The sequence below is a fragment of the Amblyomma americanum genome, chromosome 1, assembly GCF_052857255.1.
Source record: "Amblyomma americanum isolate KBUSLIRL-KWMA chromosome 1, ASM5285725v1, whole genome shotgun sequence".
NCBI classification, from domain to species: domain Eukaryota; kingdom Metazoa; phylum Arthropoda; class Arachnida; order Ixodida; family Ixodidae; genus Amblyomma; species Amblyomma americanum.
Window position 1 is genome coordinate 103,023,450 of NC_135497.1, and position 69,425 is coordinate 103,092,874.

Here is a 69,425-nt window from a genome sequence, read left to right on the forward strand (position 1 = left end):
CTTAGCGCTTTTCCTCCATAAAAACGCAGCTGCCGCGGTCGGGGTCGAACGCGGGAACTCCAGATCAGTAGCCGAGCGCCCTAACCACTGAGCCACCACGGCAGGTCCACCGCCGGTGGTAGAAATAAGTTTTGAGCTCTCTACTTGGCGTCCCACGTAACTCCCGCGGTGGTGGTGGTAGTGGTTTTATTAAAAATAATAGTAAAAAGGAAGGAAAAGATTTTTGCTAGCCCCGGCATCTGCCATCGATACTGAAGCACCTGAGCTGGGGCAGCGGAAATAAAGGACAGCAGGCAGAATGGAGAAATGAAATGAAAGAGGTGAGGGGACAGGAATAGAGGACAGGGGGAGAAGTAATATGTACAAACTATTTACACAATAAGTAATGTGTCCAGGTTGTGCGCGTGATTAGTTCAGTTTAGAGGAATTAAATCACACACGCGCACAGCCCTGTGTAGGTTACAACTGGAGTGGGGCGTCCAGTTATTAATCGTTCAAGGTAGAACTCGCGGAGCGTTCGGTCACTGCGTGTAACTACCTGACGGAGAACAGACGGGACGTCAAGCCCGTGTGTTCGAGGAATGCACAGAGGCTCACCAAAGTTCGCTCACGAGTGCGCGCACTGCCCTGCGGCCACAATAGCGTCTTGATGGAGTCTGGTAGTATGCCCTGCGCCCTATAGGCCGCGAGCATATCGCGACGAGCATCGGCGAACGCGGAGCAGCGAAGGAGCAGATGTTCTAGTGTTTCCACTGCACCGCATCCGTCACACACATCACTCATCGCGATTCCGTGCCGCACCCGTCGTTCCCCGGGCCACACGCAGCCAATGCGCGCGCGGAGGATCATTGCACGTTGCGACCGTGTAAGTGCGCGACAGCCGGTGACACTGTCGATGCGCTCACCTCCCGCGATGCGTGGGTCGGGGTGCTGCTTTCGGAGATGGTCGTGAATGGCCGCACGCACGTCCTCCAGCGCAAGGGGCAGATCGCTGGCAGGTAGTTGGCGTGCAGCGGTCGCGAGGTCGTCAGCTTCTTCGTTGCGGAAAAATGAGTTTGAGACAAATGGGCACACACTCTCAACAGTGTGTCCTCCGAGGTTATGCTCATCAGCTGTCTTCCTGGGCGGTCTTTATGCGCCGTGGTGGCTCAGTGCTTAGTGTGAACGGATACTGAGCCGGAAGAACTGGTTTTTCCCTGCCATGGTGGCCGCGTTCGATGTAGGCTGAATGTAAAATCAAAAACAAAGCACTGCGATGTGCAATGCGATATTACGCAGCGGAATGTGTTCCCACGCGTTTTTCGGCTTGAGCGTTCTTAATTTCGCCATGCGTGTAGACGCAGCTTGCATGCGAGTAGAGCCTTCTTGTGTGTCCGTATGCAGCATCACATACGCTGACATATGCTTTTGTTTCTTGACGGTTCTACTCCCGATGGATGGTTGGCGCAGTTTGCTACTGCAATTTTGGGCTACTTCTCGCGCATATTCGAACGCACCTGGTCACGCATATCTACTGCATTTTGGATTTCGTGCGGCGGAATGAGTTCGCATGCATTTTGTGCCTTGAGCATTCCTTGTTGGTTGATGCGATTGGACGCAGCTTCCGCAAGGCTGCGTCCAAGTGTCCATGGTCGCTGCGTCTCTCTCGAAACGCCTCTTTCTGCGCTCTTCTGTTCTTTGACTTGCGCCCTCTCATTAGCCGATGAAGCAAGGCGTCTCTTGGGCTTGGCGACAATTTCAAAGCACATTAAGATGGTGTTTGTATTGTCACTAAAAGATTGGTGCATTCTTTAACGGCAGTGCGCATTTCTGCTTGGCAGCTTATACCTCACGGGATAGCCGGGGCAAAGATCGGAGGACGCTTTTAGCCTCGTCTTCAAGGGTGCGAGGCGACAGTGTGTTACAGCTTTGCCAAGGGGTCAACGGAACGCCATCACCCGTTCGGTGCGACGCCTTGCTCGTTGGACAGTTTAACGAAAGGATATGACGCCTGTTTCACACATCTCGGTGCACTCCCGAACCGCGCTGTAAGGGTAGGAATATTTCCGACGCGCGGTGCGGACATACTGCTACTACTACGACGACTAGACCGAACGAGCAGTATGTGCTGTCGCGTAGTATATTGACATAAAAATGCAAGACGATTGTTTGCCGTGAGGTTGCAAGGCATGTTAGTGACCCAGCTGATCGGCGAAATTCATCTACCGGCCTCCAAATATGGCGTCTTTTTTCTCTTCCTTCTCTCTCGCCCTCTCCATCTCTTTCCTTATGTTGCGGTTAAAATGCTTAGCGAGAGTGACAACCAGTAAATCATCTGCCGTACCTAGTCTGCTTAGGCACGTCGCCGACGCTTTACCGTTGAGGTCCCCAGGTTTTCGAAATAATTCCGGAGCCCTCCACTACGGCACCTCTTTCTTCGTTTGTACTTTAACTCACTCCTTTGTCCCTTCCCTTACAGCACGGTTCGTGTCTCTGCTGAGATATGAGAGTTGCTGCGCTATTTCCGTTCCCAAAAAAACAATTTTCACTTTTGACTGGGAGCCGACCGACGATTCCCACAGAGGGCACGTGCTGGCTTGTAAGGCACGCGCTCTTGCCGCTCGAGCTATGACGTCAGCAGCATCGGAACGACTCCGCCAATGAAAGGGCGGCTTGTGCCTTGCAGTCGTGAGTGTAGCTTCCGGTGACTACGTGAGTAGCCTCAGACGTGTCGCTGAGCGCCGTGGGAACAGGCGGTTTACGAACGCCCGCTGTGGCTTCGGTGGAACGCTGGCCGCGCTGCATTATCTTTCGGGCACGGATTCGCCTGCATTCACTATCAGTGATGAAGCATTCTTCGGCGTAGACGGGAGTGTGCGTCGTGTGTCAAGGAAAGAATTCAAGGATAACCGGCTGCCCGAGGTGAGTCTACCCGCCACGGTGGTTTTAGTTGATATGGCGTTTGACTTTTGAGCCCACGATCGCGGAAACGAGGCCCAGCTCTGGCGGCTTCATTTCGATGGAGGAAACGAAGTTCCCTTCTCCGGCGCCATGTTACCGAACTTGTGCGAAGAACCGTCGGTGGTAGAAAAAAGTCTGCAGCCCTCTACTTGGTCTCCCTCGTAACCCACGTAACTCCCGCAGAAAAATATGTTGAGGCCAAATGTGCACACGCTCTCAGCAGTGTGTCCTCCGAGGTTATGCACACCTGCTGGTCTTCTTGGGGAGTCTTTATCCACCGTGGTGGCTCAGTGGTTGGAGTGAACAGATTCTGAGCCGGAGGGTCAGGTTTGTCCTTGCCGTGGTGGCCGCGTTTTATAGAGGCCAATTGTCAACAGAAATGTGCTATGCGATGTCCGTGCACGTCAAAATAATACGCGCGCGTAATGCGTTCGCATGCGCTTTTGTGCTTGAGCGTTGCTATAGCTGGTGCGATCAGACGCAGCTTGCGTCCAAGCAGAGCTTTCATGCGCGTCTGTATGCAGCATCACATACGCTTACCTATCTATGTGTTCATTGACGGTTCTACTAACGACGGATGGTTGGCGCAGGTTGCTACTACGTTTTGTGAGTTTTGTGCTACGTTCTCACGCGTATTCGAACACAACTGATCGCGCACTTTGACGGCATTTTGGATTTTTTTTTGTGGCGGAATGCGTTCACATGTATTTTGTGGCTTGAGCGTTCCTTGTTGGCCGACGCGTTCGGAACCACCTTTGGCAGAGCTGTGTCCAAGGTCGCTGCGTCTCTCTCGAATCAGCTCAATTTTTTGCTTTGAAAGGAGCCGTGCAGGCGCAAAAACGCTGGTGTGCGCGACGTTGTGCTGACTCGTCCATGGAACGCACTGCACCACGCCCAAGGTGCAGGCTTGGGTGACAGCAGACGTGCATTTGCCAAGGAGGGCGCGACGCAAACGCACAAATTGATAAATTAGCTGCTGTTTGCTGCTGAACCTGTTTAGAGAGTGAAAGCTGGGGAGTATCGTGGAAATATACGCGGCTTTTCGTCTGTAACATTGAGAGCGTGCAGCACACTGGATAGTCAACGCGCCCACCCTACCACCTTGGCTGGTGGCGGTTAATGGTGGCAGCCTAATGCTGTACTGTCGCCTGTCTGCCGCAACGTTTTCAGCGCTCATGTATGCAGCCCACATCCCTCTCTCTCTCATGACTCCCACGTACCTCAAAGCGTGATTGAGCCATCCACTGACCCAGGCAGCAAGTTATGCGCACTTTCCTCAAAATCATCGGAGCCTATAACGTTGTGAACGTCAATGAACACAACGAACGCCGGCGGCCTACAGAAGCAGGGGAGCGCTGTTTCGGCGCCGTCTGAGTGAGTTCATAGCTGTCACATGGTTTCTCCTCGGTTCAAGGCCAAATGAGATCAAATTTAGTGCCACGCGAAGAGCGGCTTTACCAAGCGTAGTAAAACTTTCGCTTTATCCTCCCCTTTGGGTTGATGTAAAGCGAAACCTTGATTTTTTGCTAGGCCTTGATATAAAAGTCTGCTCCGTCACGAGCCAGGTCTGTATTGTTGGCATAGTCGAGGCATAGCCAGGACGTTGTAAAACTCGCTGTAAAACGGCGTTCATTCAAGCAACTCAACAGAGCGAACAATGTGCAGCCGACGACGCGGGATGGCTATATGAGGATTCTGACGTCGTCGTTCGAAGGCTGCCAGGCCAGCATGCTGGTCGCGCGGTAAACTGTTTGTTTTAAAGATGTCTACCGCAACTATGAACACACATTCTCGAGGACTATATTTTGATGTATGAAGAAATGTAATAGCTTTAGGTCAAAAATTGGGTTCCGTGGCCCCCCTTGAAGAATCATATTGGCTTTCCCTATACTTCGTTTCACACACCCGGTGCAAGGCTGCGAAAGGTACGGAAGTAGTGCGCAAAGGAAACTAAAGGGAAGAATTTTATTCCGCACTTGTTCTGTGGTCGAGTGGTCTAAGGCACGAGAATGTGACAGCGTGTCGCCAGCAATATGAATGCATTTAATAAAGGTCTGGTGAAGACACATTGTCGCTTCACGGCCTCAGCCACCAGGCGGATGGCTTGTCGCTGCTTAGCGGGGTCCTCGCTCCGCAGCAAGGTCTCCCAGGCTTCTCTATCTTCTATCTTTTGCTCGGCGCCCGGGCTTCCAGCACATTCCCATATGACATGGTCGAGAGTGCCCCTCTCCCCGCACTTTATACAATATTGGTCTTTCTCCTCTTTGGAGATTGTGATGTATACCCAGAAGGGGCTTATATGGTTCCCCCCTTGCAATCTTCTTCACGCAATTGCCTCCTCTGTTGCGAGGGAACGGTCGGGCGGCGGATAGACCCTCCTGCTCAGCTTATAATGTTCCGTGATCTCGTGGTATGAAATTAGGCCATCTTTCATGTTTATGCGAGAGCGCTGCTCTGCGGCCGCCCGGTGATAGAGAGCTCGGGCAAGCTCGTGTGCAGCCTCATTTCCTGCAATAGACTCATGCGCTGGGATCCATATTATCTCTATGTTACGTTCTATCGGCCTCGCCTCGAGGACGTGTTTGGCCTCTTCCGAGATTCTTCCTTTCGCGCAGTTTCTTACTGCAGTTTTGCTGTCACTTAAAATCGTCGTGGCCTTGGTACCGACGCAAGCGAGCGCTATCGCCAACTCTTCCGCCGCATTGGCATCTCTTGTGCGGCTCGAAGCCGCTACCGTTGGTACTCCTGCCCCGTCGACCACAGCGGATACAGCCGCCCCGTGCTGTCCGCACGCCGCGTCTACGTACGCCACCTGGTCTGCCGGTCGCTCCTTCAGCTTCCTCTCGTAGGCCTTAGCCCTATGTTCTCGCCTTTCCTTGTTATACACGGGGCGCATGTTCCGCGGCATAGGTGGGACGCATATCTTGGCCCTGATTCCTGCCGGGATGTTTACCATCTTGTGCGTGCTACTTTCTGGCCGGATTCCTACCCATTCGAGTATTATCCTGCCCGTTTCAGACTGGCCGAGCCGTTCTAATTGGGATATTCTCACCCCCTCTGCCAGCTCAACCCAGCTGTTGTGTACCCCCATTTTTTCAAGCCGCTCCGTCGACGTAGATGTCGGGAGTCCCAGAGCTCGCTTGGCGCATTTCCTCAATATTCTGTCTACCTTCTCTATTTCTGCCTTGTTCATGTTTAGGTACGGGCGTCGCGTAGCAGATCCGACTTATTACGTACGCCTGCGACATTCTCAGGAGATTCCTTTTAGTCCTCGCCCTTTTGCCGCTACCCTCCTGAATATGCCTACCACTTGGTCTGCATATGTGGCTAATTTCTTTATGGTATTGGTGTTGTTGCCTTTCTTGTTGATAAACATGCCTAGGATCCTCATTTCCGCGACCCTGGGCACCTCCAGGCCTCCCACCATCACTTTAATTTCTGCGTCTCTCTTGTTCCTGCTGTCGCTATTGTACACGAAGAGCTCCAACTTCTGCGGTGAGCACGCCAGGCCTCTTTCGGCCGCGTACTTCACCACTACGTCTGCTGCCATTTGCAGACTCCACTCAATTTCCGCGTCGCTTCCGTTATTCATCCACATGTTTATGTCGTCCGCGTACATGTTGAATTTTAGATCAGGATCTTGTTCAGCATGGCCGGGAGACCTCTCATCGCTATGTTGAATAAGAGGGGGACAGTACGGCGCCTTGCGGGGTACCTTTGCTGCCCAGCCTTATGCTGGGGGACTCTGCGTCGTGGAATTTAATCACCGCCTTCTCCCTTGGAGAAAGTCCTTGATGTACTCGTATGTTCTCTTGCCCACGTTTACCTCCTCCAGACCTCTGAGCACCGCCTCGTGTCGGACGTTGTCGAAGGCCTTCGTGAGGTCAAGACCTAGGATCACCTTGGCATCTAATCCTTTCTTGTCTACAATGTCATGTTTGAGTCTGAGCATTACATCCTGCGTGCTGAGCTTAGGTCTAAAGCCCACCATCTCGTGCGGCCATAGGTTTCCATCTTCCATGTATCTCGTTAACCTCGTTTGCACTACGTGCTCCATGAGTTTCCCCACGCACGACGTTAACGAGATCGGTCTTAGGGTTTCCAATTTTGGTTCTTTTCCGGGCTTGTGGATGAGAACAACCTCTGCCTGCTTCCATTCCTCTGGCAATTTACTTCCGTCCATACTTTGTTCATGTACCGCGCAATTGCATCTATCGAGTCGCCGTCTAGATTCCTGAGCATGACATTGGATATTTTATCCGGGCCAGGGGCCGAGCGAGTTTTTAGCTCAGCGATAGCTGCTCTGATCTCCGCTACCGCAATGTCCGCGTCTAGATCTTCATTTTCCGCTCCTCCAAATTCTGCCTGTCGTACTTCTGTCGCGTCCCCTATGTAAATGTCCCTGAGCTTGTCCATCAGCTGTTTTGTCCGTCCCCTGGAAAGCGTGTCTCGCTTTCACTCGGTTAGCGCTCGCTGCCTGTTTAGATTTTCCCGGGTCGAGGAGATGTCTCAATATATTCCACGTCTTTGCTAGGCTCATGCCCCTTTCCATTTCGTCCCCCGTTTTTACACAGCTGGTGTGACGTCACTCTAGGTCACGTGGTGTGACGTCACGCAGCGAGGTTACGCTAAAGGTCAATGGTGCCTACCCGAGGGGGTGCACACAGAACGCCGACCCGCCACCAGTCAGGGGAAATCTTCAAGCACCGGAGGTGAGCTTAAGCGTGCCAGCTATCAACGAATTACGTAAATGTGCGATGGATAGAATAACAGCATTTGCTGACCACAGCGCAGTTTAGTGCCGCTTCATATCTGACCCGGAACACCAACTGTAACACTCTAAGGCGATACAACGGCACGGTGCTCTGTTGTTAGGTATTTCTAAAACCAAGTTCACGCATTACGCCGACAGAGTTTGAATTTCGGCGTGACTAAATAACCATAGTGTAGAACTTCAGCAGCAACCTACCAATACCTTGTAATTACTGTTCAGTCACATTAACATTGGAATCGTCGTCTTGTTCTTATTTTAGCGGCTGATACTAGCACCCTCCCGTTTCTGAAGCATATCCTTAAAGAGTCTTGAATGCATGTAAAGAAACTGGCGTAGACTGGATTACTTGTCTGCGAAAGTTTCATAGGGGCAAACGCTGATGTTGTACGGCGCGTTGACTGTCCAGAATGCGTCCATAATGGGACGATCCGGTTGAAGTAATCTTGGGAGAGAAGAACTGTAAGGGCCGAAGAGTGGGCGCTGTCGTGAAGTTGGCGTTGTGTGAATATGGTCACGTGGTGCAAAGAAAGGGGTGAGGGTTACTATTAGTGTCACATCCCACTTTATCCAGGGAGAATGATAAATGTCACAGTGATGGTGACAGTGCAATGGGGAGAGTGCGATTGGGCTTCAGCCTTTTGTCTTCTTTCTTGAAGCCCACAGACATTTCCATGTTAATCTTTGCTCCTCTTGTCCTCGATGGCGCTCTTGATAATGCACGCAGAATATTTTCCCTCGCGTTCACAACCCTTTACGTTAAAGCACGGTGGCCTCAAGGCACGAGGGTAAAATATGCAGGTGATCAACTGCGGTGGGACCAGGGTACCAGCAATAATAACAGCGCTATTAGACGATCTGTAGCAGACCTTGCGAATAACATTGGCGGCGCATTAAATGCAGCCTGATTCCAAATTCCGCCGTTGTGACCTCCGCAAAAAGGGAAGATGATCAGCGAGGTACCTTAGGGAGCTTGGAAAAAGGCTGACCTTTCATGGTAGTCTTCTCATTGCAGGTGGTGGTAGTGAAAACATTTATTAACCATAGAAAGAAGTGTTGGGGTCGTTACCCGAAGGCTTACGCCCTTACAACCGCTATATGGGGTGCCTAGTCAGACACCCTATTGGCGGATGCCGCTGCCCAGGCGCGCTGCGTTAAGGCCCTTTGGGCCTCGAGGGTACAGCAGCCGAACAGGGTTGCCTCCCAGTCCCAGGCCTCTCGGGTGGTGTTTAGGCTAAAGAGTGGGGATAGGTTTTGCTGGCAGGCACACACCATGTGGTAGGTGTCAGACACCTCCCCACAGTGTGAGCACCGCCCGTCGAATTGAGGATCGAAATGCTTTAGAGTTGCCGGGCACCGCATCGTGTTTGTGAGCAGGCGCAGGAGTACCTGCTCGTTGGCCTTCCCCAGCGCTTTGCACGGGGTGGGAAGAGTTTGGTGCATGGGTTTGTAATAATCGCATATTTCCTTAAAAGTGTAAACCGGATTGAAATGAAGAGTCCTTGTCAGCGTCGGGTTCCGTGGGAAATGCCCGGAGAGAGAGAGCGCGCGGGCAGCGGCGTCGGCTGCTTCGTTTCCGCGGAGGCCTTGGTGACCTGGAGCCCAAACGAGAGATCGGCTACAATTTTGGTAGATGCGATAAGATAAGCTCACCCTTGCTCGACGTTTCTACAAACCTCTCGCGAGTCGGTGATTATGTATTTGGAGGAGTCGGAGGCTGCCAGGGCGATGGCAACCTCTTCTGCGTGAATTGCTGACTGGGCCTTGAAAGTAAGGCCGTCTACTGTTTTACCCTCGTGGACGACCGCGGCCGTGTACCATCCCCTGGGGTGCGGGCCGGAGGCGTCCACGTAGGCGGCATCTCTCGTCTGTGAACTGGGTGTGCTGGATGTGAAGACGGGATTGAAGACGGCGAGTCAACCCTCTCTTTGTGAGACGAGTATACTGGTTCTTGAGGTGGGCCTCCCAAAGCTCCCTGAAAGTGTTCATCCCCAGTGCCATGAGGTGGGTGGTAGAGGTAGAGACCGAGAGGTACAGCGCTTGTTTCACGATTTTGCGGAGGATGACCTCAAGGGAATCCTCTTCCTGTTTCCACAGGTGGAGGTTGGAAGTCGAATAGAATATTTAACTGGACACGAATGCGTTCGCCAGCCGCAAGGCGTCTTTGCATCGTAACCCACAGCGTTTATTGGAAACCCGACGGACCATGCGGCCCACCTGGTCCCCCACCTGCCGGAGCTTGGCGAGTGTTGTGTCGCAACGTCGCTGGTTGTGTATGAAAAGTCCGAGGACTCAGATTTCCTTAGATTCGTGAATGGGACCGCTTTGCAAGGAGAGATGGTGGCCTCCAGGGCAAACTTGCATTTCCCCTTGAGCACTAACTACATAGGAACAGCCGGCGCCGTCGTGAAGCCCGAGCATGAAAGCGGGTGGTGGTAGCCACACCATCCCTCCTGAAGCTTCCGCTGCGGCGCCAAGAAGCTCCATCACACAGCTCTTCAAGTACTGGATGCCCCGAGGATTCCTGGTAGCTCTGGGTGTTCTTTGAGGGCGGGTACTGGCTGATTTTTCATAGCCATACTATAAGCCGAAGCTTTGGTGAATCGCACGTTAGGTGTGGGCAATCTTCGATGAATTCAAACGGCCACGAATTCGTTATTTTTCGTCGACATCATTATTGATGTGCTAGCCCGCAAGAATGGTGTTGAACGCGCCCCTCAGCCATCAGGGTCGCATTAGTGGAGAAAAGTGCGTGCAATCTATGGTGATATGATACTAGTGGGGCACTTATAGGGGAACGAAGGGCCGTATAGGTGCATCTACTGTTGTTCCTGCGAAAGACGGTGAAAACATACGCGCATAAGATAGCTCGTTATTCACAGGGCGCGGCTCGGCTGTCGCTTTGCTAGAACGCCTAGAAATTCGGAGTCGCGCCTCTCTTGTCGGTGCGTGTTGCGAGGCCTTTAGGCCGAGACCCTACTTCAATTGAAAGCAGGTAACCCCAGAGGCGCTGGCCGCTGGAGCTCTCGGGTGATGTACACCAAAGTGGCGCTCGGTCAGGTAGGCCAGATCTTCCGGTTCAGGGAACAAACTAGCCAATGACTACGTTTCGTGATACGTTAGTGGTGCAAACTGCGCAGTGCAGGTTTGTCCCCTGGCCTCACCGTACTATATCTTTTCCAAGGCACACACGGGATGGTTCTGCGATAGACCATACGCACTCTCTGGCCCATTGTTCTTAGCGCGTCGTCTGCAGTCCGCCGCGTACATCCGCTATACCGGTAAATAGTTCGCTGCTGCACTGGTGAGCGCGCAAAGCGCAGTGCGGGTTTATGGCGCGCCCGAGGGAATGCGGTGGTGACGCTTTTTGCGGAGTCTGCGCATGGGTTACTAATCGAGCTCCCCGGTGGTTTCCTTACACACAGCCTAGCACGGGTGAGGTGTCGTTCGTGGCTTCTGCGTGAGAAAGGGCACGCATTCTTGAAGCTTATTCGGGCGGAGGATGGTTGTCACGATCAGTTCGCCTCCCTGTGAATGGACAGCCTGCTCTCCCTAAAAGAAACCCGACTAGTTTGAAGCATATGTGGTCAGAACATCGCGGCAACCTCTGCATATTTTAGGGCTGGTCCGAACAAAGTCCACGTTGGGACGAATATGCGTCGAATTCAGAAACTTGTGGTGTCGGTCACGTAATGTCGCAATTGCTTCAGCGCAGTCTCTTCAAGAGTGGTAATGTTGTGCGTGGATCTCGTGGCCATGTGTACAGATATTTAATGGGTTAGTGAGACCCACTTACAAAATTGCGAAGTCGTGCGAGTCATTCAAGTACACTACCAGGCAGTCAGTGACTTGTGTACGTATTAATTCAGGTAGTTTCGTCATGTGCGCTGGTCCCGTGGTCACGTTTCTTTTCGTGCTGAAGACATATCCTCGCAGCACGCATTTAACATTTGACACTTTAAAACTGGTTGGTTGCTAGCACTGCCACGATTATAAATCGTCCTCCCCCCCTCGCCGAAATCTCAAGCGCGGGGAATAAATTATAAAAAAAACAAATTCGCCAAGTAAGAGCCTGAAGCCCTCTCTACTCTTCAGCTTTGACGCACCTGCACCTTGTTACCGGACTGTTGTTACCTGTGGCTTAGTAGCTCTGGCGTTCGGCAGCTTATCCTGAGGTTAGGTTGCCGGTTCAATGCCGCCTGTGGCGGCCGCATTTCTATAGAAGGAAAATTCAAGTGGTCTTTATTAATCCGGCGCCCTGTATTACGTTATTCCAGGTAGCCTATATGGCTACGAGGAATGACAATTGAATATTCATTCAGCTTTATAGCACCAGATACACCTCCTGTAGTCCTTCAGCTTCATCTGTCGCAGCCAGGTCTCGAACATATGGCCATTGTCGGGAGGTTTTTACGTCATCACATAGCAAGGCCACATCATTACAGTCATAAATATTATACCCGTAGATGCCCTGGGCGGAGGCTTTCCTAACCGGACGAGAGATTTACCACAAAAATAACCAATACTTACGACCAATACAGAATCAATAACATGAAACATTTGTCACATTAACTGTCACGGAAAGACTGTGTTGCTTGAACTCCCCTCACCTTTCCCAGTGACAGCTGTTAAAGGCATGCTTTCCGGTTCTGCGGCCCTGACGTAGCAACGTTCCGTGAAGATTTACGTCGTCATGTAGTGACCTTACGCATGACGTCATAGCAACACGCAATGCCAGTGTGCACGCTGAGTTGTCCGGAAACTGTACCGAGTGACAGCGTAGTTACTTTACGCCATAGAAAGACAAATAATAATATACAGGTAGAAGCAATATGAGAGGGAACAAGAAAGCGCGTTGCCCCCGCGCTTCATGAAGCTCTTGCGCCGACAGGCGGTAGCAATTTTGCTGAAGCCGCATGCCACGTACGCATGGTCGGCTGCTTTTCCCCGTATGCACTTGCTGCCGTCCATACTCTTCGGCTCTCGGCGGCAGTGCTTTACGAAGAGCGGAGGCCACGCCCTCCAGCTTTCTAAGATTGGTTCTACCTGCAAAGCGCTAGCTCTTAGGACGAACGCGCCAAGCAAAGATGCAGTTTTTGTCGTCAGGAATTGTGTTTTAAAGGAGACCGAAATAAAATAACGGGACTCCAACGCCGCAGCTAGGGCTGGAAGGGAAATGCATAGCGCGAGAAACAGCGAAGAAGTGGGAAGCCAAAGTCATAAAAAATCCCGGCACTTCTGGTGAACGAACGCTGCGCCGAATGCCACGGCCATCTCAGTGACAAGCGACTCAGCAGGCTGCAACGGGGCGCGATATCATGCATGTAAGCTGTTGAAAGCGGCCGCTGTCAAGATGATGCAAGTGTGAGCTCTGCCGACCACATTCCATCGTCTGAAGGTGTAACAGCACCCGCTGCCAAGCGCCAATACAGGTGCTTCAGGTGAGGGTAGTCTGAAGACGTTTATAACCGCCGCTCTAATATATAGCTCGGGTGCAGTAAAATCAAAAAGCTCGGAGGGACGGCTTCCAGACTAGTGCACGTCGTCGCCTTCTTTACGCAGTCGCAGGAAATTATCTTGGTGCAATAATTTGCCTGTGTGGTCGCATAACTCTCTCTGGCAGTCGTGCTGCTTTCAGTCTTGTGCGCCGTCTTTGTACAGGAATCTGCACCCGTGTTTGAGCGCCTCTTTCGTGCGCGCTGCAGCACTAGCAGAGTAAGCATTGCGTTCATCTACATCTGCGTCATAAATTTTGTCGCTCGGAATGAAATGAAAATCAAAAATGGTTTTTGGGGAAAGGAAATGGCGCAGTATCTGTCTCACATCCTGGCGGACACCTGAACCGCGCCGTATGGGAAGGGATAAAGGAGGTAGCGAAAAAAGGAACAAATAAGTGCAGTAGTGCAGGTCTCTGGAGTAATTTAGACCATCTGGGGATCTTTAACATGCACTGACATCGCACAGAACACGGGCGCCTTTGCGTTTCGCCTCCATTGAAGCACTGCCGCCGCGATCGCGTTCAAACCGGGGTACTCCGGATCAGTAGACGAGCGCCTTAAGCACTGAGCCACCGCGGCGGGTTAGGAGCCAGGTAAACCTGCTGACTTCGGCAGTGGTAGGGATCGTGCTTCGATGTCGCCGTCTCCGACGCCGCCATCGAAGTGCCTCAAGCTGGGGCGTTTACCGGCGCTATCTACGAATTGCGCGTGCTGGCTCGGTCGTCACGTGCTGTCCCAGCACATCGGAAGATCTCGGCCAATGAGAGGCTGTCGCGTGGCATCTGGTCACGACTGCCGAGATACGCGCAGTGAGACATTCGGGCCAATGAGAGATTCACATTGCCTGCGGTCACGTTGGCGCTAGAGGCGCCGTGCGACATCTCGGCCAGTGAGAGACTGTCGCGTGGCATCTGGTCACGACTGCCGAAATACGCGCAGTGAGACATCCGGGCCAATGAGAGACTCACATTGCCTGCGGTCACGCTGGCGCTAGAGGCGCCGTGCGACATCTCGGCCAATGAGAGACTGTTGCGTGGCACCTGGTCACGACTGCCGAGATACGCGCAGTGAGACATCCGGGCCAATGAGAGACTCACATTGCCTGCGGTCACGTTGGCGCTAGAGGCGCCGTGCGACATCTCGGCCAATGAGACTGTCGCGTGGTCTGTGGTGATGACTGGCGAGAGACACCCCGTGCTGTGAACCGGCGGTTCAGTATTCGCTGTGACATCCGATCACTGGCAACGCACACTTAGCTTTAGTGCACAAGTTCGCGCTCAGTGATAGCAATGTAGGAAAGTTTCTGCTGGGTAAACTATGTCAGTGTCGATGTTTCAACAGTAGAAATACGTGCTCATCGGCTGCCTTCGATGAGAATGCTGCCCAGTTGAGTCCGCCTTCGGCGAGGACTTAATGGCTTTGGCGTTCGAATTCTGCGTTCAAGATTGCGGTAGTAGTTCTTCGGTGTGCCCATTCACTGCTATTAACAATATTATGAGCAGTCCTATTCATTTTAGATCACCTTTGTGGAGGTATTCTTCAGGACACCGAAACGACCGACACCACGACGCCTTGGTACAAAACGCAAGTTCCTAACAACCGTCGGTTTCTGCGCTGCACAACTACAGAGCACAGCTGTTCAGAATTAGGCATGCCTCGGCACACACCAAGGCTGTGAGCTGCTTTCGTGTGAGCGCTTTTTCCTCGCTCTGCACTCCAACTGAGGACCCTTGGCTCTGTGCTGCCAAGTGCCTTGTGTAGCGGGCATCACCTATAGGGTTATGACTTCCGAGGTGAGTGGATGGCGTAGAGCTGGTAGTCTTGAGGGCACGTTTCAACTTGTACCGTGTCTTTTTTGTTAGCTTATAAACAAGCTCTGCTGGAGATGCGCACTGCGATCTGAGCGCCGCAGCACGTTGCTTTCTTAGCACGGAATTTTTGACAACGCATAGCTTTCATCAAGTCTCACACCGATGCTTAGAGAAGTGCGTAGGGCAAAATACTTTCCTAACACGCCTAGGCTACGTGCTCTGGACGCGTTCACGGCTGCACACCGGATGTGTAGCCGTAACACCTGCTTCAAAAGGGGCTGGCATTATGCCACTTGCAGTTATGGCACTGCAGCGTCTTTTCGAATTTTAAGTCGAATGCTTTTAATGGCTCATCGTTGGCCTTCCGTCCGTTCGCGAAATCTGTCACACTTGTTCGGGTGTCCATCGAGATATGTCTACCGAGGTTCGGGCCCCACTGAGACAGGCGTCTTTTCCATTGCTTATATTGTCGAACCGGCAAGGCGTCGCGCCGAACTGGTATTGGCATTGCGCAAGACTCCTCCTGAACGCCGATCAGGAAGGATGCCACCTAAACGCTCTTTGTAGTTTTTAAATCATCTTCACCGCACGTCAGGAACGTAAGCAGCAGACCGCGCTAAAGGCTTTCGCCTCACCGCACTTTAGGTCAACAAAGTTCTTCCCTGAATTTTCCTGCTTCCCTCGGCTTTTGCAGCCACTTTGCAGCCCGGCGTAGCTGAGCTGTTCAGGAGACGCATTTTGTCTTCTGTGCAGTGAAACGCTGCGGCGTGATATGCCTTTGGGGACGCAGTGCTTGCGTCGCTTCTATCACATTGCACACATAGTGGGAAGCGGAGTATTATATACCGCTCGGCAGCGTGGCAGCCCTGAGAGGAGTTGGCTTCCTGGCCCTACGAGGCTTAGTACGAGGGGTTTTTACCAACGGGGGTACCTCTTGGTAAGACCATCGTCGTCGGTTCGACGGACGCGGTTTTTTTGCGACGCGCGCCTCTCAGTCTTCCTCTTCAAATCTCTCTCTCCTGTCTGCACGTGGCAGCGATTGTGTGTGGCTCAGCTTGAGCCGGTAGACAGGGCCGTGCGCTCGCTTTTCATGTCTCCTTCAGACGCAACAAGGACTGCCATGTGGGAGAACTCAAACGAACGCTTTGTATCGGGCCTCCGCCACTCACGAGTTTGGAATGGGGTGCCGATTTTAACGCGACAGCATTGAAGAGCGCGTGTCGTAGGAAAGCCAGTGTCGTTGGTGTCGGCGTCTTTGACAGGGGGCGAAAAATGGCGAATCTCTGTGGACACCTGAACCGCGCAGTAAGGGAAGAGATTTTAACGCGAAAACGTTAAAATTGATGGATTGATTAATCGATTGATCGATTGATTGATTGATGTATTGATCGACCGATCAATTTTTCCTTCCCTTACGGCGCTATCTGGGTGTCCAGCGATAAATGTGAGACAGGCGTCATTTCCTTTGCTTAAAAGCAATTGTTCATTACATTTTCCTTCCCTTACGGCCCGGTTCGGGTGTCCGCGGAGATATGTGAAACATGCGCCCTAAATTGCCCGACGGGCCAGGCGTCGCGCCGAACGGGCGATGCCGTTCCATGTACTCCTCAGCAACGCTGCAACACGCTGCCGCTTCTTACTCTTAAAGACGAAGCTTAAGCGTCCTCCAACTTTTTGTTGCGACCAGTGTGGCTGTTAACGGTGTGTTCGTTGTTGAACATGATGGTGATGGATCGCAAGAATCGCAGCACCACTTGAGTGGCGAAGGCCCTGGCATGATTTGGGCGACGCGTTTTAGTGTTGCAGGTCGCTGCCTTGAGAAGAGACGCGTTTCTTCCTGTGCAGCTTGGAATGGCACAAAGCTGTCAAGGACAACCACACTGCATCAAAGACGGCGCCGTCGCCAAGCTGTGGCGTGAAAGCAGGTCCTGCACTCCATCCATATATAGCGACGGAGCATAACTCAGTAAGTGTGGCTGTCGGTAATTAGGTGCACCTTTCGGCAGCTTGTGTAATCATATCTACTGCTTTTAGAGCATCTAAGAACTGCCTCTCCTGCCGGATTGAGTACTTACTCTAGCGGCTACAAAATGTCTATGGACTGCTTCAAGAGCATGGAAAAGAAACAAGAACGAGAGAATCTTTCTCTTCGGCGAGAGTAAATGTATATATTTAATACACTCTAGTTTGATAAACTTGACTGCAGTTAAGCTCCGCCCACATTCAGGACCGGCGCACAGGATTCCTCCACGACAAAAAAGTAGTCTGTTAAAACTTCTCGTCACCTAAACAATAAGCTATTCACAAGAAAAACTGGCTCCCCGGGTCAGTGGACGCCTCAATCGCGCTTTGAGGTACGTGGCGGTGGTGAGAGAGAGAGAGTACTTAACCAACACCTTCGAAAGCAAAGCATAGGATAGGATAGGGTACACTTTATTGCTCTAAAGAAGGTCTTTCGGTCAGACAGAGGTCTTCATCTTCAAGCATATGTCTTCCTGTGTCTTGCAGACGTCAGCGCCCCTATTCCAAGCCACCGCTGAGTTTGGCCGCTCGCTGGGCATGGATGACCAAACTTTTTTAGAGGATTGGGTTACCACTGGAAAGCACACTCTCCCACTGCTCCGTACTCGGATTTTATGAGCCATAGAATGCTTATTTCTGTCACATTCCCAAGTAATATCGTATAGGGGGCGTGTTGCACCGCACCATGGCCAGATGCCCCTATATTGGTTGGAGAACATTTTGCTAAGGATGTGTAAATTGGGGAAGGTTCCGGTTTGCAGCTTTGTCCAGTAAACTGCTTCTTGTTGATTTAATTTGTTGTGGTTAGGATGATGCTTTAGCCTCGTCCGTCTGTAATAATTTAGAATGTCGGAGTACTTCAGGATTACCCTCAAGAAGTCCTCCGGGTCTTCGTTCAAGAGTGCTTGGTTAGTGTACTCGCGAGCGACTCTATCGACCCCTTGGTTGCCTGCTATCTCGGCGTGTCCCGGTATCCAGAAAATGGTGTCTAATGTGATCTTTGGGTAGGCCTGCGCAGAGGAGTATTTGGACTGCTTTATGACCTATGCTACCGTTAATGTATATACGGCATGCCTCTTTCGAATCTTTTAGGATTGTTAAGGACTTATTCACGCGATAACCCTCCGCGGCCGCTAGAGCAATAGCCATTTCCTCTCCCTCGGTTACCGTGCAGTCCCGTGCCGACGCGCAAGTGATCTCCTTATTGTGTGAGCCTATTGCAGTCGCGACGACTTTTTGCTCCGTGGTTTCCCGTCTATGGGGATATTTCATTTCATTTCATTTATTGGTTTTGTTTGGCCAGTACAGAGACTGCAAACAAGGGAGAGTAAGCTAAAGGCGCCTAGTAGCGCCTGACAGAGGCCTGCCCTCCCCATGTAAAAAAACAAAAAAAAAACAAAGTGGCACTTGGCAATGGTACAAAATTTCCATAAGTAACAGAAACTAGAAAAGCAGCGGATATATTGACAACGAAACAGAAATCAGTCATGCATAGAGCTAAGCACAACAAAACTAAGAGCAAAACATAACAAAGACAAAAACTGATTAGGTAAAAACACACCACAACTAGCTATAACAAAAATATTCATGAACAGATTTCCTAAATCTGACCTCGGACATATTTTGTACTGACAATTCTGTTAAGTATGGATAGGTGTTTAATGTATGAGGAATTATGTGAGTTAGTTTTTGGAACCCATAGTTTGTACGGGATTTTGATGCATGGTATTGAGGGCGCCTTAGACTGTAAGCTGTTTGGGCAATTAAATATGTGCTCTCGAAAGTCTGCCAGTTTCCTTTCATAAGGTTTCTGATATAAACAGCAAGCTTCTTGAGGTAAGCGGCCGTGATGGTTAGCAGTCTATGGTTGAGGAAGGAAGGACCCGTGCTCTCACTGTAATGTAAATTATCAATCGCTCGTACAGCTCTTTTTTGTAAAGTAAGTACTTTCACAAGATTGGTTGAGGTAGTCGTTCCCCAGATCAAGAAACAATATTGTACATGCGAAAAGACTAGAGAGAAATAAATTTGTAGTTTGAATTTTCGAGGCAGTATTGTGCGAAATTTATTTAGGATACCAACAGAGCGAGCCATTTTAGTGCAAACGTAGTTTACATGATCTGTACAGAGTAAGTGTTGTTCAAAAATGACTCCAAGGAACATTGTAGAGCTGACACGAGTTATAGGAGCTTGTTCGAAGTGAATTTGGAAGTTGTTCGGAACTTCCTTATTTTTGGCTCTAAACAGTATGTACTTTGTTTTCCTGACATTAAGTTCTAACCTATTTGATTTTAACCAAACAGACAATTGGGATAACCAACTATTGGAGGCTGCTTGCAAAATATTACTATCTTGCCCTGAAAAAAATACGTTAGTATCGTCTGCATAGATCGCGGCGTCCGTGTAGACCGTATTCGCCTTGACTGACAAGTATTTTTCTATATATTTCGCTCGGGCGTTTCGCCTAGCTGCGTGTAAATTTGAATCCATATTTTTGCGGAGCGAGCCTATTTTGATGGTGCTGCGGAAATTATCAGGCAGACTCCCTGTTCTCTGCTTTGCTCTTAGCGTTGCTTGATGTCCCAGTCTTATGAGGAGCGTTCTGCCAGTGCTCGTCTCCTGGAGCCTGTCGCGTTGTGACTCTAGTTGCGCTTCTTTGCGTTCCACGAACGAGTTGTGAAATCCGAGGGCCAGCAGCTTCTCCGAAAGCAACGGAAAGCTTCACCCACCATTCGAAAACCAAAGAAAAGGCGCATAACTGTCCCCCTGGGACGAAAGTTCTTTTTTAGGGAAAGGAAATGGCGCAGTACTTCTCTATAGGCGGGCACCTGAGCCGTGCCATAAGGGAAGGGATAAAGGGGTTGTGAAAGAAAAAAAGGAAAAAGAGGTGCCGTAGTAGACGGCTCGGGAATAATTTCGGCCACCTATGGTCCTTTAACGTGCACTGACATCGCACAGCACATCGGCGACTTAGCGTTTTGCCCTCCCCCCCCCCCCCCCCCCCTAAAAACGCAGCCGCCGCGGTTGGGTTCGAACCCGGGAACTCCGGATCTCCGGGTGCTCTAACCACTGAGCCCTTTAAGCTAAGTGGCGGTAGTGACACATGTGCGCTGCATGCGTTGGCTTAACGTTTAGGCAGAAACGCGGTGCTGAAAAAAAAAGGCTGTCGGCGTTCATTGTGTTCAAAGGCGTTGGCATTCACAACGTTCTAGACAGAAGATCTTGAGGAAAAGAAGGGCGCATAACTGGCTCCCTGCGTCAGTGGACGCCTCCATCGCGCTTTGGGCTACGTGGGGGTGGTGAGAGAGAGAGATGTGGGAATGGAGAGAGAGAGAGATGTCTATTAGCGCTGACAAAAAATTTGGGGGACGCTTAAGCTTCGTCTAATGGCGCGTTCACACTTGGACTTTCGGCGGCGAGAGCGAGCGGAATTCGCTGCCGCGGCGAAGATTCCACAGAAATACCCAGCGGAAAGGCCGATCGGTCCAGGACCAAATTCTGCCGCCGGAAAGAAATCCGCCGAATCTCATCAGCCAATAGGAAGGCGAGTACCCGCGGCGACAAACATGGCGGCGCCCTTCGATGCAGGACGCCTCTCTTCGGACTGAATGCGTCGCTGTTACTGCCTTTTTCAGCGCATTCACTGGCCATAAAAGAGCCAGCGGTCTTTCGCTTTGTCTTATCTCGCCCATAAGAAAACGTTTGAGCGATAAATTTGCTTGAATTTTTATTCGGGTGACGATTCTTCCCCTTTTAGGCTAAAGAGGGGCGTCGGTTTGTTGAAAACAATGATTCCTCTCCTAACCACAAGATGGCGCCACAAGGCGTTTAAAAAGTGAGAATGTTAGAAATGGCGTAACGTCCGACAAAATAGCTGCATTTAGCGTACGCAAGCGTGCATACGGTTTTGGTATGTAGACAGCATCGATTAACCTCTTGCCACATCTGTGTACGCCGTGAGCAGACGACACACAGACAATGAGCGACGACGTGGTGGCCGGGAATGTGAACGAGACAGCATTTTGGCGGCCGCGGATTCTGCTCCCGCTCGCCACCGAATGTCCAAGTGTGAACGCGCTATAAGAGTGAGACGCGACAGCTTGTTGCAACGTTGCCAAGGTGTGCACGGATTGCCATCGCTTATTCTGCGCGACGCGTGGCCCGTTGGACAATTTAAGGAAAGGACGCCTGTCTCACATATCTGGGTGGACACCTGAACCAGACCATAAGAGCAGGAAAATGAAATGAAAATTGGCTATAAGGAAAGGAAATGAAGTCTGTCTCACAATTCGCTGGACACCCGTACTGCGCCATAAGGGAAGGCTGTGAGCGAAAAATGGCTCATCTCGGTAGACACCTGAACCTCCATTACAGCGCGGTTCAGGTGTCCATGGAGATGCGCCATTTTTCGCTCGCGGTCAACGCTGCCGACGACACCAGCTTTTCTTCGACACGAGCTCCTTAACGCTGTAGCGTTAATATTGTGGCATACACGCGGCACTGCAGCAATTGGCCGTAGCGTTTATTGGGTGTCCAAACGCTCATGATAAGCCATTAATTAAACTGCCAGGGAGGCAGCCTGGGCGCGCTACCTATCCAGAGTGGGGAACACACTCATCATTATATTCCAAGCCGCGTCTAGCTGCCCGATACACCACAGCTTTAACACATACACACACAGCTTTAACACAGCTCTACCTAGGTTGAGCAGTAGTTAAACTGCACTTAATTGTTTAGCAGGTTGACACCACCACCAAGTACCTTAAAACCGGATTGAGATTTCCACTGACTCAGCCAGCTAGCGAATTTTTCTTCCCTCACAATCGGCGACATCTAAATCTTGGCCTGCTTTTGAGAAACGGAAAGGTGCAAAACTTCCTGAATCTGAAGGTCGACGTCACCGCCTACTCGCAGTGTGACTGAGGTGTCCCCTTACCCACGGAGCCGGTTGTGCGCCTTTCGTGAAAATGAACGGTTTGCAAAGTAAACGCCAAAGAACACTATGAACGCCGTCGGCTCACTTGTTTTCTTTGGTTTTTGAGGAAAGGAAACAGCAATGGTCTCGCATATCTCGGTGGACACCCGAACCGCGCCGTGGTGGAAGGGATAAAGGAGGGAGGAAAATAGGAAAGAGAAAACTTGAAATTGTAAGTTGGATTCTCAGGAACACCTGTGGCTCGGTGCTACTAGTGGCGCATGCGCAGTAGTGACTAGGGAGCGAGAGAGAGAATCGGCAGTGGCTTAGCTCGGATATCCCAGGATATACGTAGCGAAAGCTAAGGCACAGCAAGTTTAGCATTGGTTAATATAGATTGCAAGTCCAAGTTAGTCTGGTTGTCTAGCTATGTTGTTGTCGCATTAAAGACGACACAGCTGTGGATGCGGCACACGTGAGCTCTCCTTTCCAATCAACCGACATGTTATCAGGCATGCGACGCAGCTGGTGAAGCAAGCGGAGGCAAGCGCAACGCGGTGTGACGCCATATCAAATGGCGGCGGCGGCGGCGGCGAGCCGTGCGGTGTGACGTCATGCCAGATAGCGCAGCGAGCGCGCAAAGCACAGTAACCGTCTCGCATATCTCGGTGGACACCCGAACTGCGCCGTAAAAAAGGGGGATAAAGGGGGAGGGAAAGAAGAAAGAGAAAACTGAAAATTGAAAGTTGCATTTTGAGGAAAGGCGCGGCGCAGCGCAGCGGCGGAACACCTGTGGCTCGATGCTACTTGTGGCGCATGCGCAGTTGGGACTAGGGAGCGAGAGTAATGCGCCGTGTGTCGTCACTGCTCCTCGCGCATGCGCAGCATGGCTCTCCAGGAATCACGCGAAACTGCTCAATCTGCGGCTAGTAAAGCTTTCGCTTAAAACAAATGGAAGCAAAATTTTCAAACACACCTGACCGAGAGCAACGATTTTATTCTGTCTTCCCGTATCCGTATTGGTCGTATTGGTGTTCATATTGGTATTCCCGGTTTGTCTGATATATTTTTACCGTCTGCCTTTGGCCCTTCAAAGCGTAATAGGGGGCGACCTTCGGAGGGCCGTAGCGGGCGAACCATTGGTCGCACAGAGATGCGGATGGTACCATACGTATTGTTGTTTTGTGATGTACATGTCGGTATGCAAAGTTGTCGTAAGCGAAGGAGAAAACAAGTTAGCTAACGCCCTTCATTTGATATCGAATTCGCGAATCATGCGCTAATTTTTTTAGTATGCACTGTAGCTGTTGTATCCAGCAAATAAATAGTTAACTGTGTCACACGCAAGTAAAAAAATAGAAGCGCTGTATGCAAACTCCTTTCGTAAACGCTAAATGTGCAGAGACGTCGGTTCCCTGGTTTCGCCAGAGCTGGCTTTCTGGTAGGACGTCGAAAGTGTTTCATCACCTGCAATACGAGACGCAACCTCTCTTTGCAGGCATGCAGCTCTCCACAGCCAATTGCATGGGTGGTGACGGAAGCCGTGGATACCGCCGTTCCTTGAAAGCAGGTGACATCAGCAGTCATGCCCGCCGCGTATGAGCTGTGCCAAGAAATCTTCTGGACAGGTAGGCCTGATTTTCGCATCCGGGGCTAACGTAGCGGTCGGGATAAGACTGAACGTTATCCTGTGGTAGATGGATGCTGAACTCGGTTTGCTCAGCATGCTGCGCTGCCACGATTTCCAATGTCGGCTTCCCAATGTGGCCGCGTTGTAGAAGATCTGCCTAGTGTTCCGGCGAACAAGACTACTCAGTTCATGCATCCGTGTGAGTTCGTGCCCGAAGGCTAAAACGCCTGGAAAGGAGGTTACGGGCATGTCTGAACCCCGACCAGCCGAACACCCGTGTTAATAACTGAAAACGTGGTTAGAGGTCTATTCTTTGCGCGAACGAAGGCAAAACAGTCTCGCGCCTTTTAAGCCCTTAATCGCTCTTCGAAGTGCATGCTTCGACAAACGATTCTCCCATTGCATAATATAATTCAGTACTAAGAAGTGCTGCCGGAACCTCAGATTTTATGACCATTTTTTGTAGACTAAAGCACGTTCACATGTGTTAAATATAAGAAGATAATTCAACGCACGCTTATACCGCGGCATAAGAGCATTTACACTGAACAGACGTAAGCGACGAGCAGGGCAGGAACCAGCCTTTAAAACTCGGCCTAGCGATTGCATGTTTTGATACATTTTCTTCTCTATAATTACAGTAACTTTACATTGTATAGAGGAGCAAATTGTCGGGAATTTTATGGCGCATTCATGGTGTTGTTTCAGCCTATGACGCAGGCCGAAAGAAAATTAAATCAGAAGAGAAACCAATACATCCTTCTAGCTCGTGTGGTCTATGCGACATTCGCGCTTACCGATCAGTCTTTGCCGAGAAAATAATCTCGGGGGACACAGATTAGCATGTGTGTTGGCCCGATGTGAACGCAGGTTACACTTGCCGCCATTTTTTTTCAACACGCTGTACTAGACGTCCTTCTTTGCAGCATGGTGTCAGGCTTCCTCGGGGAGAGACTTGCGTTTCCACTGCCTCCCGCGGAAGAAGCATACCCAGCGTGAAGGACGAGCGGCTGCACCTTCAACGACCACAGCGAGAAACCAGGCGGCGGCAACTGAAGTATTCCGCTCGGCCGTTACGCTGAGAACGAGCGGTAAGCTTGGGTTCTAGTTTCAGTCCAATACCTGCGTTTGCTCTGCGCCACTAAATCACAGCTGTTAACATTAGGGTGAAACTCTTTCTTAATTAGAACTGAACATTGGTGTTGCGCATTTTATATCGCCCGTATTGTTAAATAATAATAATAATAATAATAATAATAATAATAATAATAATTGGTTTTGGGGGAAAGGAACTGGCGCAGTATCTGTCTCATATATCGTTGGACACCTGAACCGCGCCGTAAGGGAAGGGTAAAGGAGGGAGTGAAAGAAGAAAGGAAGTTAGAGGTGCAGTAGTGGATGGCTCCGGAATAATTTCGAGCACCTGGGGATCTTTAACGTGCACTGACATCGCACAGCACACGGGCGCCTTAGCGTTTTTCCTCCATAAAAACGCAGCCGCCGCGGTCGGGTTCGAATCCGGGAACTCCGGATCAGTAGTCGAGCGCCCTAACCACTGAGCCACCGCGGCGGGGCCCCGTATTGTTGACGATTTATTTTTTGCCTTGTTTTAATTCCTCCGATGAAAATCGGGGGGGGGGGGGTAATTAGCGGTGCATTGCAAGCGGGGAATCTTTTTTTTACGCTTGATTCATAGCACGTCCCGCCAGATCCCGGAGTCGGTTCCTCCACGAGACCAATTCTCATTGCAGGAGGGCTCTTTCGTCTCGTCCAGCGGAAAGCGAAGTAGCAGAATTTTTCCGGGCCACTACATGAAAGAAGGCGGAAGAAACAGGAAAGACTGGCTCAACAGCTCACACGCCCTCTTCCTTCATGGCCGGTAAGGAACGGCTCTCTTTAAGGAGACGGGTTCGTCGTGATGTTTTTCGCTGGTTTCTTGGCTCATCATACAAGCAGCATAGGGCCCCAGTGAGATTATTGTGAACACATCTATGGAGTCTGGAAACCGCCCCTGGTTTTCCTGGAGAAAACAGAGATATTGAGTTTTCTGACATATAGGCGTAATAATTGAACGAAATGATAAAAAGATTGGGAGAAGGTGCATTTGCAAAGACCTCTCTAGTTTTCAGAGGACTCGAACAGTTCAGATCTCTTTTGCATGTCTGAAGAGTTAGATCTTGGACCGTTGAAAAACTACCAACGTATTTTGATGTCGAGGGGCCGGGTTCATTCCAGGATTAGATGCTTCCAGTGGTGAGGTACTACGGCAGTGTGCCCGCAATCTCTCCGACCAAACCAGTCTTTCTTGTCGATTTCCTTTCCTCGAAGGTTCTCACCAGCCTCATCACGAGTTTTTGCCATTTTCTGGTTGCCGTTTGAAATATCTGCCATAACGTATTCACCGTTTTTTGTTTTCTTACCAGCCAACCGCAATTTTATTCTAGTTTTCACCATCATGCCTTTAAAGACATCCGATGGTTTTAAGGTCCTAATTCTTCTAATCTCTTCATATCGTACATCCGACCGTTTTTTAGACACAATCACGCTTCGACCGAGTTGCCTGGCGGATTTCGAAAAAGACAATTTAGAAAAAGCTTCTCACTTGAAGCGGCCAAGTTCGGAAGAACTCTTACAGTGTGTGTGTGCGTGTGTGCGTGCGTGTGCGTGTGTGTGCGCGTGTGGGTGTACATGTGCGTGTGTGTGTGTACGCACGTGTGTGTGTAAGCGCGTGCGTGCGTGCGTGCGTGTGTGTGGGGGGTTGGTTTTGTGTGCAGTCCTAGGTTGCACGTGATCTGTCTGGTCTCTTGCGACACGCCCCTGCCGTTGCAGTTGGCCTATTCTGCAACAAGAGCCTTCTGTCTCCCCTCCGGCGTGGAAGCACAAGCCAGCCATGTAGCGCCAGCATGGAAGCAGGTGGCATCGGCGAGGACACCCGTCACCCTCCGTTTCTCCCACCCGGCAGGATATTTCATGGAGAGTACCACGCTTCCCCTTGGCCCGGTAAGCCTACTTTTTCTCATTGGGCAATTTGGGTCCCTTGTTTCGGATGTTTGGTAACCCATTGAACGGCCTTCTTTCATCCAATGCGCCAAAAGAGGATAAACGATAGCTACACTCAGTGTCAAAAGTTTATCGTGGCATTAACTCAAGGCCTCGAATAAACATCTGCCGCTTAATCTCCAGTTAGTTCCGAAATTGTGGACTACACAGTTCACCATTAAAACAACGGCTTGTGTACATAGTACACAAGTTGATCATTTTACCCTTGTTTTTTTGCTGGTTTGATTTTTCCGGAACGAAGTACCGAGACTTTGCCGGTCGTTCTTGGGGCCTACCTCCCGTGAGCCGGGAGGAGAAAAGGATTTATTGGGGTTTAACGTCCCAAAGCGACTCAGGCTATCAGGGACGCTGTAGCGAAGGGCTCCGAAAATTTCGACCACTTGGGGTTCTTTACCGTGCACTGACATCGCACAGTACACGGGCCTCTATAATTTCGCTTCCATCGAAATTCTACCAACACGGTCGGGTTCGAAACCGCGTATTTTGAGTCAGCAGCCGAGCTCCATTAGCCCTGACCCGCCACCACGGCGGGGCCCCTACTGTATGATAGTGATCTGCGCTAGCCGTACTTACACAGCAGTGAAACGTTAGTCACCTTATAAAACGGGCATTTTCCACTTTGACCACTGCCCCAGTAATAAACCGTAAAACACGTATGCTAACTTTTCTGCAACTTTTCTGAGTAATTTAGCTTACCAAGTTAGCATACATGTTGTACTGTTCATTACCGGGGTGGCATGTGTGTATATATATATATATATATATATATATATATATATATATATATATATATATATATATATATATATATATATATATATGAAAAAAACGCCCGTTTTCACGGATGCACGGATGTGAGATGACGTTCTACGTCACACTGGCGGTATTACAGGACGTGCTACGTCCACCGCTATGGACGAGGGTGGCGCTGGTGAACACCCTTAAGGTTCGCTTACACGCAAAAAACATAAATGCCCACGAAAGCAGCAGAGTGGACAGCCGTCGCCGTAGCTCAGTTGGTAGAGCACCGGACGCGATATTCGGAGGTCGTGGGTTCGGTTCCCACCGGCGGCATGGTTGTTTTTTCAGCTGCTTTCTATGTCATTTTCTTTAAACCAATTGACTGGCACTACAAATTAAAAAAAATAGAAGCATTCCACTATGCACCTTGGTTTCGGTGACTGTTGGCTTCCTTAAAATGTTTGTCAAACGAGCCCCTTATTTCATTTGCTTTGTTTGCTAATATATATATATATATATATATATATATATATATATATATATATATATATATATATATATATATGCCTTAGTAATAAACAGTACAACATGTATGCTAACTTTTCTGTAACTTTTCTGAGTACTTTAGCTTACCATGGTGTCCAGCCAGTGTATTCCCTTCCATGATGAATATTCTGTCGCTGTTTTGAATAACACAATTGTTATTATTTTTAAAAATGAAAAGCCATGAGCTTCTTGGAGTATATTACGGTAAGTGCGCCTCAATGACCGTGGACTACTAGAGAAACTCTTCGGCGAGCTCTCCGGCTGTTTTTCTTTGACAGCGTCAACCGTGAGCCTCACTACACCAAGCAGTACAACAGCCCCTTTGAGGAAAGTTTCATGACAAATTAGAAATTGAAAGAATCGACCCTCCTTTAAACTGTACTTTGCTGCGGCGAACACGGGTGAGTGGGTCAGTGCGACGAGGCCATCAAACTGTGGATCGGAAAATGCCAAAAAGAGCGCTTCGTACTTGTAAAGGGAAGTGATGGGGACATCGGACTGCGTTGAAAACCGCTGGTGGCGCTACGATTCCTTACTGTGATGTTCACCAATTACCGTGAGCATTGCAGCAGTGTCTAGTGCATGACCACCCACTTACTTTGCGAGAGGTTCAATTTTTCAATTCAATTCAATTTATTCTCCAGTTATACACTGGAACGTTCTCCGGGCTAAGGGGTCCGACTTGGCCTTGGCTGTGTCCCGGAGAGGTTTACGGAGCGGCGACAGCCAGTATATACAAAGAAATGCTGTACAGAGTGTATATAAGTATGCACTTTCTATATATATATATATATATATATATATATATTGACTTGAGTGTTCATCTAGCTTTTTGCGTGAAAAATTATTCCTTTCTTTATGGCGATTTAATATAACAGGTGGATTGTGCTTTATGGACTGCAATTTATAATCGGTGCGAAAAGGAGGAATGAGCCAAGGGTCGGTGTTACGGGTAGCAACATTTTGTTCATGGCTTGTCAATGAAGATGCACGTTCCAAAAAAGGAAACTCTTTTGTGGAAAAGAGAAATGACTTGAAGACGCGATACTCATGAAAGTGATGAATTCGGATAAGATTGTAGTCATCAATACTACTGGCGGTGGTCAAGCCGGGATCAATATTTGCTATGTGGAACATAATTTTCTTCTGAAGGACGAAGATGTTGTTTATGTTGGTTTTTGCTGTGGCAGCCCAAGCTAGGTTGCAATATTTTATTTTAGAGAAAAGAGAAAAATAACCCACAATATACTTGATGATTACCTTTTACAGGCAATAGCATTCGACAGCGGGATAGCGCGCCAGCAACGACAGAAAGCTTTTTACAGATGTGACCGATATGATCGTTCCAGCTCAAATTGCTCTGAAACTTTACGCCCAGAATTTTATGTTCTTCGACAAGTTCGAAGGGTTGGCATAAATATCGCATTGTACTGTTCACCTTAAATATTTTATTTCGGGCGCGAAATAATATCGCTTTCATTTTCCTAGCATTAATTTTATTAAATTTCCTGCGACCGCACGCACAGTTTATCAAGTATTTCATTACGTTTCACGATTAGTGTGTTTGGGTCACTGCCGATAATTAAGAAGCTACTGTCTGGAGCATGAATGAAAAATTTAACTGTTTTGTCAATTTGCACTAAATCGTTAATATATGTTTTAGAAAGAACGGGGCACAGTATACATCCCTGCGGCAAACCGCAGACAAGCGGTAACAAGGAAGATTGTTGGCTGCATAGTGAAACGCCTTGTGTTTTGTTACTTATGTAGGACTCAAGCAGCATTAGCGGTTCTCTACAAATGCCGTATGGATATAACTTGCCAAGAAGGACTTTATGCTTTAGGGAGTCGGAGGCTTTCCGGGTTTCTGCCCCGGCAAGCTAGGAGCCCGCTTTTTATGATGGTGCACAAGCGCCTTCTCAGCGTTCTCACTGCTGAAAACCTTTGAGAAGGGTCATCCGTATGGGTTCCGATTGGAGCAATAATACGCTGCGTGTTCCCGGCGTATCTTTGCTGCATCCAGCAACTTCCATTTGATTCTCGTAATCAAGAGCCGAGTCTCTGGCAGCTTTTCCTAATCACGTGCGGTTAACGCTGTGCATTCGCGAACTTTTGTCTCATTCCCGAGATGAAGCGTTGCGGCTTAGTCGTAAGTCGTACGACAGCAGCTGGTGTCGATCGAGCAACTTCAACGCGTCCTTGTAAAGCTACTTTCTTCGTTCTCTAAACGCGTTACTCTGGTGTGAAAAGGTTCACTACCCGTTCACTCCAGCTGTTTGGTCTCTCGTGCGCCGTTGGTCTGTTTATCTTCTCCCAGTAACTTTTTTTGTAGGGATCTTATAGCAGAGTACCAGCGTGAGTCTACTGGGCTGGGTACTCAAGCGCTCAGCGGTGTTAGCTTAGTGGTATAAGCTTAGCATTTATTAGCTTAATATTAGCTTAGTGGTATTAGCTTAGTAGCGGTATTAGCCTTTGTCCAAGCCTGAGCCTGAACCCGCCGCCGCGGTGGCTCAGTGGTTACGGCGCGCGGCTGCTGGCTCAAAAGACGCGGGTTCGATCCCGGCCGCGGCGGTCGAATTTCGATGGAGGCGAAATTCTAGAGGCCCGTGTACTGTGCGATGTGAGTTCACGTTAAAGAAACCGAGGTGGTCAAAATTTCCCGAGCCCTTCACTACGGCGTCCCTCATAGCCTGAGTCGCTTTGGGACGTTAAACCCCCATGAACCAAACCAAACCAAAGTGAGCCTGAACTCGGTTCACTGTTGATCCTCCTCCTACTCTTAGCCGCATGTCGTCCCGATTATGCCGAAGAGTGCTCCTAGCCGCATCAACAGGCGAGGGCAGCGATTCTGGCAGGCAGTGTGCCAGTGTGGCGGCATGGCGAAAGGGGGCCAGTGGTCGCACTTCGCTGAACTTTGGCACCTTTTACGCGGTTCCGTCGCGGTGGCCCAAGAACTCGAATGTATGAGCACCTTGCATTGGATTATCGTATGGTTTTATACGAACCCGACCCACTATTCTTAATCCACCCATTAATCCACACTACTCACATTTTTACAAAATTGAATTCACCTACCAATATCCACTAATGCACCACAATTTTTTCAGGCTGAGCCTAATTGAAAAATGGGGGGTCCTTTTGAATATTTGGATGTTGGCAAACTACCAAATGATATCGCATTTTCCGAAGAATGGCATTAAGAACAGCCCAAATGATTGAAATATGAATTTCAAACGTATTTTAACTCCTTCGGAAATGCATGGCCCATTTTGTTTCGACTTCCTGAAGCGGAATCTTCGTGCGAATGCTGTCGAGTCCATGATGCAAGCCGGGAGCAATACCTGCTAAAGTTAAACATGTGTTTGGTTTCGTGTTTATCGGTCGCACTCAGTATTAGTCGTGGAACAACAGTGCAATGCTATGAAAGCTTGGGCATAATAATTCAAAAGTTGTAAAAAAAGAGAAGAGGTCCTTTCGAGAACGAATCGGGAGATGCCTGCGTAACGTTGGGACCTGGTCTTTTCTTACCGCTTCAAGCTGGGCCCGTGTACCGTCGAGATAGTCCGATATAACACGATCTGCGTGGAGCTAGAAGGCAATGAAATTCAATATAAGTAAAAACCCTGAGCTATACCGAAGCCAGCTCTCAGAATTGATGCACCTGCCGTTATTCCCTTTTTTGCGTCACAGATTCCAGCGGCAGATGCCCTTATATATATGGGTAAGGGCCGCACTTTAGGTTAGGTTAGGTTACGTTAGGCTGGGTAAGGTTAGGATGCGGCCCTTATCCGAAAGCGGCACTTTTGACTTACATTTCCAAGCGATATTCGATGTAAATATGTTATGATTCATTAGACGTTGACGCCATATCTAGCGGCTAGTACGGGATCACTTAAATGTTCTTTATCGCTGTCACCGCAGCTCGCGCTGTCATCGTCATCATCCTCACAAAGGCCTTTCTCTTCGCCGCACTTTTCGCCGACGCCGAAGCTGCGTCCTGCTGCGCGCTTTCTGTGTTTTTTTGGCGCATGTGACACCTCGAAGCTTAATAGCTGTATTGTACGCGGTTAAGCGTCGTTTTTCCCGTCAGAAACTCTCACCTGCGGCATACTGGCAAAACGAATCACTCAAGATGCAGCTCAAATGAACATTTCGCGGAACTTCATGGACGAAACTTAACAGATAGCACTAAGATGCACAGCGATACATGCTCTAAAATGATAATGACTGAAGCAGGTGGCTCTCCTCATCTGGCAGCTCCTTGGGAACGCGTGCGCACGAGTACAGCAGTTTACCCGAATATATATACGGTATATTCCTTCTGTAGTCCTCCGAATCACCTGTTATAGCTTGTGTCTTGAACTATCAGGATCGCCGTTCATAGGAAATGCATCACGTCATGAGTCTTTAGTCACATACGTGGGTACTCCGACCCAAAATGCTCTCCACCTTACACTTGCAGATCGCGGAACCCGTTTTGTGGACTTTTTTGGTACTGTTATTAGTACCCTATATAATTTTTCAGCGACCTGCTAAACGAGTCATCCTCTTACTACAGTGGGGTCTCTTTCCTGGAGAAGCGACTTTCGTTTCCAGTTCCTCCCGCAGAAATAGCCGGTGGCTCTGCCACTTCCCGCCACCTGTGGACTCCTGCCCGAATAACCTGCAGGGGTAGGTATGGGTGTTCTATAACACGACGGCTAGCAGAACTTCCTGCTTGTCCACGAGCTCCCCTGCAGTACAACTAATCGGACCAATATTGGATGTATATTGGCTAAAGCCGGTCCAACAACGCGACAGCCTTAGCCAATATATTTTCAATATTGCGCAGATTACCTGTGCTGTTCGGGCTAGCACTTTCGGCGAAACTTTGGTAAATCGCACGTTACGTCGGGTCAGGTTTGCATCGTTTTAAGTGGCCGCTTTTTTTTGTACTTTGCGTCGCAGTCATCGTTCGGGGTCCAGTTAGTGCTAGTGCAAACCGAGCAGGGCTTCAGCCGTCAGGGTCGCGCTAGCCGGCGAGCATATGAAAAGGTAATAAACAAGATCCTTAAAATGCTGGTGAAGCAGTTTACGGACGCACGTATTAGTCGATTAGAAAACATCGAAACAAAGTGTGATCGCAAAAAATTTCTGTAAACATCCGAGCGATCTTGTGAACGCACCTTTGTGCGTATGTATGTGGTTAGACGTATGTGGTTGGAAGTATGTCGAACCACATACATATTCGCATGTGGTTCGACGCTGGTTTTAAGTGCGTCCCTGCAGGTGGCGCTGCAGGCGTGGGACTACTGGTTAGGATTTGTTAATGGACGGTAGAATTAACCCCGTTCCTGGCCTGCAGTCGTACAAGGTCAGTGGTGATGTGCCCCGCCACGACACAGGGCCAGAGGCAGCGAATGAATGCACTCTCTTACCCACCGCATTTACAGTTCGCTCTACTGCTTACGCATGATAGATTTTCGCTCTTTTAGAGACAGGGTTAGAGGGCGAGTGATCATCGTCGCAGACACGACCCTGGCTGGCTCATCGCGACCTCCGAGATTGGTGATTCTGGTGGAACTAGTATCCTGTGACTAATTCCACAGGACGGGTTCCACTGAAATGCGAGGCCCTTGCCAGATCCACGTGCTACACGTCTGGCCAGACTCTGATAGCCGCTTATAAAAGATATGTTAATTTCAGGTGGCCTCTTACCCTGACGTTTTAACATGCGGTCTCCTCTGCTTCAACTTGCAGGCAGACTGAGTCCTGGAAGGCAAAGCCGCGCCTCAAGCCCGCAATGTGAAAGCAGGTGCCACGGCCTCAATGACAAAGCAGGTGCTTTGGCCTCTACAACGTGAAAGCAGGTGGCTCCCGCAGAGACACCATCGAGGATACACGAGGTGCCGCAAGGCCGAGGTAGGCTTGGCTATTAATGCAGATCCCATTAAGGGATACCTTCCCGAGAATTTTTGCCACAGTTGTAGAACCCCAAAATTTTACATCGTAATGATTCAAGAGAGTGCTTTTGGGAAAACTTAACTGAAACTTCCCAAAATTTTGTCTTATTGCTGTCTGATTATACAACTCTTCTGTCGCTGTAGTTGAGCTCGTTCACCGCCATAGTGGCGCTTCAATTACTCCGTCGGCGGTACTGGCGAAATTATGCACTGAATTTGATTTAGTCCTCCCCGCTCTTCCATTACGTTTATTCCCAACGCGGGGATGTCTCCCTAGGTGGGTACATTCTGCTTATGTGCATGAAATTACTTGCTTACCCCGCCCGCAATCCCATCACCTATAATATCGAGGTAGCTTTGCGCAAGCAAATGTGACATGTAACAATATTCCTGGCAAAAAACGACTCCATAAGACTGGTTTTCACGGGAACGCAGCGCCGAAGTTCTATCCGCGTGTTCGGGGGGTTGCTTTAACTTTTTTGTATTATGCGCAACAGCGGTTAGATTCAATATTCAAGGCCCTTCGCGTCACCTCCTACGTGGCGCACAGCGCTCTTGATTTGTGTTTCCTGTGGCCAGGACAATTATCGACTGCAATCCAGAGAGCACTGCAGCAGTTTATTGAATGTCGAGCGTATATTTCAGGCGCTTTAGATCATTTTTGCTCTTGCTATAAGTGGCGCGTGGTTTTATCATTTGATTTCTCGAGGCGATGGGACACAAACGTTACAACAAATGTGTGCCTGTCAGGACAATTCAGGAAAGGGGCTGGGTGGCGCACGAGGCCAATGCGTCTGCAGCGATCATTCGAGGAATGCCGAACAATCACTGAAGGTTGAGGCTGCTGACGTCGAAGATCACTTTCTGAACACTGAACGAATTGGCCTTGACTAGGTGACACCCTGTTCCCTATATTTTAGCCGACCCAAAAACGTAAATGGGATACCGTGTGGATGAGGAAGTCGCCAGCAGACTGCACCTAGGAAATACTATCATGGATAAATTGCATTCAACGTGCGCTCCAAGAAGATATCAACACAGTAGCGTTAAGGCTCCCGTTCTGCCAAAAATCTGGCGGCGTCGTCAGCGTAAGCGTTGTGAGCGTAAAATTCTCGGAGGAGGAACTTCGGTGGGCCACCGAGGCCCACTGGATTGAGAGCAAACTGCTCACAGTAGCTGGTGGCAGTTAAATTAATGATTGGTCGATAGATGTAGAATAAACTATTTACATTCCATTTCATTCATTCATTCATTCATTCATTCATTCATTCATTCATTCATTCATTCATTCATTCATTCATTCATTCATTCATTCATTCTTTCTGTCAGCCTTCGCAGGCTGTTACAGGAGTGGAAAATTCTAATAAATGCACACCCATTTTTTGTATAAGGAGAAAGGCAGTGGTTGGTTTGTTGCAATTTGAAGTTTCTAAATGAAGGCGATGTCTTCAGAGACCGGCGTGTTCATAGCCGCTTATGCGCCATACAATTTCCCAGCACACAACACTGACTACACGCAACACGCCACAACCAACTATTATGGCGCAAAATTCTCGAGCACACTTGTTCACTCTCTTGCGCCTGTAGTTGATGATCTGTTGTTCTTGCTCCCCACTTTCATCTAAGGTGTCAACAGGGAGATGGACGTGGCCAGGACCCGCGTCCGCCTACGCGCCCGTCCACCCAGCAGAGTGTGCTCCGAGAGGTCACCGTTGTCCCTTGAGCTGGTAAGCTGGTTGATAACCATTCTGGTTAGACGTAGTGAAATGGTTGGAGTAGCAGGTAACACATTAACCTGCCTCCTGTGGCACACAACAAAAGCGGGAGGAAGAATACAGGACAAATCTCCTGACCTGTTGGTTTCCCTTGTTCTTTTATTTATTGCGATAGCATTAGAACCCCATTATCGAAAAAAGTGTGGTGTTGGCATGTCAAGCATTGGTAGAGAGGAGGCAAAGATGGAGAAATCATCATTTGTGCTTTCAAGGGAGATGATGAAGGGAAATTGCACGAACAGGGCACGAGGTGGGGGCAATGAATGTTAATAGGGAAGCGTTATGTGGTGAGAGCAGGAGAAGGGGGATAGTAGGGAATAAAGAAGGAAGTGAGAGGAAGAGGGCAAGAGAATGGGGCGAGAGGGTGGGAAGGGGAGGATGGAGAGGTGGGGAAGCCTGACTGGTCGCCATAAGTCGAAGCTTGGTAACGCGGGAAAGTTTGTTATATCAAATTTAGAGGAACGTGGGAAATTTTATTAAGGTTTGTTTTCGAACTCGGCGTGGGGGCACTGTGATTTCTCACAGGCAGCAGCCTGATCTGCGTTTTTGCTGAGGACGTCAATTTGATGAGAGGACATTTTTGCAGGGTTCGCCGACACTACATATAGCACACAGCTCTTCCACAACGACTGCCGGTGGCCTACTCCTGTCCTAATTTGTTTTTTTTGTATTCCGGGTGGTTTGAGGAAATATTAAAATTTTACAACCAAACCTGTCTCCTCATTTTATTTGTTGTTAATGGTGCTTTATTTTGGAGCTTTTTTTTTCTTAATTGCATGGCTCCTGCCGCGACCTTTACTTCTTTTGCGTAAGCCCGTCTGCCGTTTCTCGCTATGTGTTTTAACTCGACGCATGCTGTGCCTTTTTCATTGGTCAATTAGCGTTTGATTTAAAATTAAATTGTTATTTCTTTTTTTACCTGGTTCATTTATTTCGATTAGTTTAAACTTGTGATATCAGTGATTAAACCTGTGACAGCGATGCGCACATGCTACAAGCGATGTACTCGACCTTTCCAGGCTGCCTCGCTCGAGCAGAGACTGGCGTTTCCACTTGACCCCGTGGGGAAGCAGGGCGCAGTTCCTGGAGGGCGAGATGAGGGCCGCAGCAAGAATGCAGGTGGCGCTGGCGTCGAAGCTCCGCCCACTTGCAGTCGGACACCTCCAGTGAGTCTTCTAGTAAGCGTGCGTTCAGTGCTCGGCGCAAGGCATCGATTGCCGCTACACCGCTGAAACCGCCTAACTGGTAACTGCTTGAGTGAAATCTCTTTAATTCAAGCTCGCTTACAACGAACTGCCGGTTAATTCGAACCGTGATGGCACCGGTATCGTCAAAATGAGAAGTGTTGGAATCTAGCACAATTCGAACAAATTTTTGATCTTTCAGTTCGAGTCATTCACATTAGAATGTAGTAAAAAACAAAAGAGGCATCAAGCAATCAGATATCGAATCAGTGCAACCGCACTTCGCCGATTTCGAGATGCAAAAAATTTAGCCGCTTATTGACATCGCTGCGCTCGTTAAAGTACACTGCGACGTTTAAAATTGCGGCCCTCATTCGCGACGTCTAGGCTGACACTGCGTCAATAGATTTTGTGTGTAAGAATTCTTTGAGTAACTGATAATTGGTCTCCATACAATTTTTTTTGGCAGGCAGTGTGTGATCACCTGCTTTTTGAAGGTGTAACACTGCTTTCGAATCTCCACCGCATAAGTTATTCTTATTACACATGGGCGTTAATCAGTCTCTCGTTAAGCTACTCGGTATGGTGTCATGGTTTACCATGCTACTCACGGAGAGGGAGGCGGGTCTGCTCGCTTGATGCGATGTTTCGGCGGAGGCAGATAACGATAGCCCACATAAAAAAAATACACGCCAAGCACACTCAGAATCCCATTTAGAGCTTCAAAGCGCGCAACATGCAGCGCTGGGCTAGTGTGGGACATATCGTAAAAGGCTATGTGACAAAAAGTATTTGACCTAAAGATACGCAGTTATATGTCGACATGTGTCGTGAAGTCACGCATCTGTGCTTTCGTCCCTACCAAGTTGAACCTGAACCTTTCGTAGCCTTTATTCGTTCTTTTCTTGCAGTTTGGCAGTGTTCCACCTCTGTCAAAATCGTATAGAAGTTCAAATGGAAAATAAAGAAATAGGGCTAATATGTGCAAACTCTTTTTGCCTAATCACATGAAAGAAATGCATAAAAAGTGCAGTCTCGTTATTCCCATTCTAAGAAGTGAGGGAGAGCGATTAGGCTTAGCGTCAAGAGAGTTTCCTGACCTGAAAGAGGCAGGGTACTGAAATCAGACGGATGTGCAGGAAGCGAAGTAAAGCCGCTGGCTCTCGCGCGGAAAATGCTCGCGAGCGCGCATCCTCCGTGCGTGCGCGTTTCTCTCGGCCGGCGTGCACCGGTGTACCTGGAGGAAAAAAAAAAACTAGGAGGCAACGTGACGTCATAATCTTGAAGCCTAGTGGTAAAACAATATAATGGAACGCATCATGGGAAAGTAGGCCCTCACATGACAAAGCAGCGGTAGCTCTTATCCGGATTTCGGTTTCGTTCTCTCGTCGTGTTGCGTCAGACACAAAAAAGCACCGCTATCCAAGCGGGTTGGCAGTCTGGTAACTGTGAAGGGTCTATTTCCGGAGAATCATGCCAAGTTTTTTTCAGCTTTTGTCGTACAAAAACCGTGGGCAATGCAAAAAAAAGCGGCTCGCAATGACCGCTGGACAAGTTAGGTCACCTGTAGAAGTCGGCAGCATTAGCAGAGACACTTACACAGGAGAATGATTATACATTGTTGGAGAAAGAAGAAAAAAAGAGAAATGACGGGTAAAAACATTTGAACCGAGTAACAAAATACAACGTAGTTAATGAACAGCTCCCTAAGTGCAGAAGAAGACATTTTTGTTAAATTGCTATAGAGAGGGGTGTTCAAACATTTCGGAAGAATATATTTGAACATCGCACAACCGTAGTTTGTTCTGAATCTGGGTATTGCAAAAATTGCATGGTCTCTACTTGTGCGGATCAAAAAAAGGTCATTTCGTGCCGTGATTTTTTTTATAAAAGCAGGCAAACCTCTAATCAAATAGCTTATCAACCGGAATAATTTTATACTTTTGTCTTATGGGGCGAGTCGGGGCGTCAAAGGAAGCATTTGTAATGATCTGTAACATTTTTTCCGTACTGTACAAATTTTTTGTATTCGACACAGTAGTATTTCCCCATATCAAGGAACAGTAACCTATATATGAGAAGAAAAAACCGTAAGAAAGGCTGAGATTCGTTTTCGCGGGCAAAATATTGTAACGTGAAGATGTGCACACCAAAAGGGAAAAATATATTTACAGGGAAACAGCTTACAGCCACGCAGCCGAACAACCGGGCACGCGAAGCCCAGCCGCAGAAACGCACTTCGTCCTCTTCGCGTTCCAAGCGCGAGCGCACCAAGCACGAGCGTTCCAAGCACAAGCACAACCGTAGCATAACTCCCGGCGGCAAAAGCACCGTCCCGGTGCTAAGTGGATGATGTAGCAGGCGTGTGGTACGGTTTGAGACGGACTACATGAACGACGTCAGTCAAAGGGCTAGTGGACGACGTCGGAGCATGAAGAGGTGTAATCTCGTAGGTCACGTCGGTCACCTGACGGAGAACTCGATAAGGGCCACTGTACTGACGTAGAAGTTTCTCAGAGAGACCTACACGGCGAGAAGGAGACCAAAGGAGGACGAGTGAGCCCGGCGGATAGTGTACTGGGCGATGCCGGCGGTCGTAAACTGACTTCTGGTAGGTCTGAGATGCGGTGAGCCGGTCTCGGGCGATTTCACGGGCCATAGTTGCTCGGGAGATGGCGTCACGTGCATACTCTGAGGTCGAGGCAGTAGAACTCGGTAGTAATGTATCCAATGGCAGCGCAGGATGCCGACCAAACAGAAGGTAGAAAGGAGAATAGCCGGTGGTATCATGCCGCGACGAATTATAAGCAAATGTTACATAAGTGTACAACAGCGTAATCTTACCGGTACTCACCTACGGGGCAGAAACGTGGAGGCTAACGAAAAGAGTTCAGCTTAAGTTAAGGACAGCGCAGCGAGCCATGGAAAGAAAAATGATAGGTGTAACGTTAAGAGATCGGAAGCGGGCAGAGTGGGTGAGGGAACAAACACGGGTTAATGACATCCTAGTCGAAATCAAGAGAAAGAAATGGGCTTGGGCAGGGCATGTGATGCGAAGGCAAGATAACCGCTGGTCTTTAAGGGTAACGGAGTGGGTTCCAAGAGAAAGTAAGCGTAGCAGGGGGCGGCAGAAGGTTAGATGGGCGGATGAGATTAAGAAGTTTGCAGGCAAAGGGTGGATGCAGCTGGCAAAGGATAGGGTTAATTGGAGAGACATGGGAGAGGCCTTTGCCCTGCAGTGGGTGTAGTAAGGCTGATGATGATGATGATGATGACATAAGGCAAGGCAACGTCCCAATCGCGGTGGTCGGGCGAGACATACATGGATAGCATATCGGTCAGAGTCCTGTTGTGGCGCTCGGTAAGCCCGTTCGTCTGGGGATGGTAAGCTGTAGTGAGCTTATGCTGCGTGCCACAGGACCGGAGGATATCGTCAACTACTCGGGACAAAAAGTAGCGGCCGCGGTCCGTCAGCAATTGGTGTGGAGCGCCGTGGTGAAGGATTACGTTCTGCAATAGGAAGTCGGCGACATCGGTTGCGCAACTTGTTGGTAACGCACGCGTGATAGCGTACCGGGTCGCATAGTCGGTCGCGACAGCAATCCAACGGTTGCCGGAGCAGGACGTCGGGAAAGGTCCGAGAAGGTCGAGTCCAACACGGTAGAATGGTTCGAGAGGTACGCCAATAGGCTGTAGAAGGCCAGCAGGCAACGTTGATGGTCTCTTCCTGCGTTGACAGAGGTCGCAGGAGGCAACGTAACGCCGAACAGAGCGGTACAGACCAGGCCAAAAGAAGCGGCGTCGGACCCGATCGTATGTGCGGGAGACGCCGAGGTGGCCTGCGGTCGGTAGGTCGTGTAGTTCCGCTAGGACTGATGAACGGAGACGGTGGGGAACGACTAGCAGGAGCGGAGGTCCGTCAGGACGAAGGTTGCGGCGGTATAGGACGCCATCCTGAATGACGAACAGTTGCAATGAAGGATCTCGGCTGGCACAGTTGAGGCGATCAATGAGAATACGCAAGGAAGAGTCTTGTCGCTGCTCGTCCGCGATGTTAACCAGATCGGAGATAGCGAAGAGGCACGGGCCGAGGTCGTTGTCTCCAGGATCAGGCGGCTCTACAGGGTGCCGAGACAGGCAGTCGGCGTCTTGATGGAGAAGCCCTGACTTGTAATGAACAGTGTAAGAATACTCTTGGAGGCGCAACGTCCAACGTCCGAGCCGGCCTGTGGGGTCTTTCAGTGAAGACAGCCAACAAAGGGCGTGGTGATCGGTCACTACGGAGAATGGACGGCCAAACAGGTACGGTCGGAACTTAGCTACAGCCCAAACAAGAGCTAGACACTCGCGCTCTGTAATTGAGTAATTTCGCTCAGCTGTAGAAAGGAGGCGGCTGGCATATGCAATAACGCGTTCTTGCCCTTGGTGACGTTGGGCTAGCACGGCGCCAATCCCATAACCGCAGGCGTCTGTGCGAACTTCAGTCGGAGCCGACGGATCAAAATGGGCCAGAATAGGTGGGGAGGTGAGTAAGTCGACTAGCGAAGAAAAGGCCTCCTCTTGGGCAGGGCCCCAGGTAAAAGGGGTGTCTTTCTTTAGAAGGTCGGTCAGGGGGCGAGCGGTGCCGGCAAAATTTTTGATGAAACGGCGGAAGTACGAGCAGAGGCCGACGAAGCTGCGCACATCCGTAGACGACTGGGGAATAGGGAAGTCCTTGACGGCTTTAACTTTAACAGGATCCGGGCGGACACCAGAAGCGTCGACTAGATGTCCGAGAATGGTGAGTTGGCGGCGACCGAATTGACATTTCGACGAATTGAGCTGTAGCCCGGCTCTACGGAAGACAGAAAGAATGCTCGCCAGTCTTTCGAGGTGCGTGGTAAACGTGGGCGAAAAAACCACAACATCGTCGAGGTAACATAGACATGTGGACCATTTAAAGCCGCGAAGCAAGGAGTCCATCATTCTTTCGAAGGTAGCTGGCGCATTACAGAGACCGAATGGCATAACTTTAAACTGATATAAGCCGTCCGGTGTGACGAATGCCGTCTTTTCGCGGTCATTGTCATCAACCGAGATTTGCCAATACCCGGACCGAAGGTCAATTGAAGAGAAAAATTTGGCTCCGTGAAGGCAGTCCAAAGCATCGTCTATTCTTGGGAGTGGATAGACGTCTTTTTTTGTTATGTTGTTTAGGTGCCGGTAATCAACACAAAAGCGCCAGCTGCCGTCCTTCTTTTTAACCAGCACAACTGGTGAGGTCCAAGGGCTCGACGAGGGCTCTATGATGTCTTCACTGAGCATCTTGTCCACCTCTTGCTGTATGATGGTGCGTTCTGTACTGGACACTCTGTAGGCTCGTCTGTGAATAGGAGCTGCGTCACCGGTGTTGATGCGATGCGTGACCACAGATGTTCGAGCCAAAGGGCGGTCATCGAAGTCAAAGATGTCGCGAAAAGACGACAGAAGATACCGAAGGTCGTGAGCTTGCCCTGGTAAGAGGTCAGCAGCAATCATTTTTGCATATTCATCAGGCGGTGGGACGTCAGAGTCGCGGCAGTTCGACGAGGGTGGGACGCTTCTCACCGCCGACACGACGCATTCGGCAGCAGGGCACAGCGTGGCGAGCGACATACCTTGTGGGAGCGGCTGAACGTAAGAGGCAAAGTTGAGAACCGGAAGGGACGCTTGATTTGCCGACATGGTGACAACTGTATGCGCAAGGGCAACACTGCGTGTAAAGGGCACATCAGGAACCGGAGTAATGATGTAGTCACCATCGGGAACTGGCGGGACAGAGGAGAAACGGACATAAGTGGCGGCATCGGGGTCCAGGCGGACAAAGTCGGCGGTGCACAGTCGGTGAACAATTGGATCCGATGGCTCTGAAGGAACAGGTAGGGCGAGTTGAACGATGCTTGTGGCGCAATCTATAAGGGCGGAATGGTCGGTGAGAAAGTCAAGGCCGAGAATGATGTCATGAGGGCAGTGTTCGAGGACAGTGAAGAGCACAGAAGTATGGCGGCCGGCTATTGAAACACGAGCAGTACACATTCCGACGACAATAGACATACCGCCATCTGCAACACGGACCACAGTTGAGGGGGCAGGAGTGAGCACTTTCCTTAGGCGACGGCGAAGACGAGCATTCATGACTGAGACGTGCGCTCCAGTGTCGATCAGAGCGGTAACAGGGACCCCGTCCACGTCGACGTTAAGGATGTTCCGATGAGCATGAAGAGTTAAAGGAGGGTTTTCTGGTCGGGTCGTCAGAGCAGCATCACCCCCAGACGCTGCAGCCATCAGTTTTCCGACCGGGAGCGGGCATATGGGGCCGGCGACGAAGGGCGGCGAGGTCGGGGCGATGGAGATCGACGGCGCTGAGGTGACGACGAACGGTTGGTAAGCGGGGTCTGAGCGTGGTGGCCAGAAGAGGTCGTTTCCGAGGGCGAGGGAGAGCGGCGGGAATATGCAGAACCCGGCGGGTAGCGGCTGTAGGTCGAGGACGGACGGCTTCGGCAGTGTCGAGATATGTGGCCAACTCGGGAGCAGTTAAAGCAGATGGGCCTGTCATCAGGTGTTCTCCATTCATCTGGATTGCGGCTGCGTCGAGGGTAGTATGCACGTTCAGAACCGAGCTCCGGGGACATGCGGCGAGCATATGGGGCACTAACTGAGCAAACAGGTTGAATCCCAAGATTGGCAAATTCTTTGCGAACGACAGCCTGTATAAGGGATACTGCTGGAGTACTGTCTGTTGCGGGTGGATGAAACGCAACGGGGGACATTGCCTCTACTTCTTGGCGCACAAGTCGTGTCAGGCTCTCAGATGTCGGCAGACGGCTCGGTGGAGTCGAGTCTACACAGGACGACGTCGCTGTCGTATTCGGCAACCGCGTGAACTGCGGAGAAATTCGGCGGCTCTTCGCTTGTTCGAACCGGCGGCATTCCTTGATGATTGCGTCAACCGTTCCGCAGTCCTTGTATACAAGAAGGTTAAAGGCGTCATCTGCGATGCCTTTGAGCACGTGACCTACTTTGTCGCACTCTGACATAGTGGCGTCGACTTTCATGCAGAGAGCTAATATGTCCTGAATGTATGATACATAGGACTCTGTGGACATTTGTGCACGGCATGCGAGCTCCTTCTTCGCAGCGAGCTGACGCCCGAATGGCTTACCAAACAGGTCACAAAGCTTGCGCTTGCAGAGATCCCAGCTGGGGAGTTCATCCTCGTGGGTCTCGAACCCTACCCTGGCAGTGCCCGTCAGGTAGAAGATGACGTTGGCCAACTTTAGGGTCGGGTCCCACCTGTTGTGTGTGCTCACGCGCTCGTACATTGCGAGCCAGTCCTCCACGTCGACGCCGTCCGTTCCGTTGAAGGTCCCAGGATCTCTCGGATGGGCAATAATGAACGCCGGGTTGGCGGACGCCGACGGAGCGGCCCCTTCGCTGGTCATGGTTGAAGAGCCGGCGAGCTGACGACCGCTGCGGAGTTCCGTGCTTGCTGTGGCTGTACCCCGCACCTCACACCAATAATGTAACGTGAAGATGTGCACACCAAAAGGGAAAAATATATTTACAGGGAAACAGCTTACAGCCACGCAGCCGAACAACCGGGCACGCGAAGCCCAGCCGCAGAAACGCACTTCGTCCTCTTCGCGTTCCAAGCGCGAGCGCACCAAGCACGAGCGTTCCAAGCACAAGCACAACCGTAGCAATATGTTTATTACGAGCGATGTTACCTATGATTTTAGACAGGGTGATGAATATCTTGCTAATGTGGGTATTCCATGACATTGTGGGAGTAAAATCTATGCTAAGGGAGGTGAATGCCTCGATGTATTGGAGTTCTGTGCCGCTGAAAAGGATTGGAGGAGGATTGGTGACTATCTTGCCTTTGGAATGAAATATTATTGCCTTTGTTTTCTCTCGGTTTACTAATAATGAATTCAATGAAGAGCATTACCTCAAGTTATCCAGTGGTGTGTTTGTGGTGTGGTGTGAGTTGTTTCTTATCTGAGGAGGAGCAGAATAAGCTGGTGTCGTCAGCAGAAATAATATATTTGATCTCTTTTCTTATGTTGACTATGTCGTTTATGTATATATTAAAATGTATATGACCTAGAAGACTGCCCTGGGGCACAGCGTTTTAAATTTGTAGAACTTCAGGTTGGCAATTATTTATGGAAACTAATTGTGATCGCGAGCACATATATGATTTGAAAAGATTAAGGGCATGACCACGTATTCCGTGATGTTCGAGCTTTACAAAGAGAGTATTATGATTAAGCGTATCAAAAGCCTTACTAAAGTATACAAAAATTCTTAATGTAAGCTTCTAGGATTCAATATTGCTTAATATACTCATTTTCACCAAGTAATGCCTGTTCTGTTGATCTATTTTTGGTGCACCCATACTGGCAGTCGTTTATAATAGTGTGTTGTAGGAAATTATGAACACGGAAATGAATTACACTTTCAAGCCTCTTAGAGAACAAGGGCAAAACGGATATTGGCCTATAATTACTTACATTATTTCTGTCTCCCTTTTTATAAATTACGGCCACCCTAACAAGTTTAATGGCAGCTGGAAAGTGCCGGTAGAAAGAACAATGTTATATATATGCGTTAAACATGGCACAATTTCATGTAACACATATTTTATTGGATGGGTTTGGATATTACAAGAGTCTAGACTTGCCGTGTCTTTCTTGGTTTTAGATTAATGCACACCTCATTTTCATTAGTCGGTTCAAAACACAATGATTGTGAAATTTTGTAACCCAAAAGTCTTGAACTGGCAGGGTTATGAGAGCAAGTCCCAACTGAGGTAAAAAATTCTTTACAAGCTTTGGCCAAGCACGATCCACTTAGTTCAGTACTTTCAACTTTCAGGGTTTTAATTTTGTTTGGACGAGTAATTCTGTTTACCAGCAGATTAAGAGGTTTCCAATTTTCTTTAGAATTACTGGAGAGTTCTCTATCAAATAGGTTATTTTAGTAAGTAGTCCTAGCTGACCTAATTTCATTGTTCAAACGATTGCGCAAACGCTTTCAATTCAGCCAAAAGTGTAGTATCCTTAGTTCTAATGAATTTAGAGAACACTGTGTTTCTTCACGAGTCGTACAAGTCGGGCGGATATCCAAGGTTTGCGAGCCTTTTTTGGCGTAGAGTCAGTGTGCAAAAGGGCCCTCGGCAGCGGCGTCCGAGGAGGATGGCTTGCAGAGGCTGAGCGTGTGACGTCATGCTACCTCACTTTTTTTCTTCCTCCATGCCGGCGTGGCTCCGTCCATAATCACGTGACGTCCGCTCCGGCTCTCATTGGCCCTCTGTCGCTGCTCTGTACTGGCATCAGCGCGGCGTCGGCGTTTTTTTTTCTGTACCGCCAGAACACGATTTGGCAAAAACGTTCTCTCTGGAGGCTATAAACGCTCCCCTGCTGTCGACGCCGACGAATCGCCCGGAAAAACGCTCCATGCGGGCTATACTTAACCATCGCGCGTATACGCACTGACCTATAGAATTCTTAATAGTGTAGCAAGGAACGATTGTATTTTTGAGCTATTTGGCAAGGCGGTCACAGTGAACCAGGCGTTATTTTCGCACAGAATAAATTTATTCGGAGCTGAACTGAACTTAACTGAAGAAACTAAAAAATACCACTCCTGATTGCTAGGAGAAAATCCAAAAGTTGGGTGATCGCGAACTGTTAGGCTCCCAAAAAGAAATCTAAACTATAACGCAGCACAGTATCCAAATGTTTCCAAACATGTCTGCTAATGCGATGTAAAACCCAAAACTGGCACACTCGTGCCTCTCATTTCAGAAGGCTGCTCAAGCGGAGGAGCCAGCGGCAGGTCGCAACAGGAAAGCAGGTGGCGTCAGCGACATTGCACTTCTGGAGCAGAGTCAGGTAGGCCTGAATGAAAACCCTGCTCGGGAGACGTAGAAACCCATTACGCATTGTTTCGCCAGGTCTCAGAGGCGTCGCCACAGTAGTCGTCTGGCCCCTAGCGGCGAGTGCGACGGCGGCATGCACAAGAAGCATGGAGGAAGAAGTAACACTAGGAGGGAGCCTGACGTCACGCGCTCAGCCTCTGCAAGCCATCGTCCTCTGACGCCGCTACCGAGGACCCTTTTGCGCACTGACACTCTTGGGAAATAGGCCCACTACAGTTGCCAGACTTCCAACCAGTGCTTAGATAGTGGTGCGTTTTTAGTCTGACGCAACACAGCGAGAGAGCGAAACCGAAACTGAAATCCGGCTAAGAGCTACCGCTACCTTGCACGTGAGGGCCTATTTGGCATGATGCTTTCCATTATATCTTTTATGACTACGCTTCAAGGTTATGACGTCACGCTCTCTTCTAGTTTTTTTCTTTCCTCTATGACAAGAGGTACCATGAGAAGCCACCATCTCCCCTGTCGTCTCCGACGCGCTATTTGCTTGTATGGAACAACTGGCGGACCTTCATATGGTGCCAGTTTCCCGACTAGATTGGTACCAAAATTGTGACACAACCATTTGTTGTACAACTTGGAGGAAGGAAAGGTCGGGAGAGGCCCCCTCTATACGAGCCGCACGCCAAGAAGTATGCCAGAAATCACGAGCTTTCGCAAGGATTACTGGGAGTCTTTGTCCGACGGCTCACATTGCGGCAGCAGTGAGAGTTATAGCGTAGCGCGATCCGCTACAGTGATCTGCTTCCACGAGGCGCCACTGCACATGCACAGGTCGCCCTGGGGGCGTCAGATGGCGCCACGTGCCCGTCGGCTGCATGCGAGCCAGCCGCGTCGGGACCAATCAGCGTGTACCCAACGGAGCCCCGCAGTAGTGGATCGCGCCTTCATATTTGTAAACAAACGAGGTGGCGCTGCAGTCGCTAGCAGGCTCGTGGTAGGCAAAAGGCCAGGGAGTGTCGTTGCGGAGAGGCGTTGAGCGCTGGTTTTCAAGGCTTGTAGGCGCGTTTTCAGTTTCTGCGAATCACAGCAATGGTTTATGTTTACAGCTTAGTAATTTCTTGAAGTACACCAGCTCGCGTTGGCCACGTGCGGCGTATTCAGAGAAATAGTTCGCCACTGTGTATTGTATATATGGTTAGTAGGAAACAGAAAGCGTTTCTGGCGTTGATTTCTACGCTAGGCATATTGAATAAAATAGGAAGTTTTTGACACTCTGCTCTAGCCAGAATAATATTACTTCGGGACAGTAGTGAGGGGAAGTGCTGGCGTTCTTTCGGCGGAGCAGACGTGCGCTCACCGTCTGCTGACATACGTAGGTGGCGAAAAGTGGGGACAGCGTCGTGTCCTTATTCTCCTCTAGCTGTCCCGCTTAAGTGGTGTTTTTATCCGCAGGATCACGCACCAGCCAGGCCGACTTCTCCCATTGTTAAACTGGTCGATTTGGCGAAAATTTTTGACTTCAGGAAATATTTTCTTTCTTAGCCCTGGGGTGTTTTGTTTCGTCACGAAAATTTATAGCTTAATATACAGCAGAAATTTATAAAGTACGCTTTCGAAATGCGTGGTCGTCGAAAATTGTGAGGTAATTTCTTTGAGGCTTTCTTTGAGTTCAGGACCGCATTTCTTTGACCAAAGCGCAAGCGAAGAGGCCAAAAACGAGGAAGTAAACGTTAAGGTTCGTTTTCTGACCTTTCACATTTTCTGCGATTGGCATCACTCACACCTTCGTAATTTCGTAACGCATGAAAATAGAATGATTCTATTTGTCGCAAACGAATCCTGAGACGTTGAGGAGTGTAATTTATCTCTCGATTTTTTTTCTACACGTGCAGTATTATGTTCGTTATTTTTGTAAGAAACGTTTTCACGTAACTATGCATGCATAAGTACATGACCATCTAAAAAATGAATTAATAGCGTCATATGCAGAACAGGGCTTTGTGAACATGCTGGCATAAAAAATTTGCGCACTTTCTACTCAAATATTTAAGACCTTGAGGTGACTTGACGAGGGTGTTAATTATAATTACCCAACAACTGCACCAGGTATAGCTAAAAATAAAAGGCATTACAGAAACTAGGGTAGCAATTTCATATTTGCACCAAATTTAGTTTCATATCGCGTGCATAAATAACGAAAACACTTTTCATTGCCGCGCCCCCTCTCAATCTCGACACGTCTGTTAGTAGCACGCCTGCGGCTGCTTCTTTCCAAACAACCTTCGCGGTCACGGACTGCATCATGAAACATGACGCATGCATGATGCAATGAAAAAGTATGTGGCTTTTAGCACAGTTAAGGTACGCTATTCTAAGCACGCCAACGTGACCGCGCATGAACTTACCAGACTTCTTTCTACTCGAATGAAATAATTACGTCTGTCATATTAAGAAACACTCTCAAGTAAATATCAAATGCCATAAAACGTGCCATTAAAACATGCTGTGCTATTAAAAAACGAACGCGTTCCTTGGGGGCGAGTGAACCTGCCGGCGGGGGCCCCGTGCACACAGGCTCAAGGTCATAAATACGTGCGCAGCTACATACGTGCTTTTTTTTCCTTGCGCAGTTATAAGCGTACTATGCTGATGTTCAGGTGAATGAACGCAGTAAATTGCATGCTATTAAGCACATTGAGTGGCAGTGCCGATCGACTCCCAGACTTCGCGCTTTAGTACCGCGGCCCATTCCCCGTTAGCCAGTTTACTAATGCGGTATTTATCGCGAGAAGCCTATCAGGGCTAATTTAAATTTTCTTTTATGCTACTACGTGGATCGAACAGTGACGCAGCTGATCAATACATGCTGCTTCTGCAGTGCGCAGGCATGATGCAGCCGCCGGTAGCTGCAGCAGCTGCGGTAGGCACCGGCTGGCGGTAGCTGTTTTGCCTACCATGCGAAAGTCGCTGCTGACATCAGCGCCACCGCATCTTCGTGACGTCGCGAGGTGAAGGAGGTCCATAACTCTGGGCGCAGCGATGTCGTCTGCTGCATTGTCTGCTTCGCATGTGCTCATCTGACAACGGCAAGCCCGTTGAGACGGCAGCCAAATAGGAGGGAAGCGTGGGGGAGCGCCGGCTTCAAACGACTTAACCGCCTTTCCTGGATTCTTTCCCTCACCCACGCCTTACAGCATTCAGGGCGGTGTCATACGATTTCTCGTTTGTTATAGCTTGCATGGGCTAAAGTTGGAGGCTAGCTAGCGGCAAGGATTCGAATCGATGGCATTTGAGCCTTTAATCCTCTTTGCCTTTTTCTGCCACGGTGGCAGAAATATAAAAGATGGTCAAGGTTGGCTCTTGGAGCCCCACAAAGAGAGCATTCGGGGCTCTATTTGCCTGGGTGAATAAGGGCCAACGAAGCCGGTGAAGTGAATGTGCGAGCCTGGAGCTGTGTCCAGGCAGTTTGTTGTTCTTTCGGGAGGAAGATGTGTGGTGGGGGTAGACGGAGTCTTTGCTCCTTGTAATGGAGGGTTATTTTATGATTGGTGATGAGCCGGTCCCTAGGGCTACCTCTGTCTACGGTGTGCCCTGCTCGGTTGAAGCACGCTTGACGAAGAGAGTGGGCCACTTCTTGGCCGGGGTTTCCTGCGTGGGCTGGCACCCAAACAATTTGAACTGGTCGGGGTACTGTGGAGCAAGAATTGAGAATTTACGGGTTGTAGAATGAATCCGTCCCCGCAAAAAATACGTGATTGCTGTTTTAGAGTCACTCAGAATGAGTGTGGCAGTGGAGGAAGAAATGGCAAACGCTATGGCTGCTTCTTCGGCTTCAAGTGAGGTTGTTGCCTTAATCGAGCAGAAGGCTATGTGTTTGAGGTCATGCGATGCTACAGTGATGGCGTAGGCCGAATTGTGGATGTACTCTGCCGCGTCCACTTTGACCGTGTCGTTGTTGTTTGCATGAGCTTTGTGCAAAGCCTTGGCACGTGCTTCGCGTCTGGCCTGGTTGTGAACTGGGTGGACGTTTTTAGGCAGAGGGTGAATTATGAGTCTGTCCCTGATGTGTGTTGGGATGGCATGGGTGTTTTTGGGGGTGGACCTGTTGGCTGAACAGTTAGAGATGTGAGAATGTGTCTACCTGTATTTGTGGAGGAGAGTCTATCTGAGCCGCTCGATGAGCTTCAGTTAGTTCTTGTAGTGTATTGTGTACTCCCATGCGTAGGAGATGGGGGTGGGAGCTCGTTGTGGGAGATTTAAGGCTAACTTGTATGCCTGTCTTGTTAGTGCATATGCGCTCTCTTCTTCCGCCTTTGTGAGGTAGAGGTAGGGAAGGGAATAAACCATCCAACTAATCATGACTGCCTGCACCAGCCGCCTCGGGTCATGTTCACGCATTCCTCGGTGCTTGTTGGCTATTCTTCTAATCAGTCGGATGGTGTCATATGTCGTAATTGATAGTTTGGAGATGGTCTCCGTGTTTCGTACATTGTTTTGTAAGAACCTGCCTATGATGAGGTTCGATAGCGCTCACAACTGAGGGGACACAACACGGGCGCTAAACTTGCACTGAATGAACTTCATTTGGCGCTGTACGACCTTCATTTTAATTTTAAATCAAGAAACCGTATCATACCCTAAAATTAGTTTCTTTGAGTCGTGTTTGCTGGATGTATGAGCCTAGAGGCAATAAGGCTCTCTTACCGTTTACCTCGGTGCATACCAAGTTGATTAAGAGAGGAGTTGTAAAAACACGCCTGTCTAATGCAGTCAATAAGTCGTGCACCTGCCTAATGACAAGTTTCAGTAATCAGGTTGATCTCCTTCAGGAACTGGGTTACCCGAGGTACCTTGTAGTATCAGTAATAGAAAGCATGCGCAGACAAAGAATAACACAAGGTTGACTGATAATGAAGAAGGTCCCAGCAAAATTGAAGTAATGCCTTATATTGACAGGATTTCCCACGGCCTGAAACAGATTGCAGAGAAAATTGGTGTTAAAATTTGCATGTCAGCTCCAGAAAAATTATCCCGCATGTGTAAGAACACATGTCCGGACAAGCAGGATAGGAAGGCCTGTTCTGTACGTCATCAGAACCGCTTTGTAACTTGCACCGTTAATGTTATATACAGGTTGCCGCTTTCATGTCGCAAGTTGTATACAGGGCAGACAGGCCGGTGCCTAAATAAGCGACTCAGCGAGAGCCACACAAATGTTAGAAATGAGGGGCCAGATAATTTGTCTCGTCACTGCCATAATCACAACTGTACGCCTAACTTCGAGGAGTGTTCAGTATAAGGAAAAAATAGAGATCAGAAAACAAGGGAAATAATTGATGCTGTAGCAATGGGAAAAGAGCAATTGCAGAATTGTATCAGTGATCGTTCGGTGGTATTATCAAGAAAATACATAGCTTTTTAGCTTCAAGGAGTGGGCGATAGTGTGAAACTTGCTCACTGATTGGTGATTTTTATGGTTTTTTATCTCTTCCTTTGACACATCATGACTTTAACAAAATAATCATTGTTATAGGTTATCCCTGTACCTTACGTGATCTTTATCAGGCTGTCAGCACCAAATAAAGTTCATTCAATGGAAGTTTAGCGCTCGTGTTGTGTCCCCTCAATTGTGTGCACTATGGATCCTCATGTTGACTACCCACTAGCCCGAACCCTCACCCTTCTATGCCTAGGATACGTATCTTTTCAACCACTGGCACTGGTAGACCATTGACCTCGACGTGTATGGAGGGGTTTTCCTTCCTGTTGTGGTTCGGTGTAGGGTAGAGTAGCAAGAGTTCAGACATAGCAGAGGCGCATGCGAGGCCTATAGAGGCAGAGCACCCCACTACCGCGTCCGCACCTGCTTGAAGGGTTTCTTCCATGGTCCCAACATTACCCATGGTGGTCCATAAGGCAGTGTCGTCTGCATAGAGGGAGTGGGAGAGGTTCTGGGATGCGCTCTAGCTTGCGAGTCATGAGAATGAGAGTGATGTGACCCCTGAGGCGCCCCATGCTGCCCAGAGGAAAGGAGCGGGACTCTATAGGGCCTAGTTTGATTTCCGCTGTGCGGTCTAGTAGGAAAGCCACTATGTAGGTGTGTGTTCGAGTCCCGGTTCCTAGATTGGATAAGGCGTCCAGTATGGCTGTGTGTTGGACATTGTCAAACGCCTTAGTGAGATCTACGGCTAGCAGTGCTCGTGTGTGTTTGCAATGTCTGGAATGCAGGATTTCTTCTGAGGTTTGAAGCATTACGTCTTGTGTTGATAGATGGCTTCGGAATCCTAGCAAATTGTGTGGGGAAAGAGCTCTTTTCTTCGCACGTATTTTGCAGTCTGTTTAGGATTACGTGCTCAAGTAGCTTTCCCAAGCATGAGGTAAGGGAGATGGGCCTGAGGTTTAACAGGTCTAGCTGTTTTCCGCGCTTGGGGATGAAAGTGACCCTCGCGTGGGTCGACTCGGAGGGAAGAGTACCTTCCTTCCAGTGCTTGTTGAAAAGTTCTGTTAGGTCTTGGATGGAGTTCTCGTCCAAATTTCATAACGTTTTGTTTGTGATCCTGTCTGCTCCTGGCGCAGACGTGGTGCGAAGTTTGAACATTGCTGCTCTAACTTCCCACGCTGTTATGTCCGCGTCGAGCTCGGGGTTTTCTACGCCCAAGTAGGAAGGAAGGGGTAATTTGGGAGTGTTTGTGAGGCACCTGTCTTTGAGATTCTGGATCAGGACATCATGATCCATATCTAATCTGTGAATGAGGCGCGTTACATGACGCTGTTGCGTGCTCTTCGTGTTGCGGGGTTCTAAGAGGCAGCGCAGTAATTTCCATGTGTCTCTTAGGCCCAGGTTGCCCTCCATGCGGCTGCAGAGCTGACCCCATTGCTGACGAGTTAGTTGCGCCGCGTGTGCCTCTATTTCCGTGATCAAGACTGATATCGTTAACTTGAGTGATCTGTTGTGTTTGTTACAAAGCCATTGTTTCTGCAGGCCGGAGTGAGACTCCCACATGTGAAGGAGTCGGCTGTCGACCGCGTCCGATTTGCGATTGCTCGGGATCTCAGATGTCGCTGTAGCGACGTCCTTTGTGGGTTCTGCCACCCACCTCGCAAAGTGTTTTATTTGGCAAAGTGTTTAAACGATATTCTTAATGAGCAGTTTTTTCTGCTGGTTTAAAAAAAGTTTTACAAAAAAGAAAGTTACTCTCAGGCTTGGAAGTAAACATGCTTTTCCAATTAATGCATTCTTAAACGCAAATAATGCATTCTGCGCGAAGCATTCCATCGCCGGCAAAAGACATGCGTGCTGTAATTCGTTAAACGCGTTGGATCATCCTTCTTTTTTTATTGTCAGTAGGATGTCCGGACTTCCGCATTGACTCTACAGGTAATACGCTGTTGATAGTACTCCGGTCGAACTGTTTTGTTCAACTGCTTTCTTTTTCTGTTTTTTTTTGCATAATACAAAGTGGTCTATGTCTGAGAAGCCAGAAGTTCAAAACAGGATAACTGGAATATTTTGCCAGTATGAAACTGGAGCAGTAATTCTGGCTGTCACGCGAAGCGAAGCAGACGCATTTTTTTTTTTACTCCATACTAACCTGATAACTTGGCAATAGTTGATTATTCGCCTTTTCAACAGCCCAGTATGCGCAAAATTAATGTGAAAGCGGTGCAGTTCCAGAAAAGAGGACCGCATAGCTTTAATGGGAAAGTATTTTTTCAAGCGAACAGAGCGCGCAACTTCGATATATTTCAATGAAAGAGGCTCCGCGAAGAGAATATCCGCAGTCTTGTCATCCTGAAAGGTATCGCGCGCTCTATTTTTTTGTTTTCAGTAGAAAAAAAAATGCTCAGTAAAATTCTTTTTCTCTGAGAAAAAATGCGTCTGTTCCGGTTTATTTTGACGCTTTTACCCTTTTTTCACTGGCTTAGAAGGTCATTAATTAACACGAACTAATTAGTTAGCTTATAATACGAACTAAAACAAAGACGTGTATGTTCCGAGCGTCTGTCAAAAGTCCTGCTTAAGCCGCATTCTCTGTGCGCGTGCCAGCTCTTCTTAAACCCTTGGCGCTGGTTGCATGGAACAACCTGAATACATTACACACGGTATTCAATAGTGTCTGCTAAACTACTGCCCGCAATGTCAGGCTTCCGTTAGCTTTCTCGTATGCTGTATTGCAACTAAGAGATATGGAGTCACGTCAAGATGACAGGTTGTCTGAAATTACCACCGCGCCTTTTAAGTAGCCTACCCAAAAGCTTTTGTCAGCTGAACTATTGTAGACTTGTAATGCGTCGACCTCCTTTTGCGCTTCAGTCCGCAAGAATGACACGCTTCATTGAACTTCATTGACTTCACTGAACTGAGCCACCCGAACTGCACGTGCCGATAATGGACGGCAAACTGTGGCGGTCACCTGTCGTCGGCTGTACCCGTTGCGAGGGCGCCACTGTCTGATGGCATTTGCTCTGTGCAAGATTGCCTCGTTGCTTCAGCGAGTGTCGACAAGCTTAGTTGTAAGCGTTTTTCCTTTCTCGTTATTGCCTTACTAGCGCAGTGCTAAAAGAACAATATCCATCTCCAAATAACTGCGCTAATTATTGTGCTCTTTCTTGCTGTTTCCCCACAGAACCTGCGTGGCTAAGCTGTTTGATTAAGAGAGAGTAAATTCACTGTGGGTGCATGTTGCACTTGTCTGTGTTTTGCCTCCTGCTGCTGCGCTGCTCCTTTTATCTTCTACCTTTTTTTTTCTTTTGGCTCGCTCTCTCAGGACGCGATTCTGGTACCCAAAACACTTCCGGCCTTTAAAAAAGAAAAGGCACTTTACTGATGAACATTGCGAAGTTGATTAGAGATCGGCGGAAAAGGAAAGCAAATTTCTCCAGTACAGAGACGAGAAAAAAAACATGCCGGATGTTTCGCAAAAGGTGTAATTCAGAGGTGCTGACATGGGACTGCCGCTCCGCGAAAGAAAATATATAAAAGAACAAAAACCCGAAATAATTGTCTATATGGGCTTTTTTCCCAAAAATAAAGTTTTTCGCCTTGCGAAGAAAAAAAAATAAACTGTCCGCCGCTGCAATGCTTCATTCATCTCTCTGGCCCTCTCATTTTAGCGTCTGTGAGTTATAAAACATTTTTCTTTCGTTTTGCGCTGCTTAAACCGCACGCTGGATGAAACTTCAAAGTGAAGCGAGACACGTGCCGTCACCGGAAGAGAAAAAATGAAGACCGTGGCTGCAAACGTTTGCCCAAATGAGAGGAGGGAAGGAATGAATAATGAGACTTGGGAAAATTTTTAATGAGATTTTTCCATTAAAAAAGTTCTTTTGCATAGATCAGCATAGTGAAGTCGCGGGTTCTTCCAATCAAACGCCTCTGGCTCGTGGCAGCAAACTTTAAGCGAGACTGCGACTTGGGTTTTTCCTTACACCCGCCGTAGCTGAGTCTCGAGATATTTTAGGACTGTTTTTCGCTCCCTCCTCAGAGGAGAGGCAACAGTGGCGTAAGAAATTAAGCATTCGTTGCCTGGCGCGCGCCAAACTTTTCCTTTGCCTTTCCGTATTCGTGTTTGCCTGCACGCGACCTTCACAGGACACCTCATTTCGTGTTTTACATCCCGGAAGGAATAAGGAAACGAGCGCAGGAGGGATGCATGTTTTTTGTCTGTCGTTATTTCTGTGACGCACTTCACCGACGCTGCGCGACCTTGGTACTTCTTTATTCCACTCTCTTCATTTCGCCCTGAACTGCTTCCTTCTTCCCCTCTCGTTTTTTTTGTTTTTCGTGGTACAGTCTCTCTGTCGCCTAGAACCGAAGCAGCCACCCAACTCCTTAGTGTGGTAGGAACTCTTGTCTGTGCCTCAGAAGGGCCATGTCCGAACGCAAGGCAGTAATGAAGTGCGATGCAACGCGTTTTGAGCTAGCATCGCTTCCTCAGCAAGATAACCGGGCGCTTCTCTTCGTTCCTGATCCACCAGTGCTTCTCACCCTCTTCTTCCGTCCTCCATTTCACCTTCCTCTCCTCTTGGCAGTCACGTAGGCCATCATTTGTCCTTGACAGCCCGTCTTTGTTGCTGAAGTACTTAACGAAATTATTAGCTTCCTTGCGTGTACGTGCCTGCTTCGTCACCAATTAAAGGAACAGGAACATGTCATTCATGGGTAGCGTTTTCTTTTTTTTTTGCTGGAAACGTTGCGTACGACGTCAGTAGCTCTGGAGCGCGAAGTGTTATTGACCTATTTGTGCGTTATTAATATCGTACAACTCTTACGCAGTGTTTTATGTTTCCATTTCTGCGAGTTGGCAGTCTCGGAACATGTCACAACTGGGCAATAACAATGCATTTGGTCACAAGGGTCCGAAAAACTGTGACGCACGGTTCTTCTGTCGTCTGCTCACTTCCGCACACGGTGGGTGGGTTTTGAAGACGTCCTACTCGAGAGAACTCAGTGGCGCACCCGGTTTTGCTGTAAAGAAGTCGACTACGTAGGAACTGAAATGCGCGGAGATTGCATTGGCTGGAATCTGCGCCGACGCACCAACTCCACACCCGCATTTCACAGCGATGAGCAGAGCCGCAGAGTAGAAGGCTATTGCGACCGTGAACCTCAGAATTCTTTTATCTATGACACTTGGCCTTTACTTCCTCTTCTCGCTCACTGTAGAGTCATGCAGACGAGGAAATGAATAAAAGGAGCGCACCGTTCAAGGTTCCAATCTTGGCCGCCTCACATGCCTCGCGTACGTGCGAGGCACTTAAGACCTGCTGCTCCACGTTGCCAAAGACCGAATTTTTTTCCACGCCAAGTTTATCACGCGTGCACTGGCGACGCAATTCTGGAGAAAGATACTACTGCACCGTCTTTCACGAGAAGGGCTGAAGCTGCTCGCGATAACTTCGGAAAGTTAATCAAGCTTGGTTGTGCGTACATTGAAACAAGAAATCATGAAGTTTCCTGCATTTCTTGCTTTCCATGCCTGCCTATGCGCCTTCATGTGCGCACAAATTATTCCGAAAGCTTTTTATGAGCTAAATTATTGAATTATTTATTTTTTTTAAATTAATATGCAACCCATTGAAATGAGGTGAGTTTTCGCGCACGCAAAAGGAGGAGATGTGTTACGCAGATGCCTTTTGACACTTTTCTTTTCCTCCACCTGTCGGTGCAATCAACCAGGAATAATTTTCTGCTCAATCCTGAACCGTCATGAAGGTGCTATCGTCACCACCAGGGCAGCATGCGTGAAATACTAAGCTAATATATAGTAACAAGAGTCGGGGTTTGTGAAAATGTTTTCGAGAAGCCGTCGCTGGGAAGTGTATTTTTAACAATTTCTCTTAGTTGTGTTACTCTATACAGGGCCTTGCGTACCTGTTCCGCCAACCCAATCATCGAAAAAGGTGGAGTCCTCTGCGTGGCCCCATGAAACGAGATTACTTCGTAGCTTGTGAGTGTCGCAGGGTTCATCGAGCTCTCGCCTGTTCCTTGAAGAGCCGGCTGATTGAGAGGAGAGTCTTTAAAAGTTCCAAGTTTGAAGGGATTCTGTTTGAGAAAGCCAATGTTGAAGCGCCTAGCATTTAGTTTCCCACCTTCTTTGAACAGATTAGTTAGCCCCCCCCCCCCCCCCCCGCAACTTGCATTGAAATTGACCTGTCTAGTAAAACGCTCTCCAACGTGCCATTAATCTACACGCGTCATAGTTAAACTCGCATCTGTGGCGGCACAACCGTCCCTTTAACGGTCCCGCAGAAAATAGCTGAGAAACAACAGAAAACGCGGAGCTCCGCCGTTTACGCGATGTATCAACGTTGCTACATACAAGAAACATTTGCAAGTTGATTCAAGTTCGAACGGTGGCACAACCCTAAAGTTATCTCATACTCAAAATAAACGTTCCTTTTGAGACATTTATTCAGAGTCTGAAGTTAAAACAAACCGCTCTCGTGAAGTTAAACATATTCCACCAAGTCTCTCGTGTATAGGCCGCACATCTCATACGAATACATCTCGCAAGACTTGGATCGCACGTGATGAAAGCAACACTCTACACCGTAGTCTCGCGGACGATAATATTCGTGCAGTTAAAGACACCGAATGTACCTCCAGGATCGCTGATCGGCCGAGGGGATATTTTTTTTCCTCCTTCCCATCAAGCGGGCGACTTTTTAACTTTTTTACAACTTTTTGACTTGCGCGCTTTTTGTCTTCGGTTTCCATACCTGGGGGAGGAAGCAACCGTCTCCGACAATACCGGAAGTCTCAGTCTGGACGGCCTCTGTCGTCTTCAAGTGGATCAGAATCGTTTCCACATGCGACGTCCGCTAGAATTGCGTGGTCGGCCCATCAGCAGACCTCCATGTCTCTGCGCTGTTTCAAGGACGTTCGTCCGGCTCCGCCTGGATCGACCACCATTTCAAGGCACCCTTCACCGCTGAAGGTGGTCTTGTCTCTCTTCCCTTCCACACGCGCAGCGTTGCTGTTTCCTTTTCTGTGTGCGTGTCTGAAAGCATTGAAGGGAACGCGCCAGCTTAATCTCTCATTTCTCGGGCTTCTTCCGTGCCTTCCTTCTCATTAGCTGCGGGCTTCGCTCATTCATCTCAGTGTCGTTGGCCGGCGGTCTGTTCATCGGCAAGATACGTGGCATTTTCGGGCGTTACTGAGGCGCCTGATTTTCCCAGTGTGAATGCCCTATTTCGGCAGCGCCAGCCCAAGAACAACATCTTCGCCAGCGGCGCGCGCCCTAGGCAACAAAAGTTAAAGGGTGTGCATGAAAAAAGCGCTCAAGCGATTCCAAAGCCCAGCCAGGAGGCGCTGAAATTGTTCCACTGCACGCCTAAAAACTGCTGCCGTCAGCCGCTTGGGTCGCGATAAACGCCAGACCCCCAGAGCCGGCAACCACATTCTGAAGGATTAAAGATGCGCGTTAGGGCTGATCGAATTCCTCGTCTGGGTGCTCTCGAAGTAGCACACTTAGCTGACGCCCGCTGCGTGTGGCTTCGACAGAGCGCGCAAGTTCATGCCTGTAAACGCACGTGGGTGGCGCGAAAAAGCACTACGGGACAGTCCCATAAAATACTTGCTCCCCTTGCTAGACTGTGTTAGGGAGCTGAGAACGAGATGGCAAACCTCAACATAGGTTCCGTTCTTCCTGCCGTGGCTTCAGCCGTCGTGCAGGGTGCGCGACCTTTTCAGAGAAGCACCATGGAGGTTCCAGACAGGAACAGGAAACCCGTTGTGTTCGGCACGGACGAAAATGCGAGATCAATTCAGAAGTTTCCGCAGGAAAAAGGCCTCGTACAGGTATTTTGCCCTTGGAAAATAGCACATATCCGCACAGGGAAGGCGTTGTTATCGGCAATTCTCTCTCTGCTTTCGATTCTTTTTTAACAGAGCTAGAACGTGCTCTCAAGCGAGAGAGCGGTCTAGAAAATGTGGTGTGCACGAAAGGAGTGTGATGCAGGAAACCGGAAAACTTACCATGTAGCAAATTACGGTTCAGCTTTTCTGAGCTAGCGTGTGCCGAGCTTTTTTTTTTTTAAAAAGACAACAGGCTCTATTAAGACTTCACTAGTGCAAAGTTGTAGGGAGTTGTATTCACCAGACCAGCATATTTTAAGCGGCTGATTTGTTTATTAACAAAGATCAATCAGCAAACTTTTATCTTCAATATTAGCTGAAAATTTTGAATACGAAAGTTAAAGACCGCATTAAGAAATGTCCATATAAGTTGTTTTCTTCAAAATAACTTTCCCATGTATTTTTTTTTTCAGGTTAAAACAAATTCGCGCGATTTAAAATTTTCACGTCTCTATGCGTTCCCGTGTGGCGATTTATGCAGGTTGTTTCACCGAAGACTGTTCTCAGTATCTCAAAATAGACATTTTGTCACGTGCTCGTCTCGTAGCTCTCAGGTGGGAGCGGCGAGACGGCAGAGAGCAAGACACAGGCTCGCCACTGTGTGACGTGCGCTCGTATATAGGCGAGGCTAGAGCTCTCTCCAGCCGCGCAGTCTGGATTTCGCCAATCGTGGGGCCGAAAATTTTTTTCCCCGCTGCAGCGGAGTGAGAATGGCATTTTCTAAAATCTAAAAACGTATATAGATATTACTTACGGTGGGCTACAATTTTCTCAGTAAATGAACAGCCTAACTGTAATTGTTAAAATTTAACTATATAAAATTATTTAACCATCTTGCTAGTTATCACGTCTTAGCGGTATTCTGATGCACACCACCACTAGCCGCTTCGATGGCTGAGTGGTTATGGGGCTGAGCTGCTGACACGAAGGACGCCGGTTCGATTCCTCCTAGAGTGGTCGCATTTCGATGAAGGCGGAATTCTACTGACGCCCGTGTACTGTGCGAGGTCAGTGCACGTTAAAGAACTCCAGGTGGTCGAAATTACCCGGAGCCCTCTACTACGGCGTCCCTCAAAGCCTGAGTCGCTTGGGAACTTTAGACTCCATAAACAAAACCAAACACCATCACTGACAATGCTATGCTGAAGAGAGCGCTCTTCTAAGAAAAAGACCATTTTTTAAACTGGTAGCAGTCATAAATGGAACATATAGTCCAAAGTAATGCCAAACAGCCTCGAAAGGGAACAGCAGTTTCCAATTGGTTATGAGGTGATGAAAGTGGTAAGGGGAGACGTCTACATAGGGAAGGTAGTGACCGCAGATCCGGATCACGAGAGTGAAATAACTAGAACAAGAATGGGGTGGAGCGTATTTGACAGGTTCTCTCAAATCCTGAATGGCAGTTTACCAATATCCCTCACGAGAGAAGTACATAACGGATGTATCTTACCAGTACTCACCTATGGGGTAAAAACGTGCAGGCTAACGAAAAGGGTTCAACTTAAAGTGAAGACCACGCAGATAGCTATGGAAAGGGAAATGATAGATGTAACGTGAAGAGACATGAAGAGGGCAGAGTGGTTCAGGGGAAAAAAAACGGGATAATGACATCCTATTCGAAATCAAGAGGAAGAAATGGGCTTGGGCGGGGCATGTAATGCAAAGGCAAGATAACCGACGGTCCTTAAGGGTAACGGACTGCATGGATTCCATGATAAGGCACGCGTAGCAGGTGGCGGCAGTAAGTTAAGTGGGCGAATGAGATTAAGCAGCATCCGCACGGTTCTTGTATTGATGGTAGCCAGAACTAACAAACACACAATCTGATGCTCTAAATGCGTCAGTGGTATGAGCCAGTCCCCAGCTACCAGCGGCAACCTAGCGGTAGAAATTTAGCTCGTTTTTTTTAGTTTTATTGAGGAAGGTGCGCAGATTTCTTTACAATGTGTATTAGGGCGTATCGGCGGCCGCAGAGGTTTGGTTTCGTTTAGGGGGTTTAACGTCCCAAAGCAACTCAGGCTATGAGAGACGCCGTAGTGAAGGGCTCCGGAAAATTCGGCCACCTGGGGTTTCTTAACGTGCACTGACATCGCACAGTACACGGGCCTCTAGAATTTCGCCTTTATCGAAATTCGACCGCCGCGGCCGAGATCGAACCCGCGTCTTTCGGGTCAGCAGCAAAGTGCCATAACCACTGAGCCACCGCGACGGATCGTGGCCGCAGAAGTCAGCGCGATTGCCAGCAGTTTTCACTCGTGGAAAACTTTAATTAACAATCTGCTGCTTGAACTGCAGCTTAAAATTGCATGAGCCCTGAGGGCGTCGTCTCGATACTGCGGTACTCATTCGCGTGGTTGTAGGCTGATTTGAGTGTCTATGAGTGTTCATGATTTTTTTTTTCTTAGTGATCGCGGCATCAGGCAGGCCTAACGAAGTTCAAAACGTTTTGGTATAGTGCCTAGAATATACTGGCTAGTGAGCCGACCATGTCCTCCCTGGTGGCACCGAGAGCTATGAATGCAGACGGCCGCCGCATGGAGCGCTGCAAGCCGAAAGGGTGCGGGACCACTGATCTCCACTGGGGGGCTGGATGCCGCATCGGGCGCCCGAAAGTGAAGCCACCGGAAGTTGAGTGGCATGTCCCGCAAGTCAGACTTTGGCAGTGCACGAAATCGGACCTCAGAACGGTTTTTCAGTTTCAGTTTCCGTTTTCCACTTAGCATTTTGTCTTTTCGACATTCTCGCCTTTTTTCATGACAATGTCCACCTGCTGCGCCGTCAACTGCATGAGGAGAGCAGCAAATTATCAGTAAAGACGTTTCAAAAATAAGGGTCCATTGCATCGCTATGGGACGACACTAGCAGACGACAGAACGTCGCTACACACAGTACGTACGCGGAACCTCGTCTGCTCAGCTCTGTGTCGTCCCGTTGCGCTAGCGTCGCCAGCTCTGGTCTTTGTTGTGATGCACGTTGTCGTGCTCTAAGCCCAAGTTATACCATCAATGAGGGATAAATTTAAGAAAGAATAGGTGGAAACCTTCACTAGGCAGCCGACCTTGAAGTGACCATTTTACCGAATTATGTTTAGACCGAAACGGAGCGAGGGCGAGGCCATCTTCTGGTGAGGTGCCGTCGGTGTTCTGCTGGTTCACATTAGCACATCCAAAAGGTACATGATACTGCTTTTTCGACGGAGTGATCAAGTGCTGTTTCGTACTGTAGTAAATTATGCCTGAATGGGCTTTTATTCGTGATGCTTGGTGCAGTTGACTTCTTACAGCGCTTGTCACATGCGCTGCTGCCATTCGTCTTTCTCGTCAGTCGTTTCTCTCGTGCTGTGTAGATGAAACGTGGCTGTGCTATAGAGTTAGATTAAAAGCACGTCTGGAAGGTAAATGACACACTAATTCGATAAGCATCACCTGCCATCGATGAGAAGAGACATCGTCCGCCATCAACACCAAACCGAAACAGCGGCAGCTGTATAAGTAGGCTATTCGAGTGTCAGGATTTCCGCGCCATTGCCTTTTCTTTGCTACACGAAAATTTGTTTTTAAGATGGCCTAGACACATCAGCATTCTCCTAATTACTCTCGGAAGAAAAGAACCAGATCAGAAAATAGTGTTTAATGTACGTACCCCTTTGCCGCGGCATGGTGAGACCTGCATATCTGTTTTCTTCGGCTTCTCTGAAATTACAGCGTTGCCCAAATAATGCACACATTTCTTGCGTTGAGCTTGACAACGCGAGAAATGATACTATGATACTACAGTATCTATGATACCATGATACTATAGTAGACGTTACACGAAAAGAGCACGAAAGACTGAGAACGGAACGGCGAAAAGGCGCGACTTTTTGCATTGAAATACACAGCAGACACCGAACTTCCGGGACATGCCACCTAACTTTCGGTGGCTTCTCTTATGCCCACTTCGGAAAGCGGAAATGCGGCATCCAGCCACCTAGCTGAGATCAGTGCGCGGGACGCGCCGTCTCGCTCACGCGGCATCAGCAAAACGAGTGCTGCATCTTTGCTTTCGTTAAGCCGTAATAATACCCTCTTTACACGGACAACCCTAACCGTGGTTAAGCTTAACTGCAGTTAAGGTGTTTAACTGCGGTTAGAGTTAACTGCACTTCGCCGAGCTTACACATAGTCCATCCATCTCGGTTAGTGCGACGAAACATATCATGTGATACTCGCCTCAGTGAAGTTAAAGCTTTACCTACTGAGGCGTATTATTAAACAGGGCTACGTTAAAAAGAATACATAACAGGAAAAACGTTCTTCCTTGTGCTAAGGCTTGCTTAAAAACTTTTTCTTTGTGCCTGTGGTTGACGTTACCCGAAATCTAAAAAGAAGTTCGAAACAATTATCAAAAGAAACAATTATCACAGTCGACTTCGTAGCCGACTGCGCGTTCTACTTTGCCTACTCTAGCCTGCGTTTTGCCGTGATTGCTGACTGCGACGCATCAGAAACATGTTTCTCTATATGTATGTTTCATTACAGTAGTTTCACTATGTATGTCACTATAGAGAAACATGTTTCTCTATGTATGTTTCTCTATGGCGTCACTGTCACTGCTCGCCTGCTCACTGCTATCGTTGTTGATTTTCGTGGCTTTTCTTTCACAGTGAGTGCTGTGCACTGTTCATTCGTTTGTGTAGTTAAGATCCTTCGGACGTCTTGTGTGTCAAGCAGGCCTCTTGCGAACGAGGACGGCGCTCAATTTTGGGCTGCGTTCGTGGCGCATCAGGCAGCGCTACAACGCCTGCGCGTGCAGATGCTGGCGCTGAGCGCTGAAACTGTCGTGCTTGAAGAGAGCAGGAAGCGACACCGGGGGTGGCCCAAGCGCTTTTTGTTGGCGGCGGTGCACCTGTCCGTCCGTGAGCGAAATCTGTCGGCGTACCCGCTCCCAGACTCGTGGTACGAGACCACACTTCCGCACCTTCCGGACACCGGACTCCGAGAAAACTTTCGGATCAACTGCGGCACATTCCGGTACATGGTAATTGTTTTGGAAGCATGAGCCGGCAAGATACCGACATGCGGGAAGCGATTCCGCTGCACAAACGCGTGGCGATCGGCTTGTACCGCCTCGCAACATCAGCAGAAGAGCGGACTGTTGCCAACTTTTTTGGCGTGAGCACTGCGTCAGTTACTTTAATATTTCACGAATTTTGTAGCGTGGTTGTGGAGCAGTTCGAAGCACGATTTGTGCATTTCCCAAAAACAGCTGAGCTTCACGAGCACATGTAAATTCACAGCAGTCCGTGGTTTCTCACAAGGTGTCTGTGCAGTGGATGGCTGTCATATCGAGGTGTGCCCCCCAAAGCAAGAAGCTGCCAACTAATACAATTATAAGGGGTGGTACAGTGTCATCCTACTTGCTGTCATCGACCACACACACAGGTTCCTATGCACGAATGTTGGGAGCCCTGGTAGGAACAATGACACGGCCCTGTTTCAGAAGTCTCGACTGCCAGCTACTCTGGCTAGTGAGCTGTTCCGACAAGAAATAAAAGTCATTGAAGGTGTGGAAGTTGGCACAATTCTTCTTGGTGATCAAGCTTTCCCCTTGCAGACGCACCTGATGAAGCTGTTCGCCTTCCAGGTGCCTCTGGGTCCCCCTCACAGACCTTTAACTACCGGCTGCCGAGTGCCAGACGTGTTGTCGAAAATGCTTTTGTAGGTGTCAAAGCACGCTGTAAAATGGTGCTGAAGCGCCATGAGTGTGACATCCACAATGTCAATTATGTGATCCATGCTGCTTGTGTGCTGCACAGCATTTGTGAGCAGCTCAGTGACCTCTGTGATTCAAGCTGGTTTGGTGTGGTGCAGAGTGCTGATGAAAGGCGGCCTCAGCCGTTGTGCACAAGCAACTGGGAAGAGACGTCAGGTGGGGCCACCCGGAACGCCCTGGCCAAGCACCTTGCCTTGAGCTAGAACCCAGTCCGTGAGAAACTCAAGAGCAGCTCAGAAGAACACCTCTACCACGAGGGAACAGCCCTGAACAGAGCTACACACACATTATTGAAGGAGCAGACACTGGGTTCGGCTCACCTTAAATGGCTACCATTGTACGCACATGATGCATACTCCCTACTGGAGTGAAGGTTATGAGGGTTACAACTAGTGTAATTTTCATAACCTACATGAGCTTCATAAAATAAGTTTGGTCTGGTTTATGGGGTTTCACATTCCAAAGCGACTTCGGCTATGAGTGATGCCATAGTGGAGGGCTGCAGAATTTTCGTCATGGGGTTCATTAACATGCACTGACATTGCACAGTACACGAGTGTTTTGCTTTACACCTCCATCGAAAAGCCGCCGTCGTGGCCAGGCTTTCAGAAAATAGTCTTGCAATATATAGCTAATGTTAATTATTGGTTCTTGTTAAGCTACAAAATGAAGTGGTTTGTACTAACTACTAGTACTCCTTATGACAAACAAACCTTCACCTACATGCAACCATCTCTAATTAACTAATAATAAAGATTTCATTACTTCCTGTAAACAAATCTCTTTCTTCAAACAATTTTACTTGCAGACAATAGTAAAATTCCGGCATCAGGCTTCCATTTTTATATGATTCATTCTTGTTGAGCACTGCTGTTTATGTTGCTGATTCATTGCCATTGTACTACCTTTTTCATTCTTGTGTTCATGTCACATGGTCTGCGTATTGCCTGCTATTTTGTCACTTGCTGTTTGCTTATAATTTTCGTGTATAAGTGGCCATCGTCCTGCCACATTGCCAATCAGCAACTTGTTGGTACCTTGTCAAGCAGTACAAGCTTTTAGTCTTGCACTCCTACTTCTGAAAGCAGAAGTACTTGCTGTTGGGCTAGTTGGTTCATCATTAAGTTGAATGGCGCAAAGGAACAAACACAGGAAGACACAGCAGTGGCGCTCTTTCTGTCTCTGTGTCTTCCTGTGTTTGTTCCTTTGCGCCATTCAACTATATTTTGAAAGCAGTATAGTGAATGAAATGCATTCACTATATAGACCTTTCCAATAAGGCCCCCTGGGTATCACCGTATTTTTTCACTAGGCTGTTGCATGCACCTGACGTTAGCCCAGTGGAAGCGGATACCTCTTTTCACTAGCCTGTTGCATGCACCTGACGTTAGCCCAGTGGAAGCGGATACCTCTGACCAAAAAAGCTGTTGGTGCTTACAATCATATCAGAGTGAACATTTTATATCTGGTCGAATATTAAGCAATAGCTGCAATTTTTTTTTTCCTTTTGTTCATGAGGTAATGAAATCATGTCGATCACAGGTGGAAGCTTCAGATTTTTGCACGCATCATCCACACACAAAATAAACACAGAAATGTGATGTAAATGTGACCCAATGGCAAGAGCTTTGAAAGACTCGCAGTGTGATAAATTTTATTACAATCCCATCCCAACTCGTTAAACCAAAGTACACTTTCTGTGAACAATTTCATGTCATTACTAATTTTCTGTTGTTAAAATTCCCCACTGTTCTATCGCTTGCCCCCCAAAAAAACTTCAGCGGGTTTCAGCGGGCACGCCGTGACGTAGTATTTCAGTAGTTTCTTTCCAGGCCGCCAGCAGGATAGTGGCGCCGCGGGCTTATGACCTTTCCTGGTCGCCGCAGACGGGGGTTTCCACTCCTTATAGTCTTCCTCCGTGACCGCCGCCAACAAAAAGCGCTTCGGCCGCCCCCGGTGTCGCTTCCTGCTCTCTTCAAGCACGACAATTTCAGCGCTCAGCGCCAGCATCTGCACGCGCAGGCGTTGTAGCGCTGCCTGATGCGCCACGAACGCAGCCCAAAATTGAGCGTCGCCCTCGTTCGCGACAGGCCTGCTAAAGGCCAACATAGACTTGACACACATGACGTCCGAAGGATCTTAACTACACAAGCACAGCACTCACTGTGAAAGAAAAGCCACGAAAATCAGCAACGATAGCAGTGATACAGTAGCAATGAGACGGCGAGCAGTGACAGTGATGCCACAGAGAAACATGTTTCTCTATGGTGATGCGTCGCAGTCAGCAGTCACGGCAAAATGGAGGCTAGAGTAGCCAAAGTAGAACGCTTAGTCGGCTACGAAGTCGACTGTGATAATTGTTTCTTTTGACAATTGTTTCGAACTTCTTTTTAGATTTCGGCTAACGTCAGCCACAAGCACAAAGAAAAAGTTTTTAAGCAGGCCTTAGCGCAAGAAAGAACGTTTTTCCTCTGATGTATTCTTTTTAACGTAGCCCTGTTTAATAATACGCCTCAGTAGGTGTCGTTTTAACTTCACTGAGACGAGTATCACATGATCTGTTTCGTCGCACTAACCGAGAGGGATAGACTGTGTGTAAGCGCGGCGAACTGCAGTTAACTCTAGCCGTGGTTAAACGCCTTAACTGCAGTTAAGCTTAACCACGGTTAACCACCGCTTAACCACGCTGCTCGTGTGACAAGGGTATAATTACACGGGCGACCTTAACCACAGTTAACTATGGTTCCCCGTAACTATAGTTAGCCGCGCTCACACGGCAGACGAAACTGCAGTTACGCAACCTAACCACAGTTACCCAAACCGAGCTTGCGGACCTCCGTTTGCTACCTTAAAGGGGCTATGCAATAAATTAATTGAGATTACATAAAGCAGACGAGAGAGAGGCATTAGATCACTCGTCACCCCAGTGCAAGAATTTTTGAGCTAGCATCAATAACAGCGAAGATATAAATGATTAAAAATTACGTTCCTCCTCTCCCCCCCTAAACCCGTACACGAGGAGCACCAGAAAGAAATAAAGAAAACAGGTCTGGGACTGCGCCCCGCCTTTGAAAACGTCATCAGATGACGTTCTCTTTGCAATTTCCGGTTGTCGCTCCTAGCCCCCCCCCCTTCCCCCCCCCCCCCCCCCCCAGCAGCAGCGTCGGCGGCGTGGCGGCATCTCTCCGGTCTCTTGTCCTTCCTGGATTGCGGCGCGCGTCGGGTTTCTTTGCTTGTCATCTGTGGTAATTACCAGTAATAAACCCGGACCTCGAGGTGCGACTGCTCGCTTTTACGGCCGTGATGGGCATCGAGCCCTATGCGTGCGCACGAAGAGCCGTGCGAGTGGCTCCGGAACTCCCGACAGAAGGAGGCGGCAGAGGAAAATTGAAACCATATGCGCGAAGGCAATGCCCTTGCTCGCTTGCCCGAGAGGGTCGCGCTGCGGCACGAGCAGATGCTTTTCACGGCTACCGGAAGTGTGCCCGTGACGTCGTGGCTGCCGTGGCTCCAGCGAATGACAGCGTGTGGTGGCCTGGCGACGTCATGGTACAGTGACGTCTTTGTTC

The 69,425-nt window shown here is 48.9% G+C and overlaps 1 protein-coding gene across 1 annotated transcript; it reads left to right on the forward strand.

The window, feature by feature from the left end:
* Positions 1-26,429: 26,429 nt before the first annotated feature.
* On the forward strand, positions 26,430-46,887 carry LOC144134674 (uncharacterized). The gene is made up of 6 exons (XM_077667532.1): positions 26,430-26,587; positions 33,674-33,835; positions 35,503-35,603; positions 36,671-36,817; positions 46,666-46,752; positions 46,815-46,887. Exons 3-6 carry the CDS (start codon positions 35,517-35,519, stop codon positions 46,836-46,838), a joined length of 345 nt encoding a protein of 114 aa, XP_077523658.1. The 5' UTR covers positions 26,430-26,587; positions 33,674-33,835; positions 35,503-35,516; the 3' UTR covers positions 46,839-46,887.
* Positions 46,888-69,425: the final 22,538 nt, after the last annotated feature.

Excerpts from the sequence above, each read along its gene's own strand:
- LOC144134674 (XM_077667532.1), top strand. The coding sequence starts at position 35,517 with ATGGACGTGGCCAGGACCCGCGTCCGCCTACGCGCCCGTCCACCCAGC. Across the intron at positions 36,818-46,665 it reads CTTGCAGTCGGACACCTCCA|AAGGCTGCTCAAGCGGAGGA; the intron begins GTGAGTCTTCTA and ends CTCTCATTTCAG. Across the intron at positions 46,753-46,814 it reads CACTTCTGGAGCAGAGTCAG|GTCTCAGAGGCGTCGCCACA; the intron begins GTAGGCCTGAAT and ends TTGTTTCGCCAG.